Below are 72089 nucleotides of genomic sequence, written 5' to 3' on the forward strand. Positions count from 1 at the left end.
TGCACTGGTGTGCTTTCAAATTACTAAGTTGGCAGAAGCTGGGGCAGAGCAATGAGAGCTCACCCCATCGTGTGGATTTGAACCGTCGACCTTCCAATCAGCAAGCCCAAGAAGCTCAGTGGTTTAGACCACAGCACCATCCGCTCCCAATCAGCTGAGGTAGCCTTCCCAAACCGGGCCTTTCCAGTTTTTTGTACTACAGGTCCCATCCCCCTAATCATTGGCGAAACTAACTGGGACTGATGGGAACTGTAGTCTAGAACAACCTGGGGATTGCCCAAGGTTGGAAGAGGCTGGTCTCATGAGGGCCACTGGATCTACCTATGCTCCTAGGGAATCTACGAATGGCAGAAGCCAGCAGCATCTTCAATTTCAGTGTGTATTTCTTTATTTAGAATTCTTATACCCTGCTTTAAAGCCCTGAGAGGCTCTCAAGTCGGTTTATCCTTGGCTCCTAATGGTCAGGAAGGAACATGTGGACCAAGGCACTACCAAAATGTTGGGCACCCATGTTAGAAGGACAAGAGATTACCTTTTACCAGGTCAGTCTATTTATTAATCAAGTCCCATACTAACTACTCTGCCTGACTATGGTTCATCTGTCTCAGCAGAGAAAGGTACTTCACAGGATTAAACCTGAGACCATCTCCATACAAAGCTTGTTCTCAACCACTGATCTGTGGTCCGTCCAACAATGGCTTTCAAGGAGAGCTTCAGCACCTTAAATTCAGTGGTGCAGTTCTTAGCCTGCTTAGTTAAATGACAACCAAGACATTCTTATTATAAATCAAAGGAATCTTGAGGAACACATGGCAGTGTCTCCTTCTAGCTCCTGCCATTCCTTGGTTGAATTAAAAACATTCTATTTGGGGAGGGGGGGGGATATCAGTGGTTATTTGTTCTGGTTGAGTATACATCATTCAGTCTGGGGTTTCTTCTTTCTTCAATGTTCCTGCCTTTGTGCTCTTAATATGCCTGTTTATGGCATGTTGAAGTTGTAAATAGCTTATATGCAATGCCATTTGTTCCAAGCAAATAGTGACAAGGGGGTGTTGTGGGACTTGCTACCTGGTTTTAGCTTGCTGTGTCTCTAATGAGGTTCTGTTCACTGTCAGATTCATGTACCTAAAACATTAACCAGGACCAGAATCAATATAATCTTCCCAGGAGGCCCAACAGTCACAGAAATACTGCACAATGAAAGAGGAAAATGGTTATTACATTGCCTGTGTTCGTGAGGGTAGGTGCGTAAGCACAAGACATCAATAAGCATCAGCAGCATAAATAGAAAGCAGATCTGGACAATGAAATGCTTGTTTGAATAATGGGTTGCTATGCTTCTTGCAAAGTGCAGCAGAGAATGAATGAAATTCAAACTATGATATGTTTCTTATACAGATTCTCTTCTGGTTCTTAGGAATTGTTTACTATCTCTTTCTCCACCTCCCCTTTGTCCTCACAACAATTCTGTGAGGTAGGTTAGACTGAAAGATAGTTAGTGGTCCATTGGTCCAAAGTCACCCAATGAGCTTTCTAGGCAAGGGGAGATTTGAACATGGATTTTAATGGCACTAGTCTGACACTTTACAGATATTAGATAGTGTCTAGCTGCTCAGCCACACAAGCCAGATGGCCAGCCCATTTGGTGAAGCTGGTGGAAGTGAAGAGATTACTGCCAAATGCTTGACACTTCTTCGCTGATGATATCAATGCAGAGCTATAACTTGCTGCAGCTAAAACTGGCCAGTGGGCTGTACAGCTCAAACAGTAAACAAATCCAGGTCCTATGTATTGCTATCAGCTAGTTGAGCACATTTATGATAATCTCTTATCCAGGCTAAATACACCAAGATCTTTCAATAGAATTTTGATGTGCTAGTTCTAGTCAGACTGCAGCTAATCAAATTTACTTGCATGTCCAGTCACCACTTTCAATGAACCATCGGTCTCCACCAGAGGTGCCGTCCTAGGCCCCAGACAGTGGGTGTAATCCTGGGGTTGTAATTTGTTTTAAACTATCTTTAATGTTGTATTTTTTATTTGTTGTGACATGCCCTGCAACCTTAGGGTGAAGGGCAAATAATAAATCAAATTATTGTACTATTATAATAGTTCTGAAAATAACATACAAAAATACAATATACCATAGAAGATTGATTGTAAAAATGTGCTTATTAAGGAAAATTGCATGACGAGGGGGATTTGTTTAGAGAACTGTGCACTAAGATGCTGAATAATTTTGGGGAGGACTTTAAAATTTAAAATAGGAAATTAAAACAGGAAAAATGATGAACTGAGAGAAACTGAAATGGACAGATTCATCCAACCTTATTAATATGCATGATTCCCATTGATCTGTCCCAGGGGTGCAGACTTGCCCTCCCCCCATTGTGGGGGCACAGCCATGTGACACATCACATGACACTGTCCAGCATGCGCCAGATGGGAGCAGGATGCACGGAGGGTGATCTTTGTGCTTGCTCGTCCCTGCCGCCACCCGGTTCCTGAACTGCCAGGCAGATGCTGGGGTGAGCAAAGCAAAAATCTCACTCATCCGGCCGCCTGGTTCCTCAACTGCCCAGTGGAGGCTGGTGCTGAGGTGTGTGGAGGGTGCCTGGTGGTGGCAGTGGAGGTGGCAGCCCCCTCAATATTGGGGGGCACTGCTCCCTGCCCCAAAATATTGGGGGAACTGAAGCCTCCTCTGCCTCCTATACCCGGCACCACTGATCTGTCCCAAGATAACCAAACAAATACAGATCCAGGTCAGTGCCCAGAAATGGTCAGTTCCCATCCATGAGAGAATAGAATATCCTGGATAGCTGGTTAGAGTGTGGTGCTGTCCCCATAAGGGACAGCTCCATACTCCTGCATTGCAGGGGGTTGGACTAGATGATCCTCAAGGTCCCTTCCAACTCTATGATTCTATGAGCTCTATTCTATGTGCCCTATGATGTGCTTCGCACCATCTCTCCGATTCCATCCTACTTAGCCTCCCAAATCAGAGCTGACAGCCTTGAGCTTATTTGGCAGGGCACGTTTCCCCTGCCAGCTTCCAAAGGTTATGAGGAATTGGCTGAACTTGAGCAATTTGGTCCCAGTCCAAGATGCCGGGTTTCAAGCCAGCTCTCTCAGGCTGCTGTCGGTCTGGCAAGGTGAAGTGCCAAACTCCTGGCACCAGTGGAATTTATGGGATGCAGAAGCAGGTGTTTAATGTGTGATACTCGGCGGAGATTAGCTGCCTTTTTTGCAGGGAAGCTGGTGATTAGCATGGAACAGGCAGCAGAAGTGCAAAAGGAGCAAAGCAATACAAAGGAGAGGCATGCAGTTCCTTGTCAATGAAAAGGCTTAGCATTTAGCACAGCATCAGTTCCCTCCGTCCCTAAAATGTGCCGTACAAAATTAGCAGCAATTTGTTGTCCTTGGGACTGGCCACCAGCCTATTTCTGTAGCACGGCTGTCATTTCTCATGGGAACTTGTTGAGTGGTTTTATGGCCGTACAGCTGCAGAAGTGCTTTTCTGTGTATGTATATTTTACACTGGGGTGTAATTGATATCATGGGACTTGGTGAGATTGTGAAGGAGGATTTGGTGAGAAAGAGCCAAAGTGTGCGTGTTTGGGGGGGGGGGGGGATGTAAATACTGGAAGAATCCCAATGGTCTGGCATGAAAGGGTTAAAGTATCCCGACCAAAAAAGGTCATTTGGTTCAAACAAGGATGCAGCCATCACTAGAATACATAATTCCCATCCCTTTTGGCAAAGCATTTATGCACTTTAAAGGAAATGAACAGCTCAATGTAACTGAAAGCAAAAAACACACATGGGAATGATAAATGTATTTCGCAGCCAGAAAATGACAATATCCATGAATGTGAATGGTCATCCAGGCTTCCTGTTGAAACTCCAGTGTTCAAAACTGAGCAAACATTGAAAAAACAAAGATTTTCTCCACCAAGCTTCATGCATATTTTAGACTGTTACAATGTGTAACTGTTGTAATGTTTCTTGGTCAAATGGCCAAGTGTTATTGGGTGTGGGGGGCTGTTATTGGGTTGCTGTTTTTATTTTGATTATATATATTATGGTTTTTATGTTGATCTTTTCTGTGAACCTCCCTGAGACCTCTGGATATAGGGCAGTATATAAATTCAATAAAGGAGGAGGAGGAGGAGGAATAGGTTTTGAAAAGGAGGTTTATTCTGAGGAGTCTCTAATACCCTCTGGTAGAAATGGAAATAAAGGCTACCGTATTTTTCGCTCTATATGACGCACCAAACCACAAGACGCACCTAGTTTTTGGAGGAGGAAAACAAGAAAAAAAATATTCTGAATCTCAGAAGCCAGAACAGCAATCTCTCTTGCTGTTCTGGCTTCTGGGATAGCTGCGCAGCCTGCATTCACTCCATAAGACGCACACACATTTCCCCTTACTTTTTAGGAGGGAAAAAGTGAGTCTTATAGAGCAAAAAATACGGTAGCTGGTCATGTAATTCCAAGGCAGGTCCTCAAATTGCCAGGTCCTTAACGTTAAGAGAGTGTCAGCAAATTACGATTGCTACCATTATAGTGTTGTCTAAAGCAATATTTTGAATGATGGTCATAGTCTGTAGTTGCACAACAGGAATGTGCAGGAGAAATTCTAAGCCGGGTTCTTGAGGCAGTTGTTCCCCCTTCTCCCTACTCTCAAGGTGCAGACAGAGCATAGCTCAGCAATAAGAGATCCTAGTTTAATCCCTTGTATCTCCAACAAGAAGGATCAGATAGCAAGTGATGGCAACTTTTGCTTGAGATCCTGGGAAACCGCTGCCAGTCAAAGCAGGGAGCACTGGTCTGGATGAACAAATAGCCTTGCCTGGTTTAAGGCCCCTTCCGGTGTGGGTTTTAGTGGCACACAGCACCACTTTTTGTATTAGGTTCTAGCAACCTTTAATGTCAACAGCTGCAGACCTTCCAAGTGTCCCTATTTTCCAGGGATGTCCCTGATTTAGAGAAACCTTCCCAGTTTCTGATTTGATCCCAGAATGTCCCACTCTTCCTTAGGATGTCTCTATTTTCATTGGAGAAATGTTGGAGGGTATGGAGTTATCCGACCCCTGAGCCGTCTGAAGGCAATCCGGTACAGAGAAGGTTTTTTAAAATGTTTAATGTTTTATTATGTTTTTATATGTGTTGGAAGCTGTCCAGAGTGGCTGGAGCAACCCAGTAAGACGTGTGGGGTATAAATGGTAAAATTATCGTTATGGGATGGGACGTCCCTATTTTCATTGGTGAAATGTTGAAGGGTATGCAGCTGCCAGCGCCCCTAAGGACTGCCAGAACCCAGTGGCCGTCTTACATTCAGGACTCTGGAACCAGGATGTCCATGCATCATTACCAGCAAGCCATTTCTTAAGAAAAGCCATCTGTTAAGGCCACTTGGGTATAATTAAAAGGCAAACAAATGCAATGTCGTTTGGGAGCGTTGACGTTTGTTCTCGGCCTGCCAAGAAAGGACAAAACTGTGAGGGAGAAATCCAAGGCAGCAAAGAGCATGTGAAATGACGACCACGTTGATCCCATTGTTGGAGTAATTTGTACAGGGCTAACCTAGGGTTACCAGAAATCCCCGGTTCCTGGGGACAGTCCCTGGATTTGCAAATCTGTCCCCAGACAAATTCCATCCCTAGAATATCCCCAGATTTGCAAATCTGTCCCCAGGAAACATGGCAGCGGCAGCCTCAGCAGCCTGGAGCCAGCCTGTTAGTACAGTTGGCTCTGGCTGGCTTCAGAAGCTACTCGCTGCCGTGGCGCCCGCCATTTTTCCTGTGCCACAGCAGCGAGCAGCAAGCAGCTCTTGAAGCCAGCCAGAGCCAACTGCACTACTAGGCTGGCTCCTCCTGGGCAACTGCCGCCTGCCCATGACTTCCGAGCCTCCCCTGATCTGTCAAAACAAAGGGGGAAAGAGGAAGGAGATCGAGGAAGGCTCGGGAGTCACAGGCGCGTGGCCCGGCGTTGCCCAGTTTTTTAAAAAAACTCTGTGCATTTTTGTTTCACAGGGTGCGAAAGAAGGGCTTTGCACCTTTATACAATATGCATGTGTGCTTGGGCCCAGGGTCTTTTGCTCACCATCCCCACTACTGACTACCTGTTGCTACTCAGCTTTAAAATAATAATAATAATAATAATAATAATAATAATAATAATAATATAATAATAATAATAAAGTGTCCCTGGATTCATTGAAAAAAATCTGGTAACCATAGGCTAACCTGGCTTCTCCAAAGAAACGCCAATAACAAGCTTTAAGTAAAAAAAAAAAAACAGGCCTTCATTAATACAAATTTATGTAAGGTCAGTCTCAAAAAAATAAGAGAGGTTGCACTTTGATGCTGTCAAGCATCATCTTTTATCCAACTACATGTGGGATTACCACTTAACTAATCAAACCATTACATCAATCCTTCCCAGCACATGTACACAGTTACAAGACACCGTTGTCATTCTTAAACGCCTCAGATATCCTTTGGATCTCCTGACTAGCCCACCCCAATCTATCCTTCAGGGTCTTTCTTCATTGTTCTTCTAACTAATTGCTCTGTTTATTAGTAGTCTGCCAATGTCTGCTTTCAGTTCTCTATGTTGATAATGTTGTATTCTTCTTGACCTAGGACTTAGCTCAGCTACCATACTTTGGCCAATCTCCTAGGGTTTCATTCTCCATACAGTCCATTCCTTTTAGTTGTGCTAGGAACTGTAAATGAAAACAGACTTGTGCATATTTCTTCTTGAAAACAGTTGGTTTGTTCTATAAGGAAAGATTTAATAAGGCTCATGCACAGACTGCAAAGCTCCAACTGCGCAAAATGGATTCAGAAATGGAATAAGATGGGGAGATTCTCCTACACATTCACACCAATGCATCATCCAGGGCAGAGAAGATCCACTGCCAGTTGCAGATAGTTGTTGTTACTTTTTTCTAAGACGGGCTCATATGGGGGCATTCAAGCTGGACTGTGACTATGGCATAGGAGGGTGAGGCTTTAATACTTTGTCCCCCTCATGGTCACACTAGGTGACAAACAATCTTTTATCTAGTTTGGCCATCAGATGAGAAGATAAGGGTTTTCATTGCCTGGGCAGTCATTGCCTGCCTGCCTATTTGTTTTATTGAGTTTATATCCCACCCTTCCTCCCAAAGGAACCCCAGGCAGCAAGCAGATATACAATTTAAAAACCAAAAGCATTCTAAAGCAGATTAAAACATTCTGCAATTGCAATTAAAAACATCTAAATGTAGTTGCAGTTAAAAAACATTCTGCATGCAATTACAATTAAAAGCATGCTTCCATCCTGTGATGTCAGGGTTGCCAGGAGCAGCATACTTCAGCCACCGAATGCCTGGTTAAAGAGAAATGTTTTCAAATGCCTTCTGAAAGTGAATAATGGTGAAGATAAGTGTGCATTCCACACTGAACCACCCCAGATACTCAGATATCTCCTCTCCCTTGGAGATGTGAAAACCTCATCACATAGATAATGTGCATCTATTTTCAGTTGCCCCCCGCCCAGCCTGTGGAATGCTCTCCCAAGGAACGCCTGCCTGGCACTGACAACGGGCACTTTTTTGCGCACCATATTAAGATTTTCCACTTTACTCAGGCATTTTATGCAATTCAGTCTGTGGCAGCTGGGCTAGCTCAGTCGGTAGATCATGAGATCTCACCATGTCGGGCAAAAGATTCCTGCATTGCAGGGGGATTAGACTAAAATGGCTGGGGAAACCCAGCCAAATGGGCGGGGTATTATTATTATTATTATTATTATTATTATTATTATTACCCTCATGGTCCCTTCCAGCTCTACAGTTCTATGAGTCTAATCCAGCTTTATGTCACACTGCTCTGAGTTGCTGATTAGTCCTTCCATCCCCATGAAAGTTGAGAGTTTTAAGTATTGATTTGACTGTATAGATTTTGGATGGTGGTTGTTTTTAACAATTTTGTGTGTTTTAGAACTCAGCCATAAATTGCCCAGAGACATAGCCTTAAAGAATATAAAGTAACAACTGAGCAATGCGTTCTTAGCAATTTTATCAAGAGTCGGGGAAAGATTGTCTAAAAAGAAAGATTATCAGTTTCCTCTTGAAACCCAGCACGGTTGATACTTTCTGAATTCCAGAGGGAAGGTATTTCAGAGAGTACCGTAGGTGCCAGAACAGAGAAGACCTGCTCCTGTAATGCATAATAGAACAGTCTACAGATTTCCATCCATTTGGGGGTTGAAATGAAGACTGAATTAAAAAACCCAGGCCTTTCTCACAGCCAACATAAACTCAGCCAATGGTTTATCGGTAAGTTCTTTGTTGTGGGAAACCCTTTTAGAAATGCCAATAGCCATTGTTGATTTCTTTGGATTGATATCCCATCCTAATCAACTCATCTTCTCAAGGCCCACTGCCATTTCATGCAGGCAAATGAAAGTACATCTTTGTCTCAAAAGCATCGCATCTGAATTAAACAACTCTTTCGTTCATTCTCTTCTGTCCACTCCAACTAAGTTACATAAAATCATTTCATGGCAGCAACACACAGGCCATTCATTTCTTCCTATAATGAAATGATATTACATAACTTGGAAATATGACTGGAAACAAAAGCCCAATCTTACTGTTACATTTGACAGCTGATTAAAAGAATGGTACAGAACAACATTGAATATGTCATGCTGGCCCATGAGAATGGAAACATAAACATGCTAGATAAAAATGTATTCTCTGGTAGTACATAACACTCTGAGTATATTTCATACCCCATCCTGTACACCAAAAAAAAAAAAACCCAAACACTGCATTTTTCATAAAGGAAAACATTGCGGAATCTTAGCATGCCCTTCTTGGCCAAGTTAGTAGCAAAAGACCAGATTTCAACAGATTGATCATGTGAGAAAGTTTCATGTGGTCTGATCCCACGAGAGCTGGACAAATGTAGCCTATCAACCTCCCTTCACCTGGTGCCCTTCAGAGGTTTTGGAAGGTGAGTCTCATCAGCCTCAGGCAGCACAACCATGTTGTATGAGGCTGGTGGGAATTGCAGTCCAAAACATCTGGAGGGTATCAGGTAGGGGAAGACTGAGATGTACCTTTCTTTTATTTATGGAAAAAATAGAACATGCTAGGGTACCTGTAGTAGCCCTGTTCCACAATGACTTCCTGAGTATCCACCTTAATGCCTTTCAGATGTTTGGCACATCTGTCATGGGTGCTTTCATTGAAATTCCTCCATTGCAGGGGGCTGGAGTAGATGACTCTCAGGGCCCCTTCCAACTCCACAGTTCTAGGATTCTATATAATAAGACGGCTTCTTGCAGATACCATCTTATCAGGAAGTCCATTCTGCACAATGTAGAGGAATTGGTTCTTTAGTGTGGTGGCACCTGCCCTTTGGAATTCCATCCCAGTGTCTGCTGTCCTTTCAGGATCTACTGAAGAACTTCTTCCAACTAGACTTTTGGGAAGAGATCTTTCCCAGTCTGCATCTGCACTGGAGTTTTGTTTTGCTTTGAAGACGTAGAGAATGCTCTCTACACAACTGGAAAGACCCCAAAAGCAAAGTTCTGCAAGTGTAAAGCTGTCTGCATGCATAGGGACTTTTTTATATATCTAATGAATGTGTGCGGTTGTTGGTCTCACTTGTGACCTCCATCCCCACTTGCTCCACACATCTGAAAGGGAATCCCTCTGGCTGCTATATGCTGTGCTGACTTAATTCAACATTATCTCTTCTTTCACTGAAAGCAGAGTGGGTGGGTGTGTGCGTGAGTAGTGGGTGTCCCTGTGTGCATTTCCCTCTTAGTTTGTCCTTCCCCTCTGGGGGATCTCAGAGAATTGATGGGACAGAACACACAACCTCCCGGAGACTGGAAGTGTGATGTGCAGTGTTAAGCAAGAGCCACACATGGTCATGGTTTTAAGCAGGAACTCATGAGTGAAAGTGGAAGAAACCAGAATATTTTCAACACAACAACCAGCTGCTTATTCCTGATAAAAGCATAAATCAACAGCCTAGGCATTTCCTGTGGCCACAAGAAAAAAATATATAGCGATGCCAAAATTAGTTTTATATGTGCAGCATTCATTATATGCAGATTTATTATGTTCTTCTAGGGAATTTTGTAGGAATGTGTGGCAGTAGAGCCAGAAGACTGTTGAAAATATTATTATCCCACATCATACATTTAAAGCATGCACACGCACACGCCCCAAATCCTGGACACTATAGTTTACCTCTGAGCTACAATTCCTAGCATCCTTAACAAGCTACAGGGCCCAGGACTCCTCGGGGTACTTTAAATGTGCTTTAAATTTATGGTGTGTCTGCAATAAGTGGAAGTGCAGCTGAAACTCCCAATGTTAAGAGTTAATATCTTCATTTTGATAGTGAGATCAGAAATGCCAACTGGAGCCTTGCCCCCAAACTGGAGCCCACAGATGCTACTATTGGCTGTTTTTGCCATATGCTTACTTAGATGTATCTGCCCTGGTGGGCCACCAGAAGTAAGGGGAGCCCACAAAAAAAGTCTTGTCTTGCAAAGCCTGAAAGGAAGATTGAAGTTATAACTGAGAACCATAGCTGCCCCTATCATCACCACATCATCCTAGGCACAATAATTATATCCAACCTGCTTCATTGCCAGACTATTGGACATAACCCTTACAACCAACAAGTGAAGACTAGCTTCTAAATTTGGGTGGGGTGGGGGTGGGGAATACCACTCACTTATTTTAGAATTTCAGAAAATGACTTTGGTTGATACAAACTCTCTGAAGACAGGGAGCATAGCCTTGCTGCGTTTAGAATGTAAACAGAGCAAGAATCTGTCCCCTGAGTTTACAGAGTTTGTTGCAGAAGCCACAGTTATTTTCTAGACTGGAAGTCTAAAGTGAATGGTATTTTCCCCCACATACTAAGGTTGCTTCAAGGAGACTTGTTTGTGGGGAGGTTATACAATGGCCATTATTTATGGAATAGTCATCCTGATTTGTTTGCAGGGGGTTACGCAATGTCATGTCAGGCATTTGTTATCCCACACCACCCAGTATATTTTTCCATCACTTTTCTTACCGCAAAACATCCAACTTTGGGCTGGGGTAAGGGAGTGGGTTTGTTGTGCAAGCGTTTTTCCATATGTGCTTGAATGCCACCCACAAAACAGCAATGATTTGGAAGTGACCTAAATAACTATCCAAGAACTCTGGGTTCTCAACTTTATGGATTACGCTACTCGCACTGTGTTCCAGACAGTGCAATTTTTTTCCTCTTTTCTCTGGAATTCAGCTGATTATTTTCCCATTTCTGAATTGCTTCCATCAAATATGAAACCCATGAGATGGGTTATCTTGTGCTTGAGCAAGTCCCCACCGCAGAAGCTTAAGCTGATGACAACCTTCTGAGATGACGGTTTGAGAGAACCCTCAGTTTCCATGTGTGTACTTATCTCTCTTTTGTCCCACAATTGTCTCTAGTCAAACGAGTTTTGTACAAGGTCACAGGTTTAACTCCCATTAGCTCCAGATGGAGCAGGGCATGGCCCATCTGAAACCCTGGAGAGCCACTGTCAAAGGGACAGTGTGGGGTGAAAAGGCAGGCAGAAGAGGTATCTGTACAAGGAAGAGAAGGGCAGAAAGGGGAGGAACTGGCAAAGGGCAAGAAGATAAAAAAATACAGGAAAGAAAACACTACGTACAAGTAAACAGACATGGTGGCATCCTGTGATGCAAGGGGACAATTAAACATTTACAGTAAGGTCCCCACAAGGAGGCACTCTGAGAACAAGAGACCACCTGAGGTTCTGAGGACTCCTGGGACTAAAGACAGGGATGAAGCTGACAGACGAGTTTTGAACTCTTTCCAAAGCAAAGTCTCTCACTTGAGTGTAACCAGCATTTGACTGCACTTGAGTGTAACCAGGATTGGCCCTATAAGTGCTTTGGGAAAGGCTGGGGTTGCAAAGGCAGTGATAGAAGCTGTCGTTTGCTGCCTAGACCTTGTTGATACAACATCTCTTCTGACCAGCCTCCAGCTGTAGCTTCCTATGGACACGGGTGGCACTGGGGTCCAAACCACTGAACCTCTTGGGCTTGCTGATCAGAAGGTCGGCGGTTCAAATCCTTTGCTCTGTCCCAGCTTCTACCAACCTAGCAGTTCAAAGCATGCCAGTGCAAGTAGATAAATAGTACTGCTGCAGTGGGAAGGTAAATGGCATTTCTGTGCGCTCTGGTTTCCGTCACGGTGTTCCGTTGTGCCAGAAGCAGTTTAGTCATTCTGGCCACATGACCTGGAAAGCTGTCTGTGGACAAACACCTGCTCCCTTGGCCTGAAAGTGAGATGAGTGCCACAACCCCGTAGTCGCCTTTGACTGGACTTAACCGTCCAGGGGTCCTTTACCTTTTACCTCCTTGTGGAGTAGCCCCCATGCTGCCTCAGCAGACTTGTGATAGAACCTTCTTCTTTCCCTGCTGGACAGCTCCCTGAGCACCAGCTGTGTCTTCTCAGAAGAAGCTAGGAGCTCGCCACCAACCTGACTCTCCTTCCTGCCTGATAGCCCATCAGAACCTCATAGGATAAATGCCTCCACACAACGGCTGTTGAGTGGAGGCATCAATCCTGCATGACACAGGGTGTTTCTTAAGGAGCACCCTGCAGGATACACCTGCTTTGCTGTTGATCCTGGGTGGGGCAGCATCTCCTTCCCCCACCCCTCTCACAACTATGTGTTTAAAAACCCCATATAAAACATTAGCCCTGACACCAAACTAATTTGGGAAGAGATCCTTGATGGAATAGGTAGTCTCCAGATTTTTCTAGGGTGTGTTGTCCTGACTGGGCAGCTCGGGGAGCTGTGTGCAGCCCTAGTAGTGATGAACATTAGCTTTCCAAATGTTTTTAGATTCTAACTCTCATCATTCCTGATCATTGGCTATGCTAGTTGTGGCTGGTGGAAACTGGAATCCAACAATATCTGGAGGACCACAGGCCTGCAGCCCTGGACTGGTCAATCATAGGCTCATAGAATGGTAGGGTGGGAGTGGACCCCAAAGGGAAGTTGTTCCACTCACACAATGACATAATTAGATACAAGCCCACTGGCGGAAGAAGAGGAGTGCGGGGGGAGCACACAGCCTCCGGCAGCGTGATCCCCAGGGTGCCATCATGGCTGCCCCCACAGGCGGCGCGCCACGCCCCCAGGACACATGCCACGCCCCCACGGGCGGCGCACCACACCCCCAAGACATGCACCAGCCCCGTCCCCGCCTGCTCTCTGCCCCCAGTGCCAGAGCATGAAGCTCCACCACTGTACAAGCCTATATATATCTTCTTAAGAAACCTGACCTGGGATTCTCTCCTGAAACATTTTCAAGGATCTATTACATTTCACAAGCTATCAGACTTGGCAAGAAAGCATTTTCTCTAAATAATACACTTTCTACTTATTTTAAACCAGTCTCCAGACAAAAAATCTTCCAACCACCTTATCTTTTGACTATTTGCATAGCTAAACTGTAAACAGTGAGTAACTTCTCCAAACCAAATATCTCTTCTTCCTTAGTAAATTATGTCTTTCTGTAATGAATTGCTCAGGAAGAAGAAGAAATGGTTGGTGCTGGCTTCCAGGACAGATTCCAGATGCTGGGAGATAAGAAAAACATAAGATTGCATGATGAACAGCCTGAATCCTTTAGATCATTAATCAGGCATATCTTTTGAACTAAACATTACCATGTAGGGATTTTGATGAGGACAAGTGTAAAATGAATGTATAATCAAGTATCACAGTGTTATGCACATCCCAGGCTGCAAGTGTGAAAGATTTTAGGTGTGCCAGTCAGCACATACCACTGTGTTGGTTTCCTTGGATTGAAGATCTCTGGAGATTGTGGTGTCTTTGTGATATTTACACATATGTGCAGGATAGACGGGCTCACAGCATTAGCGCTACAACAGAACTTGCTCTCACATTTAGGTTTGATAGGGGAATCTACAAAGCCTTAGCTTTGGATTCAGCACAGAGAGCAAGGCAAATCTGTGTCTCTTTCCAAATCAGCCCCTTTTCTATTGTTTTCCTATTTACAGGTGGCTTCACCTCCATCCAGAGGAGGAGGGAGTGGTCTACTCCACCTCATCAAAGCATCCCCAGCTGGTAATATCTGTAGCGTACAATCACCTGTATTCGTTAGGGTTGCCAAATCTTCCTTCCTTCCTTCCTTCCTTCCTTCCTTCCTTCCTTCCTTCCTTATTAAATTTCTATGCAGCCTTGCATCTGAGGATCACGGAGTGGTTTACAATATAAAAACACAAAAATGCATAACATAATAACAAGCAAAACAATACCCCCACCCTCCACACACAGTTTAAAAGACCATAGATTATTTAATTAGCCAAAGGCCTTGGAGGAGAGGAATGTTTTTGCCTGGTGCCTAAAGGTGTTATTGTGTTGCCATCCTTCAGACGTCTCATAGAGGAGGCACACAAAGAAAGGCCTCAGATCATGATTGCAGAGTCCAGGTTAGTTCATATGGGGAGAGGCAGTGCTTGAGGTGTTGTCATCCTGAGCAGTTTAAGGCTACATCGCTTGAAACCAACACTTTGGGCTGGGTCTGGCCAGGATTGGCATTATATGTTCAAACCGTCTTGCCCTGGTGAGCAACTTGGCCACTGAAATTTGCACCAGCTGAAGTTTCCAAACTGTGTTCAGAGGCAGCTAATCTAATTCCATTGTATTTATTTTTACTTTTTCCTATCTACATAAAAATGTAAGAATGTCAGCATGCTCTTCAGTTTGTATGGGTCATCCACAGACATTCACATCCTCTTCAGTGTGACAAACAGCAGGCCAGAGAGTGAGGAGGCAGTGCTGGTGGCCAGTGGCTCATGGGAGCTGTTTAACGGAGGGGAGAGAGGCACTTCACAGAGCATTTTAGCAAACCACCCTGTGAAGCACCCTTCTTTAAAAGGGGTTGGAGCAAACTGTAAGAGGGGAGGGGCTTCAGTTAGCTGTGTGGGGAGGTGTGTCATGTAAACAGAACACCTTTCTATCCTGGAATAAAGCAGAGTTCGAATTTGACCGCACAAGGAAATCACCACTTCATTTGTTATACGAAGGCTCACCCTCTGCAGAGCTATTAGCATCGCTCCCTATTTTGCCTGGGTTCAGTTTTAGCATCTTTACCTGAATCCAGGCAGCCATAGCCACCCAACACTGGTCCAGAATCAGACAGCTACTTCTGAGTGCTTGGTTATGGCACTTTTCATTGTGTGTTTACTTTCTGTAGTTTTCCTGTTGTGTATTTAATCCAGAGCTGGTTAATCTCTCCCAGTGGCCTCATTTACCTGATTAACAACATCACTAATAAAAACCAAGCCCTGTGGAACATCACATCAACCCCAGGCATCACCAGTAATGATCCACTGAATGTGTTCCAGCAATGAAAGCACTCGAGAGCCAGAGCTGGCACTCCTGCTAGCTTTTGAAGCTGGGTTAACAGAACAACAGCTTGATGTGCTGAATCAAGCTAGTGAGGGTTCCAAAAGCATCAGAGGAAAGAGCTTTCAGACATGGATCATGCAGAACTCTCCCAGACATAGTAACAGAGCCTATCTTGTCAATAGGGATGGGGAAGAAATTCAATTAAGTTTGCATTTAAAGGCTGAACCTTCCAAATTTGTCCTTTCCAAAGGATTAAAATGGAGTCTTCAATTGAAATTCACACTTCTCTGAATTTTGCAATGTTCTTCTCCAGCCACGTAATGTGTACAAAAATGCATATTTCAGGAGAAAGTGTGCATCTCGGTGCATATATTAGTGAAAATAATATACCAAAATGCATTCTATTGTGGGGAAATTCTTTGCAAACATGTGTACATTAGGAGAAGGCAAATTGTCTTGGTGACTTTTTTTACATTTAAAAAAATACAACTGACTGATGCGAAAATATGGAAAACTGAGAGGAAGTGAAATTTGCCCATCCCTGCTTATAAAAGACAAAAGCAACAAACAAGGGACAGACTCACTTAGCTCCTTTGTGGGAATTCTCTTCCCACTGAAGGCAGCCCTGCTTGTAGTTTTTTGCTGAGGTTTTCTACTCCATGATCAGATTTACTGGCACTCTTTCTAAAAACTGTTTGGAAGTTGATGTTAAAACTGATTTTTTTTTCTTCTAAATTTGCTTGGCCCTGTTTTGGCAGTTTGTGTGAGAGAGTGTGTATGTGTGTGATTTTTTATTTCACACACACACATGCATATATTATATTGAATGCCCCTGTGGAATTATGACTGAGAGAGCTGGGGCATTGAGTAGCATTTTAAATAAATAAACAATCAACCAACTCATAGCCTCATCACAGTCTACTCATGGGACAGAGCTCATGTTTTCACCTGTTCTCAAGTAAATGTTGCTATCCAAACCCTTTACTGACTGACCCTTACTCCTTGCTTTTACAAGAAGTAAGGGTCTTCTTGGGGTGGGGGCAGCTTTTTAATTCAAACTACATAGGATAGGTTCGTTCAGCACAATGTTTTTGCTGATTTGTTGTTCAGTCCCTGGGAGCTAATGATGGAAGTTAATTGCTTATACAGTGGTACCTCAGGTTAAGTACTTAATTCATTCTGGAGGTCCGTATTTAACCTGAAACTGTTCTTAACCTGAAGCACCACTTTAGCTAATAGGGCCTCCTGCTGCCGCCGTGCCGCCAGAGCACAATTTCTGTTCTTATCCTGAAGCAAAGTTATTAACCTGAAGCACTATTTCTAGGTTAGCAGAGTGTGTATCCTGAAGTGTATGTAACCCGAGGTACCACTGTATAGGTGGCACCTTGAAAACTAATATTTCTTAATCTTTGCGGTTCCACAAGACTCTGATGTTTTGAGTGGCAACAGATGAACACTAGAAATATGGTCGCATCCAACACTGCCATTCTACCACTGCAGCAGATGTCCACTTGTGCAATGAAATGTTCCTTTCTCCCCCCTGCAGCCCACCCCCATAACATTGGAAGCAGTCCACTGTTGGTCTCTGTGTGCTTCTGTATTCATGAGCACACTTGGCACAGATTAAGGAGGTGCCTTTTCTTACCTGCAAAATGCAAGCTGCCTTCTCCATGCAAGATGATGATTTGGGGATAAGAGATAACAGGTAGGCTGATATCTACTCTTCCAAAAATCCAGTGTGGAAAATGCTGGACAGTTTGCAAAGGCAGCCCCAGGTGGGCCTAAGAAAGGTCATATGAAAGTCCCCTTTCTTTCCAATTGCCTCTCTGTCAAACTTTGCTGCTTTGTTTTGGAGGGTCAGCATTTCAGAGCTGGAAGAGTAAGGTAGCAATTAGCCAACCTGCAACTGTGCTCTCCCTCCATGAGGGAGGCAATTCATATAACAAAGGCGGTTGTTGAAAAGCATAGAACCTGCATGTTTCATGACTACACCTTGCTGAACAATCTGGCTTCTTGTGCCACGTCTCTCTCAGACAGGAATGCCTTTTTTGTAATCAGCAGACACTCAGGAGTTGGTTAAGCCTTTAATTTTTGGGGGGGATCACAACATCTGGGGGCTGCTTTTGCTACTGGCAAAGGAAAAAGAGTGTGTTCAACGGAAGAAGCTAGAAGGGTGGAAGACAGCAGTGCCATCCCAGCAATGTAAACATCATGCTTCATGCATGGCACAGACTGTGGGTTGCCCGCTAATTCTGAGGAAGTGGCTGATTTTGTCACCTTACGTCAGTCAATATGTATCTTAATATTCCCTCTGAGTCCGCAAACATTAACAGCAAAGGAAATAACAAATAACAAACTGTTATATCTGAATTGATAGGGCTCAAGTGTGTGCAGCAGATGTGAAAAGAAAAGCCGGGAAAGCAAGTTAGAAATCACTAGGCAATGGATTGTCTGGGGAACCTTTCTCAGCAAATTATTTTAAAAAGTCCCATTCCTTATTAAAATTTTGGTCTTCCTGATTTCTGATTCTTCCGGTCATGTTAGTCATTTCAGCATAATCCAATTGGATCTGCCATTCTTCTCTAGTTGGGACTTTATCTTCTTTCCATCTCTGTCTTTTTCATAGCTGCCGCACACCTCTTCATTAAGCTGTCCATTCTGACCTCAAGGTCTCATTCCTCCCTGTTGTTTCATACCCTGCAATTCTGTATGTGAAACTGAGATTTTTTTGACCCATCTTCCATCACTTGTTTACAGTGAATTGCGTTTGCCATTTTACAGCCCATTAACTCAGTACAGCGAGGTCCTTTTGGAGCTCCACAATATCTTCTTTTTTTGTTTTTTTGTTTTAACTTCCCTCCCCCTCAGTCTGTTCTTGATCCTTCTTGCCTCAGGGCACGGACATCGATTGTACAGTTTAATGAGCTATTTATTGATAGGATTACCTCAAGTACCTCTGAGAGATGCTCAGAGAAGCATTCTTTTAAAATTTAGTTTCCTATGTAGCACCATTCAAAATTACTACCTTACACACACACACACCCCATATATCTATTTGCAATTAAGTAATAATGAGCCATATAGGTAGGAAGACAGGATAAAAAACATAGCCATTAATAGCTGCCTTTATCAGAGTTCAAGGGAATGCATATTTCAGCACATCAGATCAGACAAATGCCATTCGTATAATGGCCTGGGTTCGAAAACACTGTTAAGTTTGTGGTTTTAATATCATTATCACTTGCATGAAACCTAACCAGCTCGCATGGCTGGCAAACGAGCAAACACAGCAGGAGCTTACACTGAAGGTCAAACCCAGCAGAGCTCACATTAAAGGTCGATTGCTGCAAAAGTCTCCACTGTCTCAGCTGGTCACCCTATCTCAGAAAGTACTAGAAATCAAAGAGGTGGAAAAGACAGGGGAAAGGGACAACCAAAATGAGAATGGAGCACATTTTCCACAAGGAAAGGCAGTTGGGACTTTTTAGATTTAGATTAACAGTTCATCTAATGAATGGCAACATAGCAGATTCAGGAAGGATAAAGGAAAGCTTTGGGGGGGGGGGTTTGCACAACATGTAATTAACTTCTGTGCCAGCTATTAAATGCCTGCTGAAATTTTTTCTCTGCCACCAGGCCTTTGCAGGGAGTACATCCCCCACAATGGGTTCCCGATCCTTTTAAAAAACTTTTTTGTTCTTAACTTATTAAAAAACTTTTTATGCTTTTATTGTATGGTTTCTTCTTATTTTTACTGTTGTAAACCACAATGACATATTTTGTGATAGGGCAATGTATAAGTATTTTTAAAAAAAAAATATAATACATTAAATGGATTATTCTCACTATCACAGGATGCAGCTATGGCTTCTGGTTTAGATAACTTTAAGAAAGCGCTAAGCAAATCAATGTAGGATGGGTCTGTCAACAACTGTTGACCACAATAGCTAAAGAGAAGCTCCAGATCTAGAGACAGCATACCCTTTTAGATCAGATGCCAGAGATAAGTAAGAACGGAGAGCCCTTGTTTATCTTGGGCATTTCTAGGCGACTGCGGTCAGTTAGGATATGGGCTTTGACTCTGTGAAGAGAAGCCTTCACCACGGGAATGAGGAAGCAGAAACTGCTTATCTAGCAGAGACAAGATTCTGTAAAATCTTGGTTGGATATACCGTATTTTTCCATCTATAAGACGCCCCCATGTATAAGACACCCCTATTTGGGGGGACTCAGAGTTAAGAAAATGGGGGGAGATGTATCCGTGTATAAGACGCCCCCTAATTTTTGACATTTTTTTTAGGGGGGGAACTAGTCTTATACACGGGAAAATGTGGCATGTGTAAAGTGCTGTGTTTTATGAGCATTTACTGTGAACACATTTCCATCTTTTTAAAAAAAAAATAAATACTAATAAATGAGACCACAGGAAGAAATCTTTTGGTATTTAGCTGTGAAAAACAACTAACCATTTGTGAGAGAATCATAGAGTTGGAAAGCAGCCAAGGGTCATCTCACCCAACTCCCTGCAATACAGGAAGCTAAAGCATCCACGACAGACCTCTTAAAAACCTCCAAGGAAAGAGAGTCCACCACCTCTCATGGGAGTCTGTTCCACTGTCAAACACCTCTTACTGTCAGAAAGTTTTTCTGAATGTTTTAGTTAGAATCTCCTTTCTTGTAACTTGAAGCCATTGGTTCAAGTCCTACCCTCTGAAGCAGGAGAAAACAAGCTTGCTCCCTCCTCCATGTGACAGCCCTTGAGACATTTGAAGATGGCTATCATATCTCCCTCCTTCATGGATCACTGCCTTATGGTTTTCCCAGTAGTGATGTATGGAAGTGAGAGCTGAACCATAAAGAAGGCTGATTGCCAAAGAATTGATGCTTTTGAATTATGGTGCTGGAGGAGACTCTTGAGAGTCCCGTGGACTGCAAGAAGTTCAAGCCTATCCATTCTTAAGGAAATCAGGCCTGAGTGCTCACTGGAAGGACAGATCCTGAAGCTGAGGCTCCAATAATTTGGCCACCTCATGAGAGGAGAAGACTCCCTGGAAAAGACCCTGATGTTGGGAAAGATGGAGGGCACAAGGAGAAGGGGACGACAGAGGACGAGATGGTTGGACAGTGTTCTTGAAGCTACCAACATGAGTTTGACCAAACTGCGGGAGGCAGTGGGAGACAGGAGCATAGCTGCCAACTATTCCCTTTTCTTGTGAGGAATCCTATTCGGAATAAGGAAATTTCCCTTTAAAAAAGGAAAACGTTGACAGCTATGGACAGAAGTGCCTGGAGTGCTCTGGTCCAAGGGGTCACAAAGAGTAGGACATGACTAAACGACTAAACAACAACAATCATATCTCCTCTCAGTCTCCTCTTTTCCAGGCTAAACATATGCAGCTCCTTCACCCTCATAAGGCTTAGTTTCCAGACCCTTGATCGTCTTGGTTGCCCTCCTTTGCACAAGTTCCAGAGTGAGTGGCGATTAAATTTAGATTAGATGTCTTATCAGAGCTTGACAAATACGCATCTGACCCAGCTAATAGTGACAATGTATGAAGATGATAGAACAGCTCTCTACTTTCTGATACTCTTATTTGTTGTTGGCAAGAGAATGGTATCTTATATTTCATTTCAATGCTTTTTTTTTTTAAGCAGGGAGTTTCATTGTCACTATTGTTTGCACTTGAACCCTAAAAATACCAGGCAGGAAAATGTTTCACATGCATGGTGGTTCTGTATTACAGTTTTATGGCATAGCTATAAAAGAAAGGAAAAAGGAAATGCTTCCTGTTTCAGTATACTGGCCCTGGCTACATTTAGGGTAAAGATCTGTGCATTCTGAGAAATATAGCAGGATCAACAAAGAAGAACAATGTTGTCATAATGACATTTCTCTTAGCACAAAGATCCCTGCTTCCGCACATTGTCAGGGAGCACGACTGGTGATGTGTAATGAAAGGGCAATTAGGTTTGACAGGCAGGCAGTCCAGGCTGGTAGCAACAGTAAGTCTTTATTACGGGAATGTCTTAATGCTGTGTTCAGTTGAATATATATATATATATATATATAGCCTTCATGGTGATCTTGACCAGCATCTACTGCCTGATGTGGCTGCCTCCCTCTGCCTCATGCTGCAACTCTGGGTGCTGTTCCCCTCAGATTGAGAGACATTTCTCCTCAAAGGCCAAGCAGATGTGCTCATTTGCTGATATGTGTTGAGGGTTGCACATGCTTTTTCGTATGTTTCTTCTGTTTCTGTAGTACAGTGGTACCTCGGGTTACAGACGCTTCAGGTTACAGACGTTTCAGGTTACACACTCCGCTAACCCAGAAATAGTACCTTGGGCTAAGAACTTTGCTTCAGGATGAGAACAGAAATCACGTGGCAGCAGTGGGAGGCCCCATTAGCTAAAGTGGTACCTCAGGTTAAGAACAGTTTCAGGTTAAGAATGGACCTCCGGAATGAATTAAGTTCTTAACCTGAGGTACCACTGTACATACAATGGGGAAGAAATTTTGTAATCATTGTTACTATGGACCAAATTTTCTCAATCTATTCAGATATAGTAGGAGAAATGCTTCCCGCCCCCGCCCCCAATTGTAGCTATTATATTCTTTGCAGCAGCTATTAGATGAAACACTATTTCTTCAGCATTTCCTGGAATAACATGTTTTAGAAAACCAAGCAGAAATATTTTGGGTTCCAAGTGTATACGGAACTGCTATTTTAAGATATCCTATACTCTCCATTACTTTTCTTGCAGCTGCCCAGAACACTGTCATGAAGCTACATCAATACAACAGAAGGAAGTGGTGTTCCTAGCACTCACTCTGATGTTTTTGGGTAGGGCCAGAAACAGTGGATGTTGGTCTATTGGGATAAATGAGACTCTGTCCTGCTGACCTCATTCTGCCCTCGGTCAGCCCCAACACCTCCTGAGCAGCATGTTTTTCTTGCCTCCCAAGTCTTAACTTCACTGCAACAGGTCTAGTTTTTGAGTGACCTCACATTTTTTCTGAATGCTTGGTAGTTTTACACACACCCAGTGTGAGAGAGAGCAGCAGCAGCAGTTTTCAAACCACAAAACTCATACTTCATTACCTTACATTGAATTGTGGGTATAAATAACTGGCTTTTAAAATGTAATTCTTTTTGGTTGTGATCCAAAACATCTGGGAAGGCTGCTTTCGACAGGGGGGTGAACTGGGTGGTCTCCCCCAGCTGCACGCATCATGCCAGGCTCTGCAGAAAGCGGCTTTTGTGTTGCTGCGGGTCACAACTTCAGGCATGCTTTGCTGCCTGTGTGCACTGCACCCCGGGGCATAGTGTGCTCTCGCTCTCTGGGACGATTGGAGGCTTTGCTGGGCTATACTGCAGCTTGTGGTCATTCTAATCTGGCCCACTGTTTCTCTGACTCAAACTACAATCAGGCAACCCACTAGCTGTTTCAATATGTGTGGGGAAGTGGGAGGGGAGAGGAAAGGGGAGGGAGCTACCGCACACTGTAACAGCCCTGGAGCATTGGCTTCTGTGCTCTTAGAAATTCAGCGGCAGGCTAACGGAGAGACAAAACTTAAGAGCAGAGGAGAGATACTCCAGCTGATCGCCGTCTCTTGCCTCTTCTTTGCTCACTTCTCCTTGCAGGTAACACTATGATTCCTTCTCTTCCTGGATATTGCCTTCCTTGTGACTTTTTATTTATTGAGTGGGGAACAAGAAAAATAAGAACCCATTTCTTTGACATCTTGTGTGTGCCCAATCACCATGGGAGCACACAAACTGTGTGTGTGTTTGTGTATGTATTGCTGCAGACCCTTTTCTTAACTATAATGGGGCTACATCTCACCTGTTCTCTTGACAATGCAGTTGTCAGAGTATTTAAGAGGAAAAAGTTGCAGAGGGGACTGTCTCCCTCAGAAGCTAGCTGCGCAAATGGAAAGAGTGGAGGGGCAGGCTCACACCTGCCAATTTATTTTGATTATAAAATAAGCAGTGCATGCATTGCTTTGAAAGCCTCTTTCCCCAGGGTTTATGCTTCCTTGTGGATTTTGTGATGGATTTTATTTGTAGTAATACTGTCTGCCTTTGTTTCATGGGAATTGCCCTCTATTCAGCATAAGCAGGGGTGCCTCAGCTGTTGAACTCATAGTTTCTATTTATCTTTATTCAGTAATGCATGTGTATTTCACTGGACATTGTGTTTCAGGTACAGTGGGGAAAACACAACAAAATTACTTCTAAAAAAGAAAAAGAAAGAAAGCATCTTTCTCACACAGTCAAGGTTGCTTTGAGAAACACTCATCCGCTGATATTCTTCAGAAAGGTTTCTGTGGTACATCTGCAGGTGTGTGTGGCAATTTCATAGTGCTCCCTCTGATTTCTAAGAGGCGCAATGGAAACTACCATAGGATCTTGTGGTGGGATTATAGTAAGCACTTGTGCTGACTTCTAGGAATTGATGCACTCTGAGGCCATGCAGCCATGCAAGTTAGGAGAATTTGCTGCTATCGTTTACTTTAACCACAAGCACAGCACTCTTCCCAACACGGCATGGCTTGTCCACTTGGCTGGATCTGCACCTTCCAGAACCACTGTTCTGAAGCAGCAGGAAGGGAAAGGGAAAATTAGAAAGTGCCTTGAAAGTAAGAGATAGTGTAATATGGGGCAGTCCAGCAGAAATTTGTGGCAACCTTATGACCATAGAACACATGTTTATTGCAAACAACAGTCAACATTTTGGAACTGAATCACAGCACACACAAGAAACATTTGTAAGTTTTCCTCTAGAACCATGAGGACTTTTTCTTAATGTACACTAATGTACACTAGAATTTTTTCTTAATGTACACTATCTCATTCTGAATATCTCCATATAAGTCTTAAGAGTTGAGGGGGCTGGAAGGTGTGAGCAGATCAACACCAAATTAAGGAAGGGATAGCTTTGTTAAGATGGGAACAAATTTAACGAAATATGTTATGCTCAGTCTTTTTAATCAGGGGCCATTATAGTTCCAGTTACATGATAATGGACCCTTAAGCATGCTCTTCATAAAATGCTGGTTTATTTCCTTCTCAATTTATGCTTCCCTGCTGTTCCTATAGCAAGAGAAAAAATATTAAGCACCCCCACTCACTTTCTCTAATGTTTCATGCTCTAATTCCATATGGAACCCAAGGTGCCATGGTGGAAGCTATTTATTCTGGCAATGTGGGATAATGATGATTGAGGGAAAGGCAAATGTGATGCCCCAGACATCATGGGCTGGGTGTGAAGGATGTGTGCTGGTAAAGAGTGATGTCTAAACCACAATGAAAATATATTTCAGCTGAGAGTGCTGAGCTGTGGCTGCCCAATGCAATTTGCTGGCTGTTCCTGTTGACTGCCCCAATGTCGAACCATACTGATTCACAAAGCTACCTGTTTGGAAGTTGAAGAAACGAGCAGTAGGAAGAAGAGAGGGAAAGAAGGGAGGGAAGAAGAGTAGGAAGGAGGGAAAATCCAATGCTCAATAGATATTGGCATTGATCAAGCTATAGAGAAAGACAAATAAGCCAAAGGACCCCATCCAACACTGCATTTTTTAAAAAAAACAAAACAAAACTGTGTTTTTATGAGCTTTATAAACTATCCTGGATTTTGAATTAAAGGGTGATATAAAAATGTTTCCAATAAAAAGATTGCAATGGTGGAACATATTAAATCCACAGCTACAGGTGTTTTCTGAAAAGGTCCATATGAGTCCAAAGCAAACACTTAGAGCATGGTTAGGCAAACTAAGGTCCGTGGGCCGGATCTGGCCCAATTGCCTTCTAAATCCGGCCCGCGGACAGTCCGGGAATCAGCGTGTTTTTACATGGGTAGAATGTGTCCTTTTAATTAAAATGCATCTCTTGGTTATTTGTGGGGCATAGGAATTCGTTCATTTTTATTTTCAAAATATAGTCTGGGCCCCCACAAGGTCTGAGGGACAGTGGACCGGCCCCCTGCTGAAAAAGTTTGCTGACCCCTGGTTTAGAGAGAAGGTCAAAGCAGTTACTCTTCAGATGTCAAGTACATCAGGAATGCAATGCTCTTATATCCATTAGCAACCAAGAACCATGGAAGCTTAGCAAGGTGTCGATTTTTAACTGTGTCTGTGCATAAAATCCTTTGTGGGTCAGCTAGATATTGCCTGCTCCATTTGCAAAATGGTGCATTAATGAGCACACATACATGGGTATCTATGTATGTCACCTACAGACACATAATTTGCAAACTCATTTCCCTAGAGCCATGTTGTGTCACCTCTGCGCTGATATCAAGGGAGAAATCAGCACTAGGGCACAGCCTCCATTCTAAGGTGAGAAGCACAAGTTTGCACTCATGGCAAGATAGAAATAGTTAATAGATGTGGAAAGTGCATACAGCTAAAATAATACAGGCAATGCAGATAAGGCACAGCCTACACCAACAGCAATTTGACATATTCTACAGGGTGGAGAGAGATGAATGCCTGCTTGGGAACTGCACTGTGCAGGGGTCAGAGGAACCTATGAAGGCTTGCCTAACTTTGGTTTCCCATCAGAGTCTTCTCTCTGGTTGTTTGTGGAGGACAAGGGCAGTGGCATAGTGGGGGGGTGGGGGGGTGCAAAAAATTTCAAGGGCAAGGGATGCTTCCTCACCTCCAAACATTGGAGGTTGATGACCCAACCAACAACCCTTGTTTGCCTAAAATGGCCATGTATGCATGTCCAAGGAAAACAACCCAGACGCAAGAGCTGCAAGGGAAGGTGAGTTGCGGGTACCCTCTTTGGGAGCTGCGCCCCTCCCAGGCTGCTCCTACCTGCAGCTGCCGGCCAGGGCTGCACAGCTGCCCTTTATGCGCTCCTCCCAGGTCTTGCTGCTGCTGCTGCTTCGGGTCTCGTTGGCTCAGTTGGCACATGGCATAGCAAGTGTGTGTGTGTGTGTGTGTGTGTGTGTGTTTCTTCAGTTCTTTCATGACTTAACATTGCTGAATAAGATGTGCAGCTTTTTAAAAACAGAAAGGCAATTTTAAATGTGGGGAATCAGCTATGAAGGAAACCTGATTGCTGCAGAGGGAGTGCAATACTTGCCTTGCCCTGGGTGCAAGCAGGCCTGCTATGCCTCTGGACAAGAGTCCTCTTGTTATCAGAGAACCAGAGGGACTGATCCCCAAGAATTTGTACCAAACCACTCCAAGGATCCTTAGTTCTAACAGGGCTTGGGCGTTGCTACAAACACCTGAGAGAGACTCCTACTCCTTCTACCTTCTTTGGAATGGGTAATCATGTATCTCTGTCCCTCTCATTTTCCTGATGTTGCTCTCCTCAAAGTAGAGTTTATCTCTGTTACGGTCTGCCAGGTCCCTACTGTCTTTCCAAGTGATCTGGACTACAACTCCCATCCGCCCCAGCCAGCATGACCAATGACCAATGTTGATAGGAAATGTAGTCCCAAATGCCCAGGGGGTACGGAGCTGAGGAATACAGATGTCTGTTGGAAAGTTTGGTTTTCTTTGGCTGCAAATGCCATAAAAGATGCTGTGGTGGACTAGGCCAGCATAGGCATGGACACATTGCTACTGGGAAAGGTCTGCTTTAGGAAACTGGAGGGCGCTGGTTGAGTCGAGGTGCTGCATTTTCAGACCCTCCAAGTGTCCCTGTTTTCCAGTTGTGGATCTACAGAAGCCATCCTGTTTTCTGATTTGATTGCAGAACATCCTATTTTTCCTTAGGACATCCCTATTTTCATCAGATAAATGTTGAAGGGTATGGAGTTATGCAACCCACAAGCCAAGGAGATAAGTATAGAAGACATTTGAAGGCAGCCCTGTCTAGGGAAGTTTTTTTAATGTTTAATGTTTTGTTTTGTTTTATATATATATATGTCCAGAGCTGTCCAGAGTGGCTGGGGCAACCCTGTCAGATGGTGTTTTCTTTTACAAATAACAAAATTATGATTATTATTATTTAGAACGTCCCTATTTTCATTGGAGAAATGTTGGAGGGTATGCATTTTAAGCCCTCTGGGTTAAGAAGAGATTATATCAAGAAGCTGTAGCCTCATCTTTGCACACACAGTTTCCTGTCTGGCAGTTGTAACTTGTTTCTTCACTGTCACCACTGTGATGTCAACACCTCTGTGTGGGTGTAAACAGAAGCCTTATTGCACCTCACACACACCTCAGCCACTTAGAAGTAAGAGTAAGTTCTCATTCTCTCGGGAGCAAAACAAGGCACAAGACGGATTCATTTTGCTAAGGTGTTACCTCAACTTGTTTTGATATCTGACAGCGGAAGGCAAGTCATTTTGAAAATACACCACTGCCCTCTTTAAGAGCACATTCACAGTTAGAATTGTAACCATGTCAACATGTGAAGTACGTGGGACAAATTCCATGCCCGTTACATCGACATTGTTAACCTCCCTGAGAAACTTTGTTAATATGGGGATCTAAAAATAACCTAAGTAAATAAATACAATGTTATATTCAGCAACCATGCAACAAGATGGCAGTCCGATGAAAGACTGCCATGTGCAGAATATGGCAGAAGTATTTTTGCAAGTCAGTTATATGATGCATAGTTAGGACTAATTCGTACAACTGTTATTGCATTTCAGGAATATAGATTAAATGCATCTGACTTAACTTGATGCTATGGAGAAGCAGCCTGCAGCTCAGCCTGTGTTTTCCTTGCAAAGATTCCAACACTAGATTGACAATGAACTGGTAAACGTTGCTTAAGATGCAAAGTGTAGGAAAACCAGCACACAATTGCTGTACCAAGATCCCAGTACATCCTGGATACGCTCAGATCAAAATTTCTGCCTCATTAGAATGGTTGGCTTGTGTTAACTTTTACTATGTATGCAGGTCAACTCCTCACTGGATTTGAATCGTACTTTTCATCCTGACAACCTGACCTATGAATTCCTTTAAAAACTTTATCTGTACTCATGGCGGGATCTAAGAAGGCAATCATGCACAGCTGGCATACAAATGTTCTCTGTGCTATGGAAACATTGGCTCAGTTTTCATGTAATGCTCATGCAAATCACAACTTAGTATGACTCCTTAAGTCTGTAGGATCCTAAAGATGAGTTTGTTTGTTTGTTTGTTTGTTTGTTTGTTTGTTTGTTTGTTTGTATATACCCCGCTCATCTGGCTGGGTTTCCCCAGCCAATCTGGGTGGCTTCCAACAGAACACTAAAAACAGAATAAAACTTAAAACATTAAAAACTTCCCTAAACAGGGCTGCCTTCAGATGTCTTCTAAAAGTCCGATAGTTGTTTATTTCTTTGACAACTGATGGGAGGGCGTTCCACAGAGAGGGTCTCACTACCAAGAAGGCCGTCTGCCTGGTTCCCTGTAACTTCGCTTCTAGTAGTGAAGGAACCGCCAGAAGGCCCTCGGCGCTGGACCTCACTGTCCGGGCAGAACAATTGGGGTGGAGATGCTCCTTCAGGTATACTGGGCTTTAAAGGTCAGTACCAACACTTTGAATTGTGCCCGGAAACGTATTGGGAGCCAATGTAGGTCTACATGTAGATTACAGCTGTTTGGTTATGCCATGGTTTGGCTGAGCATGTAGTCCAAACTCAGACTCGTGGCTTTTCTCCGCCATACAAACCATGAGCAAAGAACAAACCTTTCTTTGTTTGAAGTAAAGTAAACCACAAGCCCAGGTTCAATTAACACACAAATCCAAACCACATTTGACCTCACATCAGAACAGCAGCAGCAGGACCAGAGAAGGAGCAAACAGGCTGTGATCTCCTCTCTGGGAACCTGCACACTTAAGCCATGGTTTGTCTTAGCGTTAGTGTGAACCGGATCTTTGTCTAGGATGTGCAATATTGGCCAGCAGCAGGCAAAACAGTAGTGAGTGCTCTTACTCAAATATCGCTTTCTCTCCCCCTCCCCGCCACTGTGTTTACTTATGGATGGAGATGACACAACAGATAAATAAAGGCTTGATTCTTTCTACTATGGATGGTTAAGCTCAGATTAAATACACATGACTTATGCACAGTAATACTTCTGTACTTCCAGAGAATAGGGAAGTTGTGAATTGTTTTATGATGACTCACACCAAGGTTATCTCTAGCCCTATATTGTCAACCTTGAATTTGTGCACCTCTCAAACATCACAGGTGAAGGTCTTAACCTGCTTTTTAAGAAAGATCCTTTTGCAGGAGATCTCTCTGAGCACTGAGAGTAGGACTTTGTTCATACAAGGTAGGTATTCCGGTACTGAGACATTGCTCCTCCCTGAGTAAGATCTTCTTGGCCTGAAACTATCAGTCCCCGACAGCAATTTCCACAGACTCAACAGTGTAAACATTGTATTTCATTAAAGCTTTGTTTTTGCCCTTTCGGAAATCGTATGGAGCATAACCTTTCGATATGAAATGCCCATATCTGTGATGGGAGAAGAGAACGACAGCAGCCCATATGCTTTCCCAGCATTTCTGATTATCCTACAACTTTGATCATGAGCACTTTCAGGGGAAAAATAATCTCAGGCTTTCTGCTCTTGGCCACTGAAGTCCCTGAGATTAAAGGAACCCCCTGGAGCCCTGAGACTCAGGGGGCATCCATGCTTTCAAGTCTGCTCAAAGCATTCCACTGCTCAGGCCACCAAGGCCAGCCCCCTGTTCAATATGGCCCCTTTGCCATTCTTTCACACACTATGTATAACCATTAGTACACCCTTCCCTGTTCCTTCTGCCCTTCCTCTTGGGGAGTTTATCTGTCTCTGATGAGAAACTCCCCAAGAGGAAGGGCAGAAGGAACAGGGAAGGGTGTACTAGTGGTTATATATAGCCCATGTTCAGCTGGAATTGCCAGTAATTTGGATCATGATTTCCTCACCAGGGCTAGGGTTCAAAGAGTATCGCAAGATTGTTCAACACTGGTGCATGCATCTGGGTTTCTCGGTTTCTTTTTTCCTCATTTCAGCTCCATGCAGGGCACTTTTTAACATATTTTTACATGCCATCCCAGTCTCTGTTGAGGATCTGCCTAGAGTTCTAGCTCTACCCTTTTCCTTCCCAAACACCCTTACCAGGAAAAACCCAAGCCTTGTGTAAAGCAGCATTTCCCCCCCCCCCCGTCTGCACAGCCCACGCCTCCCGTGTTTTCCTATGTCATGGAAGATGAACTCCCCACTCTGTCCACCAGCAAAGAATCTCTTGTCCTGCTGATGACTTGCTTCAGCACCTTTTGTCATTCTTTGTTATTCTATCCCAAGTGGGGCCCTGGCCTCGAGAAGAAGCTTAGCCTGTCTTTTTCACTGATTTGGCATCGTCCCTTCAATAATTTCTGGCATTGAAAGCCCCCCCCCCAAAAAAAAATTCTGTTACCCCAAATCTGTAACAATATAAAGTGCAAGGGAAATCCTCTCCTAGTCCTCTTGAATCACACCCCCCCCCCCTGAAAAAAAATCCAAAATGTCCTCCTGAAGTGCCCTTTTAATTCCTCTTGGCCCAGGTTTAGGGAAAACAAAATACAAATGTAGATGCTATCTGTGTTTTCCTCTAGACTCTGTGATTTAGGATTTACCATCCTGTTTCAGCCTATATGGCTTAGCCTTGTTCAAGGTGCGCTCGCTCTCTCTCTCTCTCATGCAAACACACACACACAATTTTTGGAAAAATCAAATGCACAAGGCTGTATTTGACAAATGTTGAGTGTGTGACAAATATCATGTCCAATTTGACCCTGAGCACCTCTGTTAAGTAAGCACTGAAGAAAACTTTCATTTATTATTTATTTATTTTCTTTCTTTCTTTCTTTCTTTCTTTATATTTTTTAAAAAAATCTCAAAGTGGTTTACAGCATATTAAATCAATAAAACAATCTGAAGTAAGTCAAATATAGAGTATACAGTCAAAGCAACATAACAGGAAACTAAAATATTATCTTAAAGATTTCAAAATAGAACATTACAAAGGAGGTCAACTACAGAATACATACCGGTATTTAACGTAGTAGGGCTGGGTGAGTCTGGGCCCCGCCCCCTAGGCCAGTTGGAAAAGGCCTTGCAGGGAGTGGCCTTCACGCCTCAAAGTCGGATGATGTTCCTCTGGCCTCATGAGGAGCCTCTTCAGTAGAACTGGTGAGTCTGGGCCTCACCCAGACTTTTCCACTTCGATTTCAGAGGATGAGAGGTGTTTTTGAAAAAAAATGTTCCATCTCCAATTACCATGCATTAGCTGACATAGTTGTGTGTGTGTTTTACTCTTTGGCAGCTGAGGAGAGTATCCCTGAGTATGCGCTGAGTGCATTTCTATTTAACTGAGTAACAATGTAACCAGGCCAAATTGATTGGGCTTTCTGAGCTTCAGGCCCTCAGATGACAGGAAGGCAAGCTCTTATCCTTGCTCTAAATGGCTTAATATTGCAGATGAAGATCATAAACAGTGGAATCAAGAAGACAGCATGGTCATCTGATGTCCATTTTTGCAGGGAAAGTGCCTCTGGCCACTTGGAAACAGCACTGTGATTCCTTCCCTTATTTCTTCCATTATTATGAAACATTAAACACCTGTTTTTAGTGAGCTTCTGTGCTCTTTCCCTTTGCCCTGACTTTCCGCACTGCACAGTGTCTCTGGGCAAGTCAGCATTTTCCTTTCTCTTCACATACCTGGATTATCAGAGAGATTTTTTTTGCTTACATCAGCTCACCGGTCCTGTTCTTTTTTTCTTTTCTTTTTTACATCATTCAGCCCCATTATATTGACTTCATGATGCTAATCTTGAATTCCCAGAGCTTCTGGTCATTTTCAGGAAATGCAAGGATTATTGAGGCCCCTAGGAAACAAGGGGAATAAATACTTAGCAGAACACTCTAAGAAAAAAATGCTCAAAAGAGAGCATGGCTTTCTTTCCCACAACCCTTTCTCCACCTTGCAGCCCAGAGGTTCAGGAGCAGAAAACAGGAGGGTCTCAGGGACAGAAAGGTGAGAGCTTTGATCTTGACTATTCCATCCATTTTTGTTTAACCTTTATTTCTTAAATGTTTTGAATTACATAGAAATGCCAAAAAAAAGTATCTACTATAAAAAGCTGTCTCAACCGTGCAGTACAAATACTGACTTCAGTATTTTCTAACAGAATGCAATCTTTTGTTTACCTTTTGAAGTCACTTTTTCTGTCAGGACTGGAGTTGGTAGAAAGGGGACCATTAACAGGAATGTGACCACAGCCTGGGCAGTACAGGTTATGGCATAAGTGTGGTCTGCTCTTGTGCCATCTGCATCTGCATCCCATTATGGATGTTCTGCCTACATATCTTCACCAGGAGAACAGCCCCAACCCTGGAATATTCTGCTGGTGTGTCCTTTGAGTTGGCAGTTTATCTCAGGGATTGTGCCCTAAAGCAGAAACAGCCAACTTGGGAGCAGCTGTCCGGCAGGAATCGAACTCTTGTATCACAAGGGGTTTGGACTAGATGACCCTTGGGTTCCTTGCAGCTCTACAGTTCTATGATTCCATGATACCTTCCAGATGTTGTTGCACTCCAGCTTGCATCAGCCCTGACCATTGGCCATGCCAGCAGGAGTGGAGGAGAGCTGGACTCCAACCAATTCTGGAGGGGACCACTTTGACTACCCCTGCCCTAAGGAGATTCTGCTGCTAATTTTATAACCAAACATTCATTTCCATACAGCATCTGAAACATACTTGGAATAAAAGTAAGTATTTGATGTTCTTCCTTCCCAGTGTATACAGTGGTACCTGTGCTGTGATTTAAATAGGACTACACCAAAGTAAGCAGTGGCTTCCTACATAGTGGCATGTTAATGTTTTGCTTTTATTTATTTATGTCGTCAGAACATTGTATTTGATCAGTTAAGGGGATACGATTGCAATAGGAGAATCTTTCAATAAGAGCAAAGTGCTCCATTTATCTATGCAGCAGAGAGTTTATGAAACAATTGCTTCTGTATTTGAGTGCCAAGAGTGTTCAGAAAGGTTATTTGTATAGTGTGCAGGTCTCAGTCAATAAGTGGAGTATTAATTTCTGTTGAGATATGAAGTTCTTTAAAAAAAAATAAATGAGGCTGCTTCTATCCCAAGACTCCCCCTTCATATATCTATATATTTAGATCTAGGGGGCATGTAACATTTGCTGGTGACAATTCTCATTCTGATCCCAACTAATCCATCCTACATTCTCATATTATCTCAAAATGTAACAGCACAACTTCACTGATGCTGTTGGAACTATTTCCAGCACTGCTGGACATCGATTTGGCTTCACTTATTGTAGTGGAGATATTGGTGTTTCTCAAACATACTCTTGTTTTATAAGAAAAGTGTTGAAATCACCAGTCATTTGTTAGCTCTTTTAAAAAAGAAAATGAACCAAGCTTTTTTTCAACTTCATACCTTTCCAAATTACAAAATATTCTATAAAATTCCTTCTGGTCGGCCCTGTTTTGCATTCAGAGGGTTTCAGGTTCAATCCCTGGCAACTACTACTGGAGAGCCACTGTAAGTCTGTGTAGACAATACTAAGCAAAATGGACCAGTGGTCTGACTTGGTATAAAACTGCTCCCTGTCTTCCAGGAACAAATAGCACAATGACCATTAAAAGTAAGGAAGAAATGAGATCAGTTGCTACGAAGTAAATTTATTAATTTTTTTATACTAATCTAGAATCCACCTGTTAATGTTGTTGGAAGTACCACAGCAGAGATCGTTCAGATTATGATTTAAGACATGGGTAGGCAAACTAAGGCCCGGGGGCCGGATCCGGCCCAATTGCCTTCTAAATCCGGCCTGTGGACGGACCAGGAATCAGAGTGTTTTTACATGAGAAGAATGTGTGCTTTTATTTAAAATGCATCTCTGGGTTATTTGTGGGGCATAGGAATTCATTCATTATTATTTTTTGAAATATTGTCTGGCCCACCACATGGTCTGAGGGACGGTGGACCGGCCCACGGCTGAAAAAGGTTGCTGACCCCTGATTTAAGAGTTCACTTATCATTAGAAGCAAGGATGAGGTTCCTGTTCCTGTTGTCATAGACTGATGAAATAAAAATTATGAGTTTGTACATAAGGGTACCAAAAATATGATAAATCGTTTGGATTGTTTGAACTCAGTGGTGGTGGGCAGCAGCTTGAAGGCATCTGGAAAATGTGTATGCTGGCAAAGCAGCCAATTCTAGCATGGACATTAAAAGATTGGGATTTGAATTACAGTATTCTTTTATTCGGTGCTTGTCATTTGGTCCTTGGTCTTAACTTTCAGCTAGCTGGTAGAGAGATCATACAACACTGGCATCAGATATACTGAGGAAGTTCGCTTGGCTCCTGCGTTATCTTATAGCTCTGGTTGTCATAACTCTATTGTGAACCTGCACATGACAGTAGACGGAAGTACAAACACTCATAGCCTCAGTTCCAGAACACTTACTGTGCACATGAAGACAGACTCCCTTCAAGCAAAGTCAGAATTCTACAAATCCACCAGAATAATTATGGCAAGAGGTACCCCCTACTCATACCCACTGTTTTTGATTATTATTACTTATATATTACTGAAGGCTTTTCCATTTGCCTTCTCTCTGGGGTGAAGCTGGGCAGCTGTAGCTGCTGCTGCTGCTGCTGCTGCTGCTGCTACAGTAATAATAATAATAATAATAATAATAATAATAATAATAATAATATATTTCTAACACACACACCCCACACACACACACATCTGGCTGGGTTTCTCCAGCCACTCCGGGCAGCTTTCAACAGAACATTGCAAACAGAATAAAACTTCAAACATTAAAAACTTCCCTAAACAGAGCTGCCTTCAGATGCCTTCTAAAAGTCATATACAGTGGTACCTCAGATTAAGTACTTAATTTGTTCCGGAGGTCCGTTCTTAACCTGAAACTGTTCTTAACCTGAAGTACCACTTTAGCTAATGGGGCTTCCTGCTATTGCCGCACGGCCGGAGCCCGATTTCTGTTCTTATCCTGAAGCAAAGTTCTTAACCTGAAGCACTATTTCTGGGTTAGTGGAGTGTGTAACCTGAAGCGTATGTAACCCGAGGTACCACTGTAGTTGTTTATTTCCTTGACATCTGATGGGAGGGCATTCCACAGGGCAGGCGCCACTACCGAGCAGGCACTCTGCCTGGTTCCCAGTAACCTACCTAACTCTTGAACCCTTGGCACATGCTTAGGGAGGGGCAGAACCACCACACCAAAGTTGGGGGAAACTGCCTCTCTGCCTCAGAGGAGTAGCAGCTGTGGAAGAAAACTGGGGGGGGGGGGATGCACAGTGGGGCCAGTCTCACACGCCCAGGAAAAAAGAAGGCCCGTGACCTCCTCTCCTCTCCCCCCCCCCCAACTTGATGGACTACTCCAGTGTCACCTCAGATCCAAAGAACAGCATTAAGGCCATAATGAACTGAGTAACAGACCCTGAAGCACGAAAGGTCATGGGCTGCTCATGCACAAGTTCCTTAGGGAGAGCCTTTCCTCCTCCTTTCCTTTCCCACCAGCTGACACAACACTCCCTTCCCCACATCCAGCCCTTTAACTAAGCGATAGAACTACCAGAGAGCCCTCCTCGTGGCACCACCAGCACGCAGCTCGCCATCTCAACTCCTCCCCGCTTTCCTCCTCCCTTCAGCCAGCTGGGACCCCGCCGCCAGGTGCAGCCTGTCTCTCTCTCTCACACACACACACCCTTTCCTTCAGCAGTACTCAAGCAGCAAGATGTCTTAGGCCAACCCTGCAACTACTATTTTAATGGATTGAGTACCAATACCAATACACAATACTTTCAGTTGCAAGGGCATTTGCAACTGAATGCAATTGGAAGAAACCTTTTGAAAAGGCCAGCTTTCAAGCAAGTGAAGTAAAAGATATTTCAAAGCTCTGTAGATTCCATTTATTCCATCTTGTGCCACGTCAACGCTGCGCTGCTTGTTGCGTCCTGTGAACTAAGGTGCTGGCTAGCTTCCACAAAACTTAACATCAGGCATGATCTCAGCTACCGTCTTCCTGGGATTCCAGCTAATACCACGCCTCTTCTCCTTGCTTCTCATAACTATGTTTTAGTTCTCTATCAGTGTATGCCAGATGTGAAGGAAATGAGCTGACCTTACAAATAAAGATCTTGTTTGTATTTGTTTTGGGATTATGGGGTTAAGCTGTTGGATGACATGCATCTTTGCCCATCCGGAAAAACAAGTTGATAGGTGACACAGTTTAATTTGAACAGAATGCTGTAGATATAGTTTAGTGGCTACAGCTAGGTTGTGGGTGTGGCCTACCTTGCTATAACAAGCTCTGACACACTTTACCCCTTGGAGAGGGAGGGGCAATTCACGCCATCCTGACTCCTGTCTTGGCTGCTTTCCCAGCTAGTAAGATTTTGTGTGCCTGTTTTTTGACTGCATCGGTTAGTTTGTTCTGTGAGGTATTTGCCGGCAGGTAAGAGAGTATTTCTGCTGATTGCAGTATTGGGCATTGTCTGATTCCTGAGTAGATACAGCAGGGGTTTTGGTGTGGACCAGGATTGTCTTGCTAGAAGAACAAGCTTTACCATGGACAGCGAGGTCAACTGTGGCAGAATTGTCCCCAAAAGGGGTGACTCCAAACACATCACGTAGGTCACACCCTTGATATAGTCTTTGCCCCAAGTGATATGAGGGATGCACTGTTATCTGGTACAGTTTGGACGGATGGTGGCAGTTTCCTCCTGAAAGGGTGGTGGTCAAGTTTGGATGGCCCACCCTCAGACCTTGAGGAACCTAATGTGTTGCTGCATACTCTGGGGGGTTTTCCAGCAGAGAAAGGAGACATTCCTGTCAAAGCCTTGGTCTTGCTATGGAATGGTGAGATGAAACAACTGGCTGACATGATTGCTTCCAAGCATCCTCTCTGGCATTGTGGAGCCCAAGTGGTCCCTTGGTATTCTGGGCTATGAAACAGGCCAGGTGAGGACTAGGGCATAAGCAGTACAAGTCTCAATCTGATGTCAACCAAACATTGGTTGGAGCACGTAATTGTGGCTACCACGTAGCAGTGTAGGGTGCGTAAGAAGGCTCATTCTCCAGCTTGCATAACATCCTCTAGTATCCAGCTGGTGTAGTTGTTTCAGATGGTTTGAAAGTTACTGACTTTCGCTGTGGGGGAGGAGCCTTTGGAACATTGGAAGACCTACTGTGCCCCACTGGCTACACACTTTGAGGATAAAGTCACTCAACTTTGGAGTGACCTTGACTCTGCTTGCACAATAGGACTTCCCTCTCTCCTCCCCATGTACCCCCACGGATCCTCCAATCTGCTCTAGAGGACTGGGGAGCCCCCAGAACAGGTTTAGCAGGCAGGGAATGGGGGGAAGTCTTGTGTTGGGGGTTGGAGGGGAGAAGTCTAGTTGTGCAAGAAGGCCTCTTTCCCCACATACCCCACATGGTGCTACATTGGATTCTACCCATTGTGCTTTACAATGCATTTGCTGTCTATATGTATGGGTACAATTGCTTTAATTTCCTATTGTTATCCTTCCAGGTGTTGAGTGGTGGGTGGGCAAGGGTTCCATAACCTAGAATATGCTCCTAGCTCTAGCCATTATTTCTTTGATCTCAGCCTTTACCCTAGGAGCAGTTAACCTCCATATATTGTTTGACTACAACTCCCATAATACATGAATATTAGGCATGTTGGCTGGGGCTGATGGGTGTAGGAGTCCAGCAATATTTGGAGGACCACATATTGGTCACTCCTTGATTAACCCCATCAGGCTCTTTTCTGATGTCACTAGAGTGAAGCAGCAGTCGATGAAACCAGAAACAGTGTGTTGAATATTGAGGCATTCTTTGTATGAATCAGCAACCATGTGGTCTGAGCACTTCCAGGGATAACAGTGAGTCTCCAGTGAGAATTTCCCATGTCTACAAAGGAAAGTCCTAAGCTAAGTCATAAGTTGAAGGAAGAGGGGCCACTAGTTAGTGGAAGAGCACATTCATAGCATGGGAAATTCCCACCCATATTTGCTCCCTGGATTTCCAGTTAAATGACTCAGCAGGTAATGGGAAAACCATTTTCTCTGTCTGAGATTCTGGATAATATGCATCACAGACAAGGAGTAGGGAACCTGTGGCCTTTTGGGTGTTGCTGGACTACAACCCCCATTCTCCCTGACCATTGGCCATGCTGGCTAGGGCTGATGAGACTTTCCAACATCTGGAAAGTCACCCATTCTGGGCTAGATGGACAAATATCTTGACCTGATATAAGGCAGCTTCATATATCCTACGTATATCATCTGACTCTTATTTCGTCCTTCCAGATTCTGACCAGGAAAGTGTGCATATCCATCCCTCTTCTATTTTGATAGATACCTTCAAGAGATGTAAATTGAGACACAGGCTAAGAATAATGAAGTTACTGGGACTCTTCCAGCCCTTTTCTGGCCGAACCTATAAAACCACATGTGGTGATTAATGCATCGTTCAACTTAATACAACCTAATGATTTATCTGAAAGGAGGAAGAAGAGAGGGAAGAAAAGGGAGAGGCCAAAACTAGGCAAAACTGACTTGGTAGAACATAAAAAGTGTATGAAGAGCCCTTCTGGATTCAACTAAACTTCCATCTGATCCAGCATCCTGCTTCCAGTTGTAGCCAACTAGATGGTTCCATGAGGTCTTCAAAAGCAGGACATGAAGGCAACAACCCTACTCTGTTACATGTCCCCACAATCTTTTATCCAGCTGTCTACTGCCTCTGAACATGGATGTTCCACTTAGCTATCATGGTTAATAACTATCTAATAGACATGTCCTCAAGAAATCTGTCACACTACAACATTGCTAACAAGGAGTCTCAGTTGGATCTTTCTGCTGCAAGCTGCACATCTGATGGTCCTTCCAGCAGAGAATGAATGTGCTCAGATTTGGGGATTTATTTAGACTTCAGTCTTTCTCTAAATATGCAACCAGAGATGTTGTCTGATTCCTAGCATCTTTTCAGAGCCATGATGCAGGGGCCTCTTATGAAAGGCGGTGAAGGAAGGCATCTGGACAAGCTCTTCAAGGAATCAGACCTAACCACTTCTTCCAGAGTACGTGGAGCAGCAGCTGCCATGTGAGTCTGTACGGAAGCAAAATGATACTTCCCAATTACACCACCATGAATTCCACAGACGGTACAAGTGATTGGGGACAAGTGCCAACCGCAATTGTTCTCGCAGTCCTCATTATTGGGACTGTGTTTGGAAATGTGATGGTGTGTCTAGCTGTCTATTTCAACCGGAGGCTCCGCAACCTGACAAACTGCTTCATTGTCTCCTTGGCCTTCACAGACTTGCTGCTGGGCCTCATGGTGCTACCCTTTTCGGCCATCTATGAGGTCTCCTCCCATGAGTGGATCTTCAGTGTCACCTTGTGCAATATCTACATCAGCTTGGATGTCATGCTTTGCACAGCATCCATCCTCAACCTCTTCATGATTAGCCTTGATCGCTACTATGCTATCACAGCACCTCTCCGCTACAACACTATGGTCACTCCTAAGCGGGTGGCTGTGGCTATGTTCCTTATCTGGGTGGTGTCACTGATGGTCTCGTTCCTACCGATCCACTTGGCCTGGAACACCAATGGCAGCACTGTCCAGAACACACAGTTAACTGACGGGAAGCAGGAGTGCAAGCTGGAGGTCAATGCTGGGTATGTTCTGGTGGATGGCTTGCTTACGTTCTACCTCCCTCTGCTAGTCATGTGCATCACATACTACCGGATATTCAAAATAGCCAGGGAACAAGCAAAGAGGATCAACCACACCAACAGTTGCACAACCATCAGAAATGCATTACCCACTGTGAAGGAACACAAAGCCATTGTGACTCTTGCAGCTGTGATGGGAGCCTTCATTATCTGCTGGTTTCCTTATTTTACAGTGTTCACATATCGGGGTGTGACGGGTGAAGCATACAAAAGCCTGATGACCATTGTCATGTGGCTTGGTTACGCCAACTCAGCACTGAATCCAGTTTTATATGCTGCACTGAATAGGGACTTCCGGACAGCTTATCAGCGGTTACTCAGGTGTCGGAGAGTGGGACCAGATGCCAGAGAGGTTCCTCTAACACATGAGATGAGAAATAAGACTTGTAATAAGGAAAGTAAACTTCTACAGCTGCATACAATGAATGGAAAGAAGAACCCTGTTGTCCAAGATGGCACAGACAGGTAAGCTTTCTCTTACCTTTGAGGGGGAATTGTTGTTGAGAGGGTTTTGGTGGTAGAAAAGGGGTTGGAACAGGCACTGTTTAGATTTAGGATGCAAGCAAAATATATTTAAAGTTGCATTTGGTGCACTGTGGGGCATGCATCCACTGGCAGATTTGTTGAGAGCGATGAAATAAGTCTGGTTTTTCCTAACTCCAGCCCTGATTAGTCCCACCAAGGTATGTCCTGAACAACTTTTAAATCTTGTGCTTTTTCCCCTGCCAGGAAGCACAGGGAGAGATTTAACTTTGGATATATTCTGTCAAACAGAGGGAACCATCAAAGATATGCTACGCACACAAACACCTACACTACTAAATATATTGACGCAATCTTCGAGCGGTGTGAGATTCCAGGGGTTCCAGGCACTTACCCAGGGTCCTTTTCCCTTGGAATATGGGACAGCAGAGACTGTGGTGTTTATGATTTATGGTTTATTTACACATATACACAACTTGAGCATTAACATTCCAAAAGGATCTGGTTTCTCCCATAGTCACAGGCTTGGATTCAAACAGACATCGGATATTTCTCTCAAACATTGCTCGACTCTCTTTTTCTAACTACCAGCCACTTGAGGGCATTTGTTATCTCACACAGATCCACTTCCTTGGTTTCCTTAATGGCCCATCACCCAAGCTATCACCTCAACAGGAAGTTAGCCTGGCTTATATTTTAACACTTGCTCGCTCCGGGGGTTAGAAGAGTCTCTGCACACAGTCTACTTGCCCCCCCCCCCCCGAAACTCCTAGCAACATAAATATACATAAGAGAAATAAAATATTTTTTTTAAAAATCCTGCTAGGTGCATGACAGAAAATGCTGAGGAACTAATAAGCTGTATCCGTACTAAATGGAACAACAGTCTCTTGCGTTTGAAAGTGACTGGCAAAGGGGAAGGTAGACTGCTGCACTGCAGAACACTCCTTTTTGCAACTTTGGCAGTCACTGCATTTCAGATCCACACATGTTGTGCTTGCATGTGGCTTGAGTGGCAGCCGAGTTCATTAATCAGCCAAGCTCCCACTATATCTGTTAATTAAATTCTAGTCTGGGCTCTTCCTTTTCAATAACATGCAAGATAATACAACTATTATCTTAGTTATTAAGACTTAGTATATGGGAAAGACAGATCTCTGCAGTACCGGCTACAGGGGGATTGGGGGATGGTTGCCTGGCTCTGTGCAAAGATACCCAGGTTATGTTTCTTGTATTTAATGGCCCATTCCTAGATTACTTCAGCATAGCAGGAATACATGGTGAAAACATAATAAGAGCCTGGCTGGATCAGACCAAAGGCCCATGCAGTCCACCCCCCTGTTTCCCAGATTCCTGTGGGAAGTCTGCAACATGGAGTGCAAAGTTCTCCTGGACGTTACAATACTGCCATGGCAATCCCTTCCACATGGTCTTAGGATCGTGATATTATTGGGAAGCAATCACATTTCAGAAGCATCCACGCTGCTGAGGTAACATAGGGATGGGCCTAAAGTATATAATTCTTCATTATAACTGTCGAATGAGAAGCAACTGCTCGAATGAGAAGCAACATTAAGCCAGGTTTCTCTTTCGCAATCAGTCACTATTTCTACATGCAATAGTCTCCAATAGCTTTGTTTAGTCTCTGATAGCCATTTATTTTTGTCATTTTGGAAGCAATGCAGAGGATTGTGTGCCTTGATTTTCGTTGTTGTTGTTCATACAAAAAATAGGCAGAGATGAAATTGGGTCAGTCCACTCCCCTGGAAAGGTACCAATGTATCTCAAAATTAGAGCCTCCTGTCATGAACATTTGGTACTTTCAGTTCTACATTGATTCAGTTGTGCAGTGGAATGAGTAAAGAACATCCCTATTTCACTAGGTGGAGGGGATTTGTTCTTCTGAAGAGACTAGAAAGTGTGATATGCACATACAGTAGCTAAGTGGATGTTTGAGATAAGCAGGAACAAATTTGCGAAGGTTCCAAATGTAAGATGCAGAAAGAAGAAGCAGGGTAATCAGTGCCAGAAGAATTTAGGTAGGCCTGATTACCCTGCTTATAAGGATTTACACTCCTAAAGGCCAAAGAAAATAGGAGTGCGGGTATGTAGTATAATTTCATTGCTTCCTATAAGCAATTCTGACTTTCACCTCCTTCCAAAGCTTTGATCTGATCCCATGGCTGCAACTTGATAAGCAGCAAGGAAACTTTCCATCTGGCAGATAGCACTTACTTTCACTGCCATGGCTCCAGGAAGTTCCAACAAAGGGTTGATTCTTTTGTTTTATCACAGCTGACCCTGGGATAAGGTAGTGAGGCAAAAGGATTTATCAACAGCAATGGTACACCTGGGTGCCAACAGCTAGGACTGGTGCTGCTGCCTCGTCGTATGTTACAATGAAAATGTCTCCAAAGCACAGATTTATGGCACAATTGTGTCATTTTCAGATGCAATAGCACCAAGAGATTTTATCTGCTGCTCTTTAGAAACCATGATGAATCACTCTGTTTCGATTCCTTAACAGTTTTTTAAATGATGGCAAGGGCAAACTTTAAATATATGGGCTTCTGTTCCATGATGTATTTCTGTTCCAAAAGTTTTGTTCAGGTTACTATGGACTGTGGTTCACCTGATGGTTCAACCACTCAGCACTTTAATGGAGAGAGAATGATTCTTATGTATATGTGTGATCTGCATAATCGGGACTAGCAGGACATAGCTGACTTTCCAGAGTAAGCAAAAGGTTGTTGAGGGTAGTTTTCAGTGTTGGATTTTGGGTGCACAGGGCACCAAGCCGAGAGGACATGAAAGAACAACAACAACATAAAAAACAACCCTATATTTATATGGGTAAAAAAGGAAAGGGACCCCTGACCATTAGGTCCAGTCGTGACCGACTCTGGGGTTGCGGCACTCATCTCGCTTTATTGGCCAAGGGAGCTGGTGTACAGCTTCCGGGTCATGTGGCCAGCATGACTAAGCCGCTTCTGGCGAACCAGAGCAGCGCATGGAAACTCCGTTTACCTTCCCGCCGGAGCAGTACCTATTTATCTACTTGCACTTTGACATGCTTTCAAACTGCTAGGCTGGCAGGAGCTGGGACCAAGAAACGGGAGCTCACCCAGTCGCGGGGATTCAAACCGCCGATCTTCTGATAGGCAAGTCCTAGGCTCTGTGGTTTAACCCACAGCGCCACCCACATCCCAATTTATATGGGTACCTATTCAATTATTGTGAAAATAATAAATATTGGGGGGGGCACCAAATTTTACCCTCACTCAGGGCGCCATATTACCAAAGTCTGCCCCTGGTGGTTGTCTCTCTAGCTTTGTGTTATGCTACGCATCCTCCATGACAGCCATTTTGTGACTGACATCCCTAACACTCCCTCAAAATTTGAAATATGCCCACTAGTCCAAAAAGTTTGGTGATCCCTGCATTACTGGCAACCCCTGCACCAATCCACTTCAGTTGCACAAACCTACATTACTGCATGCACTTGAATCTGTACCGTAAAATACTGAGTCTGGAAGTGACCTGAATACATGTTGGAGTTCCCTGTGGCTGTCATTTAAGCATTTAACAGCATACGTTTAGCAGCCTATGAATGTCTACTTGGAAGTAAATCCCACTGAGTTCAATAGGACTTACTCCCAAGTATGATTGCAGCCTAAATAAGTGGCTCAATTTGAAGAGTAAGTAATGTAAAAGTAAATGAGCTCCACTCACTGAATCAGCTTGGTTCAGCAGAGTAATTTTGATAACATGAGTACTTTGTGTAAATTAGAAAACTCCTTTTCTGAGAAAACTCTCCCTATTAGTGCAGACAATGCATTTCTGCAAATCAGGCCCATTAGTTACTGCCATCTTCTAAATCAAAGCAACAGCTTCATTCTGAAACTCTCGCAAGCAGCACTTTCTCAGTTTTTCCTCTGCAATAAGATACCACCAGAGAATAAAGGAGTCGAGGAAATGGGACCTGAAAGTGGACATGGAGAGAGTTCATTGAGGAAATGCTGGATTCACTGGAATAGTTTAATAAGCAGCAGAGGTGACTGGGAGAAGCAGCTTATGGCTGGAAGCTAAAATGACACCAATTCCTATTGAAACAAAAGGCAAACAGCATAGGTAATTTGTCACCAAGGCCTGATCTGTAGAAGTATTTCAATCTCAAATAGGTTTTTTATAGGGTGTCCAACAGTCCAGGCAGAAATTAGACCATGGACAGGCTTTATTGTTGAAAATAAAATAGCATTTACTTTGTCTGAATGTTCCCTGCAACATACTTAGGCAATCCAGTTCAGAGCTCTCCATTCTCTACAATGGAGTCACCTTGTCTTTGATACCTGAAATGCTGCCACACGACTTGCAGCCTGGCCCCAGTCACATGTAAGTGTAAAAGCCAATGCTTCCATGTAGGTTTTAGGTTGGCTGGGATCTGCTTCATAGAGCATGTTACTCTGGAGTTATGTGAGCTACACTGGCTTCTAGTTTGTTTCCAAATGCAATTTCAATTGCTGGTGACTGTAGAGCTCTAAATGGTTGGTTATATGAATGGCCTTTTTGGTGGACTCTTCTTCATTGGAGGTTCCTAAGCAAAGGTTGGATGGTCATCAGTCAGGGATTCCTTAGTTGTGATTCCTGGTTGGACTAGATAACCCTTGGGTCCCTTCCAACTCTATAATTCTAAGTCTGTCAGCCTTGTCATCTTTGTGTTCAAAGGCTCTGTCAACTGAGACACAGTACAGGGTCTTCTCAGCAAGGGCCTTCTCATTCCACCAAGACTGTAGAGTGCTTTTACCTGGGACACCAATTTGGTTCTCTTTCTTTTAGCCTTTGGGCAAATGTTCACGACATACCTCTTTTTCACCAGGCTTTTGCATTGCACCCTGCTGCTACAACTAGTTTTTAGCATTGCTCTGTTTTTTTAAATTCTCAGTTCTTTTGTATGTTTTACTGTGATATTATTGTGATTTCCTATGCATTTGTTTTTCATTATGCTGCAAGCTGACCTGGGGACTCTTGTCCCCAAAAGGTGAGGTATCGGTCTTCCAAATAAATACACAACCACTACCATTTCCGTGATGGCAGCATCTCAAAGGAGCATCACAGAAATCTCAGCAGCCACATTAATGCTACTCATGTAGCATTCAGTTCACACAGATAGCAAGTCCGCATGAGCCAAGGCTGGAGGTGTCACACACACTCTTCCTGGGGTGACCCTGGCAAGGCTACCCTGTGTATATGGCACCAGCACTCATTCTTTGTCTCATTGAATGAACCTGTTTGAAGGGGGGGAAATATGCTGAGCAACATAATTAATTGGAGGTACTCACCTCAGCATAGGCATGCCTGTCAACTGTCCCAGAAAAACCAGGACATCCCAATTCCCCCTGCAAAAATACAGCCATATTGGGCATCTTGCTTTTGTTCAATTTTGGGCCCCCCAAAAAGCGATCTCACACAGGGCCCCCAAACACGTTTTTTGGGCACTGTACACCCAAATAGCTCTTTTTTCAGGTCCATGATCTCACATGCATCATGTGACTCATGTGGGATTTTGGACCAGGAAGACGGTACCCTGGATTTGGGCCATGTTGTGTTGGAGGATATGCATAGGGTATTATGAACAGGGTGGCCACTTACATATTGCAAAAAAGAGGACAAATGAGGGCATATATTTGCATTAAAATGCATATGCTAATTTATATGTATAGCTATGAATTGAAGAATGAGTATTATAATTTAAAGAGAAATACAACGGTAGGGAAGATTGTGACCAAGTGACTAACTGATGAGGGGCAACTTCAAGGCCCCTCCTGCTCTTCTTTCTTAGGGTTCTTCGACGGCCCAGCCTTTCAGATAGAGGATGCATTCAAGCAGAGGACTGTCCTCTGTAATATACAACATATGACCACCCTAATGATTAAAGTTATAGGGTGAGTAATCTTGAGAATATAAACACTGAGATCCTAGAGTAAAACAAGAAATGCACATTCTTGCTTTGTTCCAAAAGGCATTCTGATCTGTGCTTATATTTATTCTTCTTGAGATGGTATATTTTGAAGTCAAATATACTAATCTGTATTATACGAAGAAGCAAAACTAGACTCCTGTCTGAGGTGAATTTCAGATCAGATTTTGAACCTTTTTTCCACCAGAAAGTTCCACACCCTTTTTCAGTATTGTTTTTACTTTGGACCAGAGGTTTCCAAACTGTGGTCTGTTGACAAGTTGCATCCAGGTGTTCCATGGCAAGCCTGTAAGATCACAACTAAAAATAATACAGTACCCAACACAGCACATTATGATTGCTACAGCAGACAGAAAAATCATTAAGTTGTCCACCAACCTTCAGTAGTTTTCAAGTGGACACTGGGTGGGAAAGTTTGAGTACTACTACTTTAGACAGACCAACTGCACATTCCCTTACCAATTGACAAGGAACTACATGTGACAGAAGCAGACTGATGGGAATCTAAATTTAAAACAATAAGCTAGCATCAGTGTGGGGGGGGGTGGTAGGGAGCTGAACCATCCCTCTGGTTATACATGTTCCCCAATAACAACTGCTCACAGTTGTTTCCTCCCACCCCCAGCCAAGCTCCAAAACTAGACATGACGATTGGTGGGAGAAAAAGTAGTTGAAGCATAGCAGCTTGAGGGGGGGAAGTGGGGATGTGGGGGTTAAGTCCTACCAGCCACGTCCAACCAAGCTGTGCTTTCGATCCCAAGACCCAACCCATTTCTATAATTCAGCAAGACCTCAGCTGGGTCTTGTCCCTTTCATGTTTATATTGATCTTGGAGGTGATCTGCAGGTTGCTGCTTGGACCTGTCAAATATGAGGAGAAATATGCTCATTTTCCCTGCAGAAGTAACTGCATTACCGGTCACAAATGAGACTGCTTTGAATTGTAATTCTGGTTTTCCTTGCCTGTTCATCTCGGAACTGGAGCATAACATAAACCAGAGCACATGGAACACAATGTGTTATCGTGCAGCCAAGTAACAGGATAATAATAGTCTGAATCGCGCATATATATATATATATAATTCTCAGCATATTGTTGTCTTGTGTCACTGACAAATCTTTCTTTCTCTTTCTCTCTCTCTCTTTAACCTTTTCAGCTCTGGGCCTTTTCCCTAAAGTGCACACAGGCCAGGCCAGGCCTTTAACAGTGGTCACTGTGACATAGCTCTCACTGTCCTCTTCCAAAAAACCATTGAGGACAGAAGGACAAAGTTAGATTTTCCGCTGGGGGAAGCTTAAAATCGGGGGCACTTGGGTGAGTACAAGGGGTGTCACATCTAGAAAGGGATAAAGCTGTTCTGCATAGCCCAATTGAATCTCCTTCCTTCTACGGCCAACAGGAATCCCTGGATTAGGTAGTGTTGCGTCTTTTCCCCAGAGAGACATTCCTTCCGTTTATAAACAGCTGCCAGGCATCTCCATGCTAGGGAAAAACGGCACAGCTTATGCGATCTCTGTCCATTGCACAGCTGCTAAAAGGTGCAGAACCTCTGTTGAGAAAATATCCCAGATTGGCTCGCAGGCAGGAATGGAGCCACCCCATTTCTTTCCAGTTCAGGCCGATACAATACCGTCCCACTTTTCCTGTCCCTGTAGCTGCTTCCAGTGAGTATTTGTCATGAGATCGGTGCAGGCTTTCTGCAGCATCCCCACAACATAGTTGGCATTAAAGTATATGCCTTCTACCACTTATCATGATAGCTAAATCTCAAAGTAGTTTACAAAGATAGAACTAAATCAACATGGTTGCAGATCTGAGTTGTGGAAGGGTCTGTGGGTAGGAAGAGGGATCTTGAGACGAGGCCTGAGAGAAGAGTTAAAGGCAAACAGGCCTAGTATTTTCATTAGTGCTTGAGTAGGAATGACTAAGGTTGATTTCTTAAGAATGGCCCACTGTCCATCTCTACAAATAACTGTCTGGCTGAGTTACTGGAATAGGCCCCCAGTATTTCTCTTGCGTCACATTCTGGGCTCCCTTTGGATTTTCCCCCAAATAACCTTCAGGAACTTCCCCTAGGTTCCAGTAATATTCAGTCAGCTGCTTACTCATTTCTCACAGGACAAGGGAGATATGACCATTTTCTCCAAGTTTCTGATACTAATAAAATGAAAACAGCATCACATATGTCTTCATGAGGAGAAAGAAAGTTGCTATGCCCCTAAGGCAGCAGTTCTCAACCTGTGGGTCCCCAGATGTTGTTGGACTACAACTCCCATCACCCCTAGCTAGCAAGGCCAGAGCTAGGGATGATTGGAGTTGTAGTCCAACAACATCGGGGACCCACAGGTTGAGAACCACTGCCCTAAGGGGAGCACTAGGCCCATGTTTCCATCATAATGGTGGGAGAATGAGGGATGCAGAAGGAATTTGAAAGGATGGCTGGATGGTCATGAGTGCTTAACCCTTTCTGCATCAGTCCCCAGTTCTTTCCAACACTGTAAAATGAGTTTTTCCCAACCAGAAACAAACACATCTTGAGCAGGAGATGGAGAGAGCAGCCTGCCCATGCAAGCACCCCTTGCTGTTGCATTCATAACATATTTGTCATCGGAACAAACAATTGCAGAAATAAATAACATATAGTTCTGCCCTGTAGTACCGACTAAACAAAATGAGGAATCTGCTTTTGTTGGGCTTACCTACAGTTCCTCTTGTCCCGCTGCTTCCCCAGAGGGAACTGCTCTTTTGCACTCAATCAGAGCAAAGGGAAATTCAGGTTTTCTGCAGGTTGCCGTTTGTTCCAATTTAGAGCTAAAGAGGTATTCCTTGGGAAAGAAGCAGGGTGGTAGGGAAACCGCTTATCCCGGGATTTCTTAGCACAGGGCAAGCAGAAGTGTGGATAAGCCCATTGACTGGCAAGTCTCACCCACTAACGGATTTTGAAGCAAGTTACTTTTAAAAAAATGTATATTTTCCTGTCACAAATGACAGTACATCATAAGGAAGCACCCCTAGGATGCAGGCTAAAACATGTAAGGATTTGAGAGCAAGGGCAGAACTGACACAAAATTGTTAAGATGCTTGAACAGGCAGTGTCACCGCCGTCGTCACATTCTCTGTACTTTCTCTGCAAAGCAAAGAGTGAGATAATAGAAAGCCTATCACAGGTCACATTGCCAAGGAGAAATTTTATCACTCTGCTTCAGCATGTACAGGATGCGATAGAACAGCACAGCATGTAACTTAGTGAGAAAGACCCACTCTCTCATTTGGATGTGCTTCCCCTACATGTGATAGTCCTTGTGGGGCTTTTAGTTTGCAAGATATCCTGCTCATTGCAAGGCAGGTATATGTAAACACATGTATAAATATGCTGAAACAGTCACACGTATGCTTTTGTCTTGCCTTTGAAATCATTTCAAGGCAGTTTGCAAGTCCAATTTAAAATCAATAAACAAACCATATCCAAATATCAAAAGTCACCAGGGGATTCCACCCCACACAGGGCAGCTAACGGTAGATGACCCTGTGGGGAGAGGGGAAAGTCCTGCAGGAGCAAGCTCTAATGCAGGCATAGGCAAACTCCGGCCCTCCAGATGTTTGGGACTACAATTCCCATCATCCCTAGCTAACAGGACCAGTGCTCAGGGATTATGGGAATTGTAGTCCCAAACATCTGGAGGGCCGGAGTTTGCCTATGCCTGCTCTAATGCCTTCTATGCCTACTGTTAGCAAGGAAGAAACCATACTGTGAAATTTCCACCTTAGCAACTGCTTTTTGTTGACTTCACAGTTGCCTTTCCAAGTGTTACTGTGCTTTTTTATTATTATTTCTGCCAGTTCTTATGGGTGTCCCAGAGGTGGCTGCATGTCAGTAGCTGCCTTTTTGAAGATTCCATCATTTACATACTTTTTCCACAAACCCATTTCAGCTATGCAAATGACTTCCATTTTCAACAAGCATTCCTAGTGGGGCAGGCATTGCATTGTCATTTAACCCCCCCCCCTTACATGTTTTTGATCCACAGTGATGATGGAAAGTGAGTCTAATCCACATGTCCCTTTTGCCCCACATTTTCCAGACACAGGTCCTCACTTTAAAGCTCCACGTTGGAACACTCTTTTTTTTTTCCCTTTGCCCCAGAGTTTTCCCCATGAAAGCCCACTCTTTCAAGCTGAAGGGCATCAAACAGTAATTTGGGTTTTTCATGGATTGCCGCTTGCTCCGATCCAGCTTTAAAGAGTGGGTTTTCACAGGGAAAGCTCTTGAATGAAAAAGGCAGGGAGCTTGGTCTCAGAGCTTTAAAGTGGCTGGAAAGTGTGGAGGTGGAAGGGTAAGCATGGATAAGCCCTGAGTCATACATGGAAAGTCAGATTTTGAGATTATTTGCCATGAGTCTGGAAAACCTGGGCAGGGCTTAGCAAAGTAAGGACAGAATCACCTCTGCATACCGTCCCACGACCCTCTCTTGCTGATAACATGTCTCAGCTTTATTGACTGTGTCACAAGAAGGGGGAAAAACCTAGAGGTCACCTGACTGCCAAAAGGCAGATACAATTGTTGTGCTGGCTCCACACAGCGCACTTATAACCTTGCCCAAGATCACAGGCAAACAGCCGGATGGAGACTTGAAGCAGCACTGCCCACAAGCAGCTGCTCCTGGCGGATTTACAAGCTAGGAAGTGCAATCAACTCACCTCTTCAGGTTTGAAATGAGATTTCGCCACAAGTGTCTCTTAGCCCCGTGGTAGTGATGTGACAGTCAGTGAACCTTGAGTGCATCCATCACAGAAGCCTAAAAGCAGCAGGATGGCAGGGGCACTTGAGTGGTGCCTTTTGAATAAAGATGAGGGCCAGACCTGGCTGAAAGAGGAAAGGGAAGAGCTTTTGTGCTTGACCAGGCTGACTGATAGGCATGTAATTGAGCATGTCACTGACAAACCTCATCCCTGAGGCCTGCTCAGATCTCTCACTCGGAGCATTAACTTTCTTTTCTTATTAAAACCTTTCATGTTGGCAAAATGATCAGATGAGAACTTCTCAAGTAGTTCGGCTGACATCTGACTCTAGATTGCTCTCAAGGTCTTTCCAGGTTGTTGACCCCTGGGAAGAAAGAGTACAGATACATTTTGCTTCACATCAGTGGATCTATCCCATTGACGGGGAAACAGAAGAAATTAGCTTAATAGTACAACATATGTCTAACACATATGTTCATGTTACTATGCAGCCTAAACCCTTTATAGAAAAGCAGGCAAATGGAGTTGAAAATTGAAAGTAAACCCTTCAAACAGTTTGAGCAGGCCACTGTTGCATTTTGGCCTACAGGAAATTCATATGAGCTGGTGGCCTCCACAAGAGCACTTTGATAACCCAGTGCCACAAGAATGTTAAATGCCTCTGTGGGACAACCCATGCAAAGGGACTGATCAAGATGCTCCAGAGCAACTACATGAGGGCTGTGCTCACCCTGCTGCCATTTGTGCAACTGTGGTGGCTGAGCAAGGGGTACCACACTTGTGGGAATCCTGATATATGCACAGCTTCCATGTGAATGTGCTGTTTTATCCAGATGACAACTCCACGTGAGCGTCTTTGAGTCAGAAGCTTTGTGGTAAATCACTCTCAGAGAGAGGCTGCAAACTAGTTTGAACTTGCCCTGCAAAGATGTCTCTGTCTGTTACAAACCCATCAGCCAGAGAACCTCAGCTAAAATTCAAGCTATAGTTGTGTATGCATGACATTTCCCTTGTGTTAGCAAGGATGGCAAGCACCAGGCCTGTAGGGATGCCAGCAAAACTCCCCTGTAAGTGAACTTTGGAGGCTCATAATGCTCAGCTCTGAGAAGAGGCAGACATCACATCCCTGAATTCTTCCTGGCTCGGTTTAAAATATGAGGCAGAAAAGAATTACTTGCTTACATACTCTCTCCTGCCCAAGCAGCAACTCACTTCTCAACTGCCCCATCCCCAGTTCCCTTTAACTGGCATTTACGGATTCCAGACATGGTGAGAAGGAGGGAGGTTGGGCCCTTTTAAATGTAGTTTAAAGGGAAAGGGGCAGGGGTTGGGGACTTTAAAAGTATGCATCCCTGGCCCTTTTAAATGTAGTTTAAAGGGAAAGGGGCAGGGGGTTGGGGACTTTAAAAGTATGCATCCCTGGCCAAATTTGGCCTGAACTGGAAATAAACCAAGTCATTCCCACAGAAACAGAGGTCAATCCAATGGGGGGGTGTTTAAATTGCATACGTTAGGGAAGGAATGGGAAGGATCATGCTACATGTCACACTGTAGTTTGGCTCTTTTAAAGGGGCATGCATATTGCTCCTAGAATCATAAAAACTGTAGAGTTGGAAGGGTCCCTGAGGACCATCTAGTCCAGCCCCCTGCAATTCAGGAATCCTGCCCACAACTGTCCATGGGTGGGACTGAACCACCAACCTTCCAATTAACAGACAAGACATACTGAGCCATTGAAATGAATATTTTTGCTTCTAGTTTTCCCCTCCCCACATGTAGCAATGAAAGTTGGGGGTGGGGGGCTTTTCAGGCATCTACCTCTTCTTCTTGGTTTCCTTTTTCTTAATGTTTCATTTCCTCTACTGAAATATTTGCTGCAGACCACATACAGCTCATTGCATCTGTGAGGCTTTCTTCTTCATCATATACAGTATCATTTCCCTTTTGTCGTTTTTCTCCTGTGGTTTCAAAATACATCCAGCTGCTACTCTTAAAGGCACATTTGCCTTTTGATCAAGTGGTCTCCAAGACAATTGTTCTTCTCCACACATCTGTTGCAAGACAAAGACAACTGGCAGTTGGAGCAGAGTTCTTCAGCCAGGAAGAGGGAAGCAAGCTTCCTACAGCTGCTTGTTCCCTGGCCTATGTCTGTGGCCAGTCTGGTCTTCCCATTGCCATGGTCTTCTTTCTGGTACAGCCTCACACTGGAACTTGTTCCCCTTGCCCATCTCCATTTTATGCATTATATTTGGTTTAATGGGCAGGTCTCAGGTTTTTTTTAAAAAAAACACAATCTAGAGCAGCTCTGATAATTCTGGGATTTGACCATTTAAAGCCACCATCCTATTCACACAGACCTGATAGTAAGTCCCATTGAACTCAGGGGGACCTCTGATCAGAGCTGTGTAGGAATGCACTGTAAATGTGCCTTTGGATCATCATCCCCGACGGCAGCATTCACATCGTCTCACTTCCACAGCTGTACAGTAGATGAATAGGTAGTTAAATGCTTTTATCCTTATAATACATGGCTTAGATTTACTGCATGCCATTCTGTCTCAAACAGCACTATAATCTGTGGCTTATACACATTCTTCATAGGTCACTTCCAGATAGTAAATCGAAACTGATTTCTGACATCTCTCCATTTGTAAGCTACACTAGTAGTTACTCATTTTCCAGCACTAAATTGTTTATCATAGAAGAACGTAACTGAGTAATTGGAGAAATGAACCCTGTATTTCCTCTCAGAATATACATTCTTTTGATCTGTTCTGCTTTGGGTTTTTTGTAGCCATCAACATGTCTAGCACCATCACATAGCCTGCTGTGTACTTGGAACAAGGAAGCAGATTCTAAAAATGGGAACATTGGGGGATCATTGGGGAAATATTTAAAAGTATCTTCTAATTGTCAGTCTGAACTATTTTCATTGCTGTTCCCCTTGTAGGAATCTGAACCCACCATGTGATAAATCACCCTGTCCTATGCTGCCCTGCTGTCAAAATCTCTGTTTGGCCAAGGTTCTTCCCAAGAGAGATGTGTGGAGCCCAATGTTTGATCAGCCAGTGGCAAATGCAAGGAAGACAAGGCAACCTTCTGCACCCCATACAGTTATCTACTGTGTCTTCACCTGAGCCAGGACCTGCTTTCTTATGAAGTTGGATGTAGAGAATTATGACTCAAGGTAGCTCAAAGATTGCTTGACGGTTGTTGCATCAGGTGCACCATCTCAGTCTTCTCAAGATGGTTCGATAGGGGGCTTACTATGCAGGGACTTCGATTTCCCTGAAAGACTCTTGACTATAAATGTGGTGTGAATCCAGAAGTACTTGGAGATGCGTGACTGTACCTATAGGATTATCTGTCCACATCTAGGGCAGGAAATAACTGTGGCTTGGGAGGAAGTGACAAAAAGGAAGGACTTCGTTCTTTTCGGTATGGTCATTACACTCCAAGGCATTTATTGCCCTGTTAGCCTATAAATGTCATATTTATGCCCTGGGGATATTTCTTCCGTTGACAGTATTCAATATGGAGTCATCTTGCATTTTCAACATAGTTTGTGGCTTCTAAAACATCTGATAAAAGTGCATTTGACAAACGTTTTGAATATTTAATAAATGTTAGCTTTCAGGATTCAACAGTGTCTGGCTTCTATTTATCAAGTCTTCACTTTGGTCTTCAATGTATTTCTATTCAAAAACAGTAGGGGGAAAGAAAGAGAGAAAGAAACAACCAACAGAGAAGGTATTTTGCTTAAATGTTAAGTGGCATTTTACCTTTTAATGTTTCATGATAGGATGACATACACTTTGCACCCAGATACTTTTGGATGGTAGAGTGTGAAGGCCTTTTGGGGGTAGAATGGGGATGCTGGTGTCAATGGGATGCTATTTTCAAAGATAAAAAAATTCTACTAAAATATCCAAATAGCTATTTAACAGGCACCATATGAAGAGCACACAAGGTGTGTGAACAAAGTATCCCATACACTTTGGAATGTGTGGGATGTGTTTAAATTTCAAATATGATTAATAAAAAACTTCTGAAGATGTGAAGAATGGAACTCTTACCCTGCTGAATGGGCACAAGGCTTTCACCCCAGAGGCCAGTTGTTCAGTGTGCGGTTTGAGGGCAGATACAGCTTGTAGCCTGGTTTCTTCCTTTCTGCTTCTGCAACCCGACAACCAGATACCCATGACCCTGCCAATTTTGCATTAGAGATACAGTATTAGAAACTGAGCCGCTATTGAAGCAATAGACCAGAAGAGATGGAGTTCATGGACCACTCCTACCATGTAATCTCATTCTTTTTTAAAATAATAATAATATATTTTTATTAAAGATTTATTCGTTTTCTTTGGTTGGCTGTAGTGAGAATGTAATCTCATTCTATAGATAAGCATGGACATCGTGATAGGCTGAGGAGGAACTAGAAAATGGGGAAGGGTGCTATGTGCTATGGTGGTGGTTGGGTAAATTGTCATACAGAAACAGTTTTCAAAAGGTCTCTGCATAATGATAATAATGAACCATAATGACTAATCTCTGAAGAAGAATGACAGTTTCTAGTATGACTGTCAGCTCTTGAAATTTTTAAAAAGGCTGATAATAATAACAATAACAACAATAATAGATTTGATTTGATTTGATTTGATTTTTAGCCCACCCATCTGGCTGGGCGGCTTGCAGCATATCTAAAAACATAATAAAAATATAAACATTAAAAATCTCCCGATACAGGGCTGCTTTCAGGTGTCTTCTAAAAGTTGTGTAATTCTTTATCTCCTTGACATCTGATAGGAGGGCGTTCCACAGGGTGGGACCACTACTGAGAAGGCCCTCTGCCTGGTTCCCTGTAATATTACCTCTCACAGTGAGGGAATCGCCAGAAGGCCCTCGGCGCTAGACCTCAGTGTCCGGGCAGAACGATGGGGGTGGAGACGCTCCTTCAGTTATATAGGGCCAAGGTCATTTGGAGCTTTACAGGTCAGCACCAAAACTTTGAATTGTGCTCAGAAACATACTGGGAGCCAATGAAGATCCTTTATGACCAGTGGTATATGTGTTGGGATACTGCCAGGGAGACTGTGCTGGTCCAGGGAGGAGGTTACCGTGGGGCGAGGTCCAGGACCTGAGTTGAGGGTCGGCAGACAGTCCTCCTCAGATGAAGCGGGGTCCACAGCGAGAAGCCGGGCAAGGACAGGAACTCTGGGGGAACAGGGCTGGATGCTGGCCGAAACAGCTCTTCAACGACGTTGCTCCCGCAACCTGGGACCGGGCTGACTGGCCTTTATCTTCTCTGAGGCCAGGGGCGGTCCCGGCCCCCAGGTGACCCGCCTCTCCTCACCTTAAGGCGAGCACTCCTCCTGGGAGCAACCAGTTCCCTTCACCTCTCTGCCTTGAGCCTCTGCAGTTCAGGAGAGGCTGAAGGGTTACTGGACCCAGGGGGAGACTCACCTGTAGGCACTGAGTCCTCAACCACCTCCGGAGCCAGAGTGGATTCACCTGGTGCCTGCTCCTGAGGATCCGGCACAGGTGCAGGCGCTTCAGAATCAAGGCCCTGCCCCAGTTCAGCCAGCCCTGGAGGCGGGGACTCCTGTGCAGGCTGGGATTCCTCCGGTTCAGCCTCTGAATCAGATTCCCAGGCCATCACAGAGACAAAGGCCATCATGCCCCCACGCCGTCTCCGTTGCGATCCATCAACCTTCCATAGATACGCAGTATCAGTCAATTAGCGACACGAGCCTCAGAAATAACATGCCACATTCCAAGGCTGGTGCACGCTCTTTCAGCAGCGTTCGTACAATGAAAGATGCACTCAGGAGAGCATTATTTACAACTTTATTCATCGTTGGTCAGAACAAAGAAAAACATGACTGCCTGCTTCGATGTCTCAGGCACGGAGAGAAAATGAAAGCATATACAAAACATAAACTTCCTGTGAACAGGAAATACGCAGGCTGTGACACAACAACCTGCTCCCTTTTAAGGTGGAACGGAAATATCCTAACAATATGGTCCTGGCAGCCACTCCCAGCCACCAGTCTAGCTGCTGCATTCTGGATTAGTTGTGGTTTACGAGTCACCTTCAAAGGTAGCTGTTTAATTCAGAAGATGGAGCCCAGCAATTTTGGTGGACCTGGGGGTGGACTCTGATGTAAAAGCTGTCTATTTGCATAATATGCACGGTCTGCCCACCAACCTAAAAATGTGATAGTGGCTGCAGCAATGTGCCTGGCTTTTCTGGCAAGAGCACAAAAAAGAGCTGGGCATGCTTTTATACCTCAGGTTGTTAACATAGGTCAACAGCATGTTTTACTGGAGGGTCCCTCTGCATGTCAGAATTGTGAGAAACAGCACATTGACAGGGGGCATCTAGCAAACCTGCTATACCTGACTGTTGACAAAGTAGTTGATTTAAAATAAAAACCCAGGGGATAAACAACACAAATTGTCAAAGAGGACCCTTTTAAAAAGAAAAGTAGCTGAGGAGGGAGGCGAGGTTGGGGGTTTGGAGCAGAGGAACAGAAGCAGAGGAACAGGGAGGGATGCTTACCTCTTCCCTGCCTGTGGCCTCTGCTCCAAATCTCCTTGGAATTGGGACGGGTGGTGGGGAGCCTTTCCACCATGTTCAGAATTATGTTTGTGGCTATAAAGCAGAGATGGGGAAACTCAGGCCAGGAGGGCCAATGGAGCACTTCAGCTCTCACTACCTGGCCCTTGGAGCTTTTTCCCAGGCCACACACTCCTCTCCTGCCACACAACTCACCCACCCTCTTTTGCACCACCCTTGAGTGTTTGTTTGTTTTCTGAGCAGAATGAGTCCTTGAACTTCGATAACGCTTTTTGCTTGCCTGGCTGGGGAGGAATGTACAAGGTGAGGGGGACTAAGCTGCTGTACATAGGTAAGATAGGCACTCACTGTTATGCCCACTTTTGCCTCTGGCTTTGCCTACCGCTGGCATAGGGTCCCCAGAAGGTTGTCCAGAGGGAAAGCGACCCCTGGAGTGAAAAAGGTTCCTCGTCCTGCTTTAAAAAGAGGAAATTACGGTAATGGACAGATTTCAGGTTTGGAAATCATGAGCAAAAACTTCCAATGAAAGGCTTAGCAGTGCCACCTACCTGCCAGATACATATTTTTTACTCCCCGCAAATCTGGCATTGCTCGCTCAATACGTGAGACTTGTTTCCTCATGTCTCCCAGAAACTGTAAAATTTACTGTCAATGGAACAAAAATAATTCTGATGAATCAGGAAGAGAAAGAGAGAGGATTTTGTTTTGTCAGTTCTTGGGAATGTGTTGTAAATTTTGCCATCAAACAAACCTCGAAGCTCTTTGCTGCAGCGAGGCATGAGAGCTCAGATTTTATATAACCTGGTGGAGTTTTTAATATGTGAGGGAATACTGCAAGGATCTCTCATATAACTATTGCAACTTTTATCTCTTTTTCTTTGCCAGGAGATTTATAGGAATTCAATGTTTTGTTCTTCTTGGATCTCTCCAAATTCCTTTTAGCAGTATGTGACCACACTCTCTTGACAACTGCTGACATACTGCAAAGTACACACAAGTTCATATAATACACACTTAACAATTGCACAGAGTGTTAATGCTTTTTTTATGTAGATCTTTTCTCAAAGGGAAAGCACAATGCATGAAGCAGACCTCTGAGCCTGAATCCACAGGCTGCATTGAAAGAGACCAGCTCACTGACTTCATAATGAATGGATGTGAGCGAAGCAAGTAGTCTAAACTCAGAATCATCAGCTATCTTATTTGAGTGAACTGTCTTGATGAAAGTAGCTGCAACACTTGTGTGTACAAGTTTTGGAACCAGGAGTATCTCCTTTCCAACATCCTTCTGCTGTATTGAAGTGTTGAAATGTCAAAATTCATAGAGCTGTTTTAGAATGGGGAGTAGCAACACAATGAAGAGAATCACATTTTCCCACGTTCTCTTCCTCTGCTAATTCTGCTATTTTTGATGTCATGTGGCATGTTCTGTGCCCAAAGTTCAAAAGTAAAGATTCGGCTCCTACACTATTGTAACCACAAAGGAAAACGAGACATTTCCTCATGCCTTTGTCTCATCTTTACCCCACCCACATGGTTCCTTTAGACTGGCAGGCCTTAGCAGAGCATAGGAACATGAGCAGCTACCTTAAATCAAGTCAGATCACTTGTCTATCTAGATCAGTATTGTCACTACTGACTGGCAACAGTTCTCCATGGTTTCGGGCTGTGGACATTCCCAGCTCTACCTGAAGATGCCGGGGAATAAACCTGGGACCTTTGACATCCAAAGCAGATGCTTTCCCACTGAGTTATGGCCCTTGGGAAGGACTCATTGGTTAGCATCCTCTAAACTTCTGTGGTCAAGTATACATGGAATCTGATCACTTACTATTATTCTATTCTTTAGTTGCAATTCATGCATTGCAAGGAGGATGGACTAGATGACTCTACAATTCTGTGGTTCTATGATTCAATAGGCCTAATTTAATATAGATCCTGTTGTGGTGTGTGTATCTGACTTTTCATCCATAAGGTCCCTTTAGCTTCTTTCCCCTGGCTTCACCTTACAGTGCTGGCCATGTGATTTAGCAGGGTTTAATCACATGGGTACTTCCCACCAAATCCTCATCTGCAAATCCTGATCAGGTAATGAGTGTGTGGGAAAATCTGTGCGGTTGACTCTGTCCATGTGGTGCCATATTTTCAAATATTACAGCAGCCATTGGATGAAGGTGCAGAAAAATAACTCACACGTTGTCAGGCTTGGGGCCTAGCTTGCAACGGACTGTGATTGAGTTTGCGTCTGGCACAAGGTGATGGGGACATCAGCCAGAAACATTGCCATGAACAGGCTGGTGTGTGTCTTCTTCTTCTTTGGCAATCACTCGTAGCCAAATAAGATTGTCTTCCATGAAAAGGGTCTTAACAGTGAGTCTGTAAGTGACTGTGGAGGCCAATTCTAGATCCACACATCCTTCCACAGTGGGGACATAGGTTTCTGGCCAGGAGTTGATCATGGTGAGGGTTTGCCAAACGTACCTTCCTCTTAACATGTTTCTCCCTATCGTCCTGTTTTTGAGCATCTTCAAAGTCCACAGCACCTTTGGTAAAGGCTGTTCTCCAATTGGAGCGCTTGCAGGCCAGTGTTTCCCAGTTGTCAGTGTTTATACTACATTTTTTTAGATTTGCCTTGAGAGAGTCTTTAAACCTCTTTTGTTGACCACCAGCATTACACAGCATTACACCATTTAAAAGTTCAGAATAGAGTAGTTGCTTTGGAAGACGATAATCAGGCATCTGCACAACATGACCAGTCCAACAAAGTTGATGTTGAAGAATCATTGCTTTGACACTGGTGATCTTTGCTTCTTCCAGTACACTGGCATTGGTTCGTCTGTCTTCCTAAGTGATATGTAAAAATTTTCAGAGACACCAATGATGGAATCTTTCAAGGAGTTGGAGATAGCATTTATAAGTGGTCCATGTTTCACAAGCATACAGTAAGTTGGTAGTACAATAGCTTTGTAAACAAACATATTGGTTTCCCTGTGAATGTCCCAGTCCTGAAACACTCTGCACTTCAATCGGGAGAAAGCTGCACTCGCAGAGCTCAGGTGATGCTGGATTTCGGCATCAATGTTCAATATATGATTTCTACTCTGGTGGGGAGTTTCCCTTCGACAAAGTGTAGGATCATGGCAATGAAAATAATAAATAGAGTTGGGGATATAACAGACCCTGTTTAACACCTGATCCCACTTTGAATGGTTCACTTTGAGAGCCATGGTTATCTGTGATTGTTGCTCTCATATTATCATGGAGGAGCTGAATGATGTTCACAAATCTGATGTATGTATCAGGTACCAGATCAAGCAAACAGGTATGGAGGGCAAGAAGGAAGAGACATAGTCACAGACAGACTGGGTGTCAAATGCTGGGTAGGATAGATGACTGGATGCAAGATAAAGGCAAGGCACTGTTGTTACTCAGTGAGACAAGTTGCTTAGATAATGGGGCATGCAGCTTAGCCCAGAAGAAAAGGGACTGCATCTCATGCCTACTACTACAAGGAAATGGTAATGCACTGGTGCAAGAAGCTTATTGGAAACATCTGTATGATATAATGGATCCCACCAGTCCCTTAGCAATTAGGAAGGGCAGGATTTCAAAATATCTGTGAGTTTCTTCCCATTCTAGCCCGTGGGAAATCATTCTGACCCCCCAAATAAAAAAAGAAAATGAAAAGGCCTGCTACCTAAGATAACAATTACAGACTAATCTAATTGCAAAAATAATTGCAATTGAAGTGTTTAATTACTGTGCAAAGCAAAAAAAAAAAAAATAGTTACAGCAGTTCTCCTGATTCATCAAATCAGGTTGGGGGGCTTGGTTTTGCATTAGATTGTAACCCTGGGGGATGAAAAGATTTGCTAATTGGGGTCTTGGAAAAGAGCTCCCAATTCTGAAATGTTAACTTTTAATTTTCATACTAATGCGCTTGCAAAGGGGGAAGCTGGGAGAAATCTGCAACATCTGTGCCAACAACTGTTTGTACTTGTACTGGCCCAAGCAAACCTCTCACCAACGTGAAAGGCATGCTGACTTCTCTGCAGCAACTGACTCTTACTCCTTACTGCCCACAACTCCACTCCATTCCAGTCATTTCACTGCCAGTGTATTTTCACTGCTAGAGCTGTTCTGCCTGCAAAGTGTTCCCCTGGCATGTCTGGATAGTTCCACTGATGATAAGGGGCTTTCACCAAATCCCATAGCCCTTTAGCCAGCACTCAAGTACAGAATTGCATGCTAAATCATGTATCCATTTTAAACAGCCATTCTTTGTTGTATATGAGTGATCTGGGATATATAAAGCATTATTCACTACGGTAATGATGAAAAGAAAGTGAGAGAAAATTGAAATGAGGACATTTAGTCAGTTCGTAGAGTACTTAACTTACACAAAAGATCTGATGAAGTGGACTCCAGCCCACAAAATGTTTGTGCCATAATAAATATCTTTAAAGTGCTACAGAACTATTTGTTATCAGTGTGGGAGAAAGAAATGATCATGATCTAATAGAAAGTTCAGCTTTCCTTTCATATGCCTGACCCCTTGTGGGCAGAACGACGATTCATGAATACTTTAAATAAATAATAACAAATCATGCCAGCTGAACTATAAATGGGCTGGAACATCCTGTAATAAGGCATTCACTAGCATTATCTGTAAATTTGAGTTAATGCCCTGTTTCCCTTCACTGCTGTAAGTCTGCATTAAAAATCCACAATAAACAGGAGTATCAAGCCACAGAAAATGACGGTATGAAGTAGTGTACTCACAGATCCACAAGGGGTCAGACGTATGAAAGGAAAGCTTTCTGTTTCTTGGATGCTAAGTGTTTGGGAACAACCTGCACAACTTAAGACCTGCAGGTTGACCACAAGTCACTTATCTGGGGAAATTCCAAATAGCAATTGAGTATGGTCCTTTCTCACTGTTGTTGGAACATCTAAGCCCATCAAGCATTGGGGTGGGGATGGAACAATCTCTGTATCACTCCTCTGCACTCAGAAGTATGTGGGGGAATTGGAACCAGCCATTATGTGATGGTGTAGAGACAGGAGAGATACCACTACCAGTTACAGAGAGGGAAAGGGGGGGGGCAATGTGGGAGTCAAAGAGACCTGTGAGATGGAAAAGAGAGAAAGTTTCCTCTTTTGAAATCCAGTGGAAGCATGTTGTGTTGTCATGGCAATTGGCCAATTACTTGACTATTTAATTTATTAGCACCATAGCCACTGCTTCCAGTTGCTTCAACAACACTAACATCTTGTACCAGGTCCTGGGAACCACTCAAGATTAGGCTCATGGTTGCCACCACTCTGGTCGATTCCAGCAGCAACTTTGGTTATGGTCATTATAAATTTCACCTCTTTGTCATGACTGGAACACATATGTAGTCAGTCTATGTGAGAGTGGTTGAAGTCACCCATTGCTACAATATCTCATCTTTTCGATGCTTCCTTGATCTCAATATCTCCCTGAGTGTTTTGATTAAGGAGACGGTAGCACAGTCCCAGTACTATATTACTAATGGGGGCTGGAAACACCACCTGCAATGGTTTCGTGGAGGAGTATGCCACTTTGGGCATCTCTAGCTTGCTGGACTCGATGCCTTCTTTAATATAGAGTAACACCATCTCCAGTGCATCCTTCTCTGTCCTTCCTATAGAGTTTATATCCTGAGAAAAGGTTGCCCCATGTGTTGTCTCCACTCCACCAGGTTTCCATGATGCTCACTATTTATTCCTATATGTGGGCTCTTTGTTGGGCTCTGCGTGCTCCTTGTCAAGACCAGAATAAGGCAAGTGGTGTTGAAGGAAATTGCTCACTTGGAGCTTTCCATGATGCTGCAGTTACCAACCTAAAAGGTAAAGGGACCCCTGACCATTAGGTCCAGTAGCAGACGACGCTGGGGTTGCAGCACCGCCGACCTTCTGATCGGCAAGCCCTAGGCTCTGTGGTTTAACCCACAGCACCACCCACGTCCCTTGTCCCTATAGTCCTGAGTGGTGTTCATCAAGACCAGGATAGGGAGGTGGTGTTGGAGGAAGTGGTTCACTGGGAGCTTTCCATGGTGCTGCAGTTACCTATGTACCTTGTCCCATTTGTACCCTGTGGGCTCCTTGTTAGGAGCAGGATAGGGAGGTGGTGCTGAAGCAATGTACTGATTTTTTAGCTTTCCTCACTCCACTGCACCCTGTGGGCTTCTAGTCAAGGTCATGAAGCCCCTTACAAAATCCATATCTTGGTACACATCAACGCTGGTTCAGTCTGGGACACAATGTGCTGCCATTTGAAAGCACTGCATAGCCTAAGCTGGAGGAGGCAAATCGCAAAACTGTTGCATTAGTCACAGAGCCTTTGTTACCTCACAAGGAAACTTTTAGTTCTGAGCACTTCACACTAGGTTTTCAATTACAGCAGCAAATAATATAGGCTGACTAGGAGGAAAGCATATGTGTGCTGATAATAGTTGTGTAGGAGAAGGAATGTGGACTGGTACAACTTGTCACCCAAGAATAAAAATGGGGACCACATTGCAGAGCTGTCATAAGTCATTCTCTCTTAGCCATAACCTTCCTCCCCTGATATGAAATATAGAGATAACAGACTGTGTTTGCATTGGAATTTGCATTGATCAGGTGATTTTTTAAACTGCTTTAAAAATAAACTTTTCACGTGAAATAAGACCTGTGGTTTTCTTTTTAAAAAAAAAAAAAAACCACCTCATGTCTCCGTTGCTATCTTTGTGTGTGTATGTATGTGTTGTTGTGTGTAGACACACTGATGCCCAATCACAACCATGTTAAAATTCTGACTTTCTCCATTACTTACTATGGCCAGCTCTCACTTTCACCCCAAGGGAAATTTAAAGCTGTCTTCGAATATAAACCCAAAGATTCTCTATCCACAGATGGTTCATGGTGTGCTTCTTCTATCTGTGTGGATGAGAAGTGAGCCAACCAAGGGCTTTAAAAAAATCTGTTGAAACAACAGAGGGGAGGGCAATTTGGTGAGATAGGGAGAAAAGCACCTGCCTCCTTCAAATAGTAGATGGTAGCAAGTTGGAGCTTTCTAAGCAATTGTTATTTTACAAACAGATCTTCAGTACCATGCCGGCTGAACTTTCTGAGCTTGCTGTCAGTTTGTTTGTGAGGGGGAGGGGGCTGAACACCACACACACACACACACACACACACACACACACACACACACCAGCTTCTTGACCCAGGACTCACTTTTGTCTTCAATGAAATGAAAGACAACTTTAAAGTGCCCTGTATGATCCCGCAGACCACATCTCACTCCACTGGCTGCTTAATGCTTTCTGAAATAAACCATGGAAATGGTTTTGCTCTCTTTGCACCGAAGGTCAATCCATTTCCAGTGCCAGTGGGACCTATCGTTGACATTGTAAGCGCAAGCTGTGCTGCTGGAGAAAATTTTCCAGAAAGCGCTTTTCAAAAACCCATGCCCTGATCTTACCAGCAGGCAAAATTGTGTGGCTGGGAGCTTTATTAAGATCATTTTTTATAAGTGGATTCAGCGCATTCACTGCGTCTCCTGAGAGGCAGCATGTACATTGCTCACCCAGCCAAGAGAACGGGAAAGGAGTTCAGGAGAGGGATGCTAATCTCAGATATCAGGGCCCCTCTAGAAAATCAATTGGAGGAGAGCCTGCCAGAGGGCAGTTGTGTTTGCCCAGGTTCCCTTGTGTGCTCCTTGAACATTATCACTGGATATGCACAATCTGAGCAGCAGCAACGCCTGTCGCAAGTGGAGCCTGGAAGTGAATGGCTCTCCAGTAGCATGGCAATAATTCCCTGCATGTTGAAGTGGAAATATTTCTAATGCCAGAGACTCGCAGCTGTGAGGAAGCAGCACTGAGAGGAGTCACCCCAACCAGCGATGAAACTTATGTCTCCCATGTGCCAGAGCAATCTGTAAGTGGCCGAGGGTATTATTCAGAGTCACATTAAACATGACACACAGTTGTGTGCATCTTTTCCACACTTCTTCTGAACATTATGCTTGGAAGGCTACATGTTTAAAGGGAAGACAGGAGGGAAGGGGGAGAAGGAGGGGGGTCTTATCCTTCTGACTATTTTCTCAGTGCTTTTCTAAGCTGTAGAACAAACTGTCCTGGGAGGCTGTAGGCTCTCATCTGGTGGGTGGTATTACCTGAGCACAGGCTGGATGACTGTTTGTCAGGAGTGCTATATATGAATCTTATATTGCAGCTCCTGCATCAAGCACAGTCTCCAAGGTATTTTCTAATGCTACAATTCCTATTAATTCCATGTGTGTATTAATAACTGCTTAAAGCACAGTGGCCAGATAATACAATTTAAGAATGGATACAGGTGTCCAAGTGCTTCTGTTGTAGCAAAGAGCTCACACTGAGTTCTAGACCAGCATTTCACAATTGGGGCCCAGGGATATTCTAAGGGGGCCACAGGTGAAAAATGTGTGAAGGGGGCACAGCAAGAGGCTATTTTAGTGTTTGTTGGAAGCCGCCCAGATGGGCGGGGTATAAATATATTATTATTATTATTATTATTATTATTATTATTATTATTTTAGGGGGCCACAGAGGGAAGTGAGAAGCGAAGAAAAATAATCCTGATTGGCTGGCTATCCGCTTGGCCAATCACAAGCGTAAGGAGGCGGCCCACCATGGCCTAGTGCTCCTTTTTGCCATGTGCATTTTCTTGGAGCAGTCCTGGTTTGTTTCTGTTGGGAGAGGGAGATCGCTGAGGCTCCCATTTTGACCAGTAGAGCCTGCGATCCAGAACCACCAGGTCAGGTAAGTGTGGTGGTGGGGTGGCAATGAGTAGAGCTGGGCAAACTGGAGCTGCTTGTTGCTACCGCCAGTGCTGGGCAGCCTGGGCCTAACTCTGCAAGGTGCAGGGTGCAATCCACCCCAGAGCCCATTGGATCAGGGCCTTTGGATGTTGCTGAAGGGCACAGGGGCCATCGGCAGTGTTGTCCCAGCTCTGCAAGGCTTGGGGTGAAATCCACCCCAGCGCTTAGCCGAGCAGGGTCGTTTGGTGCTGCTGATTTGCATCTGGTAAATAATGAAGTGTCTGCTTGGAAGAAAACCACACTGAGTTCAGTGGGCCTTACTCCCAGGTGGGGGGGGGGGGGCTATAGTGTTTCATTTAGGCAGCCAGGGCTCCTCCAGATGACAAGATCTTTTTGCACCAGGACAGTGAGGACCACTTGCTTTTTAAAATTCTCCCATATATACAGAACTCCCTGTGCGCCTTTTGGACTGTATTTATAGGTTTCCCCTTCTGTGTCAAATAACTATGGTCAAATAAGTGTTGTTTACCTTTAGTAATACATGGAAGATAGATCTTCCTCAGGAGGTTCTGGACTCTCCTTCCTTGGAGGTTTCTAAGCAGTGGTTGGATGGTCACCTGTCATGGATGCTTTAGCTGAGTTTCCTACATTGCAGGGGGTTGCACTAGAAAAGTTGACCTGTGGGATCCCTTCCAGCTCCATGATTATATGTTTTTCTGCTTTAACAATATTTCATTATGTTCCTATTATAATGGAAACAAGATCAAAAGGGGGCCACAGTCAGAAAAGATTGAGAAACACTGTCCTAGACCATGGGAGAACAATTAACATAGAACTTCAGCTGCCAAAATGGCTAAGGATTCGTTGTCCTAAAGCAGGAGTGGGAACCCTGTGCCCCCCCCCCATGTTGTTTGACTACCATTCCCATCTTCCTCTGTCATGGCTTTGCCACCTACAGCGTGGAACTGCTATATAAACAGCCCCTACCTGGAAGAATGATGAGATAGAGGAGTGTCTGTCTGTGCTGGTTTGCAATCTGCATCCTAGTTCTGCAAACACCTGAAATGACAACAAAGTGGGGGTTGATTTGTGATGTTTCGCATCAATCATAGGAAAGCCACCTGACTAGCTATCAAACCCCCATCCTAGCATGAAACTAAAGATCACAGCACAGCACATACAGAACCTTAGCTGATACTTTCCTATGGGAATGCAAACCTAGAGAGAAAAAGCCCTCATATTTGGAATACAACCATGATAGCAGAAGTACTTTTAGCATTCCCCATGCATGGTATGCTCCCAGAATTCACTCCACCAGCCACTGTGAGCTTCAGAAACATGAATCATAATCCAAGTTTAGATCTAAGCATATGACAATGCCTCTAACAGCCTCCTCTGTTGTGTGTGTGTGTGCTGGCAATCTGGTTCATTGGGAACAAGAAGAAGGATCAGCTTGTGTCACAGTGCCTTCCCTGCCGGTAAGTGTCAAAAGCCAAAGAAATCACTGAACATCAGGAAGGCTCCAGCCAAGGAAGTGAGAGTTCCTGAAGATGAAAGTCATATCTGTATAGTAAGGGCAAGTATCCTTCTGGCACACAGTAGCTCATGGCTTCCAAAGGGGTCTGGGTGCCTTTATCCAAAGGTAGGTAATGACCTGGGATGGGGGAGCATATGCAATCCAAGTGAGCAGCTAACTGAAGATGACAAGGCAGACCCAAACAGCTCCTTGTGAAAAGCGTCGCCCAGGAACTATGTCATCTGCGGAGCAGACACAGCCTGTCACAGTCAGCATTCCAGCTCCCCAAACCCCGTCAGCTCTGGGGAAGATAATATGAGGAGACAGCTAGTGCATTAACTGGGGTCATGATGTCAAACGAGAGCTTGGGTAAGCAGGATCCTTGAGAGCGCAGTCCAGCCTAACAGTGGCAGAGAAGAGCAACAAAAGGTGCTGCTAATCTGACAAACCAACTGCTTGTAAAAAAAGCAATGCCCATGTTAGAAAAATTGATTCAGTTCCACTTTCTGGCTTAGACGCCACCTTGGCCGTGCCTGAACTCAGCATTTTCAAAGAAAGTTCAGGCCCTCTGATTCAAATTCTAAAGACTCAGTGTCAGAACTTTGAATGTGTGAAGCTGACAACATTTTTGAAAGGAATTCAGAGTTTTGATATTGAGAAACACTGAACCCAATGTGATTTAGATTGTCTGTGTTCCTGACCACCATTTTTTTTAGTCAGATTTGGTGAAGCCACATTTAATACTACCGTTTGCGCAACTCAAGAGAACTTGCATAAGGTAGCACCAGCATTGGTTCCCCTCTCCATACCCCAAAAGTGTCAGATCTGGTTCTTTGGTAATAAATAACAATTTTGTATCTTGGAAGCCTAGTTTCCAGGCCTCTCTTTCTTCCCACCACTGCCAGGCCTTTCCTCCTTCCTGAAGCAGCACTATGCGGGATCAGATTTTCCTGCTTATTGGCTGTTAAGCAGGAGGGTCTGATCCTGCACAGTGCTGATCCTCCACAAGCAGCTTCCCTTGTGTGCAGGGAAGCCACTCAGGAAAAAGAATTACCGATTTTAATTCTTAGATGAGCCTTTCAAAGGCTAAGCACCTTAGTCCACATTACAAGGTCTCCCTAATCTCTTTGTAGCCAATCATCTTTGCCTTCTGCATTTCTCTTGGATATCTCTCTGACCTTCTGCCTCCCTCCGCCTTGCACCTAAGGGTGCCACTCAGCCACATGGACTTTCTGATGTATTTGCCATATGAGGATGTTGACTTCTCTACCCAGAATGAGCCAATCCTACACTGAACACCTTCATGGGCCTGTATTCAGTATGCTTGACTGGAAGGCAAAATCTGCACGCTATTCATCACTGTAATATTACAACTCCTAACAAACCTTTCTGCTTCAGGTCCACCTGGGGAAGTCTGACAGACAAGCAGACAGCTCAGGCATGGAGCCATCTAGTGCATTTCTGAAGACCTAAAGGGGGGAGCTTTCTTCTTTTCTTTCCAGTCTTGTATTCCAATCAATTTCCCCCCTTCCCTTGTCTCTCCAGCAGTCATTGCTTTGATTAAAACCCTAAAACCAAACCAAATGCTATTTGTCATCAAGATGGATGTCAGCACCAGCCAGAGGAAGGGCTTTCAAACTCAGTTCCTATTTTCGGTCTCTCATCCCTCTCCCAACAAATACATAGCCCAAGTATCCTTAAACATACATGTACTCACAGCTTTTGACACATGCATACTTTTTATGCATAAAATTATGTATACACATACATGTCTCCATCATATTCCTGTATTTTCTTGCCCTTCCTGTGATATTTACTTATTTTTTTCTGCATTTATATCCTGCCTTTCCTCCAGTTTGCTCAAGGCAACGCTGTGAGGTAGGCTAGGCTGAGAAAGTGACTGGCCCATAGTCCCACAGTGAACTTTATGGCTAAGGGAGTGATTTGAACCTGGGTCTCTCAAGTTCTAGTCCAACACAGCACCAAACCGCTTCCACAAATCTCTGTTGTTTCCTACATGTGAATTGTAGAAGAAGTCACGGTTTTCTCTTCTTGTTGGACAACATCCACATCCTGCTCCTGGGACATGCAAACATGGGAGTTTACTGAATTTAGCAACTGAACACAGAGCCCAAAGGTTACCCATTGGACTTCAAGACTGAGTGGAGATCTGATCTTGGGTCTCCCAGGCCCTACTATAGCACTCTAAACACTACGCCAGCACAGAGGTGGCTAACCCATGGCCCTCCAGATGATGTTGAACTCCTTTCAGCCCCAGCTAGCATGTTATCAGAGCTGTGGATGTTTTGGTCCAGCTATGTAGGAAGGACATAGGCAGCTGACTTATACAGAGCCATCTATCTCTACACATTGCCAGCGGTTCTCCCAAGTTTCAGATGGGGGGCATTCCCAACCCTATCTGAAGACTGAACCTGGGGCCTTCAGCATGCAGAACAAATGTTTTAATTCTGAGCTATGGCCCTTCCCCATCCAGAACAGCTAGAAGTCCACAACTTTTCTACCCTTGCTTTAGTAGATCAGTTCAGAAACTCTATTAGGTAGGTGCTGCCTGAGTAAAAATACAGGTGGTGAGAGTATTCTGCAGAGCTGGAATAGGGAACCTGTAGCCCTCTTAGTATTATTGGATACCAACACACATCAGCTCCAAGCACCATGGGCAGGGATCCTAGGAGCTGAAGTCAAACAACATCTGGAGGTTCCCAATCCCTGTATTAAAGGGACCTACCCAATAGAATTCTCTGGTCGGATTCTTTTGCTGTAATGTTCTCAGCTAGAAGCCTCCTAGAGCTTCATCATGTATTACATTTGTACACATACACACACCCCTTTACCAGACAAAGCCTTTGGAGGCTTTCCATGTCCTGGCTACACTGTTTAAAGGGCAAGAAGGATACTTCCAAGAAGAATGTACAGTGACCTTCAAAACAACATTTGGATATAACTGGCAAGTTGTTTCTTTCTCTGCTATCTTCTTTCCACCTGGATATTTGAACAGCTGGTCCATGTGTCTCCTGAGGCCAGCTTCATTTCCCCTCCCTTTTCAGTCTGCTGTCAGCGTAGCAACGGCTGATAGATGAGAAGATGACAGGTTGATATCCTGGCTTTCCCCAGAGGTGAGGAGGACGATGTATGCACTATGGAATCTTTTGTCCTCCTGCCTTCTATATCAGAGATAGGAAATCTCAGGTGTGATGATAATGTGGCCCTCCAGAGGTCTCTTTGTGGCCCTTGGTTCTCTCCCTCAGCCATACACTCTCCTCAGCCACACACCCCCTTCCTAGGGTGTCTCCTTTACCTTTGCCCCCTCCTTGCCTGGCTGCACTGTGTCCCAGAACTCTGGTGATGCTTGTTGCTTGCCTGGATAGAGAACAGAAAGAATTGTGTGAGTGTGTGGAGAAGCTAGTGGACAAAGGTGAAATTCACATTTATTTCTCTGCCCTCTGTCTCTTCTGCTGAGTGACCCCTGGAAGGTTACCCATTAGTAAGTGTGGCCTTCAGGCTGAGAAAGCTTCCCCATCATGTTCTGGGTAGTCCTTCTATGTCCTATAGAATTGGGGCTTTGAGGAAAAGTTTCAGGTCTCCATAAGCTAGCCTAGAGCCTTTGGAAACTTTAAGAGAGAGGTGAGGAACCTGTGGCCGTAGTGGTGTAGCGTGGGTTGCCAGCACCCGGAGCTGCGGAGAGAGGGATGAGAGGGAGGGAAACAGATGCAGGACGCATGAACATTCAACTGCCTTATGGCACCCATGGC

General features: G+C 44.0%; 1 protein-coding gene across 5 annotated transcripts; it reads left to right on the top strand.

Annotated features, from left to right (window-relative positions):
* Positions 1-22995: 22995 nt before the first annotated feature.
* HRH2 (histamine receptor H2) lies at positions 22996-55055 on the top strand. Of its 5 annotated transcripts, none has more exons than XM_080988648.1 (4): positions 22996-23108; positions 38778-40676; positions 46510-46636; positions 54362-54500. In XM_080988648.1, exons 2-3 carry the CDS (start codon positions 39595-39597, stop codon positions 46595-46597), a joined length of 1170 nt encoding a protein of 389 aa, XP_080844774.1. In that variant the 5' UTR covers positions 22996-23108; positions 38778-39594; the 3' UTR covers positions 46598-46636; positions 54362-54500. The 5 variants fall into 5 exon arrangements, with proteins under 5 accessions (XP_080844774.1, XP_080844773.1, XP_080844771.1 ...); XM_080988647.1 differs by lacking the exon at positions 54362-54500 and adding an exon at positions 47828-47980; XM_080988645.1 differs by lacking the exon at positions 46510-46636 and having other exon boundaries at positions 54362-55055.
* The last annotated feature ends 17034 nt before the right edge of the window (positions 55056-72089 follow it).

This window comes from Podarcis pityusensis (genome assembly GCF_964106645.2).
Source record: "Podarcis pityusensis genome assembly, chromosome: 2".
NCBI classification, from domain to species: Eukaryota; Metazoa; Chordata; class Lepidosauria; order Squamata; family Lacertidae; genus Podarcis; species Podarcis pityusensis.

Bases quoted from the DNA above. Each gene is read 5' to 3' on its own strand.
- HRH2 (XM_080988645.1), top strand. From the start codon at position 39,595: ATGATACTTCCCAATTACACCACCATGAATTCCACAGACGGTACAAGT. The intron at 40,677-54,361 runs GTAAGCTTTCTC...TTCCCCTTGTAG, and splicing joins GTCCAAGATGGCACAGACAG to GAATCTGAACCCACCATGTG.